This window comes from Lutjanus erythropterus, chromosome 8, assembly GCF_056507025.1.
Source record: "Lutjanus erythropterus isolate fLutEry1 chromosome 8, fLutEry1.hap2, whole genome shotgun sequence".
NCBI lineage: Eukaryota > Metazoa > Chordata > Actinopteri > Lutjaniformes > Lutjanidae > Lutjanus > Lutjanus erythropterus.
In genome coordinates, this window is record NC_139324.1 from 3,299,946 (window position 1) to 3,354,788 (window position 54,843).

Here is a 54,843-nt window from a genome sequence, read left to right on the forward strand (position 1 = left end):
TTTTTCTTTTTTCTCAGGATACGTCCTTGGATCCAGAGCACCTGCTTTCTGATACCTGCACTCATGAAATAGTGCTCCTCATTCAGTCTACTGGTATTTGTTCTCTCTGTAAACTGTTGATGGTACTTCAGATCTTTTTTTTTTTTTGCATGTTATTTCTCCTTCTGTTTACAAAAAGTTCCATGCTGCATCGATGATAAGTGAGGCGCACCGATGTTAGATTCACCAAGGTTCCTTTAAGCACATTGACTCAGCTGAATAAACCTGACTATGTCAGCGCTCTGGTTTGTTTTTATGGGATGCATAAAACCTGAATCAACTGTGAAAAGGCAAACTTTGTGTGATTAAACCATCTAATCCAATGAAAATGTTTTCTTCAGCTTTTTTTTTAATGTCAGCTACACTTCCCCTGAGATCATTTTGTGATCAAACAGTCCCCTCTACAGCGATTCTCTTCTGTAGAAGGCAGCAGAGTTGGGAAGTAACTGAGCACAAATACTTTGTTACTGCATTTCAGTAGTACTTTAGTTAAGTATTTATTTTTCTGGCAACATTGTACTTTTATTCCCTACATTTTAACACAAATATCTGTACTTTCTACTCCTTGCATTGTCAAAACAGGCCTGTTACTCTATAGTCATCTACTAATTTTAACGCATTTGAGGGGAATTAATTTGATTGTTTTTATTTTGCATCACTGTACACCCTCTTCCCAACATCAAGACTGATTTCAACATAAATTGATGGACTATAACACACACAAAAAGACACTTCCTTGGTGTGTCCCTCAGTGCATATGACACAACAGACGAAACAAGATGAAATCAACATGTAAGATGAAACAAGACGAAAATGAGGTAAAAGACGTTAATAGGACAAAAATTACAGAAAAGACATGACAAGACAACAATGTTAAAGACGTAAGAAGACAAACAAGATGTAAGAGATATAACATGCTGAAAATGACATAAAAACATCACATTACAAAAAATTCTAAAAGATGTAAAGGACAGAAAACAAAAACAACATAAGACAGATTACACAAAAGACCTATAAAAACAAAAAAGTCATACCGGGACAAAGAAGACGTAACAACACGAAAACATCATAAGACAAAACAACCAGAAAAACATGTAAACATGTAACAAGAGAAGAATGACATAAAAGACAGAGCAAGATGAAAATGATGTAAAAGACGTGGCAGGACAAAAAAGATGTAACAAGACAAGAATGACATAACAAGACTAAAAAGACATAAGAAGACAAAAAGACATTAAATTTAAACGGAACACCATGAAAGGGACATAAAAGACATAATTAACTTAACATTGCAAAAAAGAAATGACATGAAAGACATGAGACAAAAACAACATGGGATAAAAATGACACAAAAGAACTAACAAGACAAAAAAATGCAGCAAGATGTAACCAAGCAAAGTCATAACAAGACACAAAAGGCGTAACAAGAAAAAAATAATGTAAAAGATGTAACAACATGATAACATAATAAAAGACAGAACCAGATGAGAATGATGTAAAAGTTGTAACGTGACAAAAATGAGGCAACAAGACAAAAAAGATGCAACATGACAAAAAGTTGTAACAAGACACAAAAAAGCTAACAATGCAAAAAAAAAAGTCATAATGAGACAAAAACAACGTAAAAGTCATAACAAGACGAAAATAATGTACCATGAAAAAAAAATGTAACGAGACAAAAATGACATAAAAAGATAAAGACATAAAAGAGGTAACATGACGAAACTTTACAAAAAAAAGCTAAAAGACGAAAAAGAAAAAAAAAACACAAAAGACCTAACAAGACAAAAAAAATGTACCAAGACATGAAAACAGAAAAAAGTCGTAACAAGACACAACACAAAAAAGTCATTACAGGACACAAAAGACATAACAACACAAAAACAATGGAATCGACAACATCATAAAAGACAGTCAAGATGAAAACAATGTAACGACAAAAAAAAACAGGAAAAGGAGACTCAACTGTGGATAAAAGGGAGGTTCTGTTAGATTTGTAAAGAAACAGTCAGTAGAAATGTCCTGCAAAAGGCTATTTTTACTTTTATATTTTGAGTACATTTCATATTTGAGTATTTTTTTTTTCTTTTTGGAAAACCTTCTCTCTCTGACCACCAATGATTTGCTGTATTGTTGCTGCTGCGGTCTTAAGTTCTGTTATTTCAAACCACTGTGGCTCGAAACATAAAAAAACACCACTTGCTGGATGAGTTACAGGGAAGTCCTGTCTTTTATCAGTTGTTTATGCCAAATGCAATAACTTTCGTAACATATGAGGTTACTTGGCAGGGTATTAGTCAGAAACACAGAGCAGTGTACAAGTTTAAATAAACTTTAATTGTGATTGCAAATATACAGACACCGCCGTCTTTAGCTAAATATACATAAGATTCAAACAGACAGTCTTACTTACAATTTTTTGAATACATTTCTATAAAAACTCACATCAATGTATATATATATACATACATATATACATATACATATATATATATATATATATATATATATATATATATACAGGATAGTATATATATACAGGATAGTTTCGTGTTACTGCTGCGTGTGATGCAGTCCACCTTGAGTGGAGTGATATTAGTTTAGAAATTTGAATTATAGAAAAACATTGTGTTAGGTCACATTCACAATCAATACTTTATGAAGAGGGATGAATATTTCACTATCTAACACTGAATTGTTTCAACTCAAAAAGTCCAGTTCTGTCTTTTCCCAGAGCTTTCAGCAGCATTTCACTGTGTTCATCATTTTCTCTTGGTATTGTGGCATCATATTATTGTGGTGAAATATCATCACACTTGAAATTTGAAACTTTGCAAACATGTTTTATACAGTTTCCTGAGAACTTGACAGGAAAGAGAGGACACCTAAATAGGAAACCACAAAAGAAACTGACAGCTTAACTTTAAGCAACACGACCCTGGTGTGCACTGGACTGAGACTGAAACAAAGTTAAATAAGATGTAAAAAAAAAAAAAAAATACAACAAAGAATGAAAAATTATTTACAAATGTAGAAAAATACAAGGCAGATTTTGTTTTACAAAAAAATGTTGAGTTTTGAAAAGTCCATCAAATACACATTGCGATAAAAAGTATGAAGAGTCTATTTGCACCTGGGTGAGAATAGTCACATGGCAGCTTTTTGACTATTTACTAGATGGACAAATAGCTCTACAGGCTTATTGACTTTTGGGTGAATTGTCCCTTTAAGCTTGGTCCGGTGAGAAGCAGTTTTCCTCAGATTTTTTTAATTTTCATATTTTCAGTTTTCAGTTGCCGTTTAGTTGGGTTTGGGCACAGGGAAAGTCCATGGTTTGTCTCTGTCATGTAGGTGTAAATAGTTACATTGGCTATTCCATCCCAGGTGCAAATAGCACTGTTGACTGCTGACAGTAATACTAGCTAATGTGATCAATTTATGTGAATAGTTCAAAGCGTCTCTAGGCGTTCTTACATAAACGTGGAGGTGATTTCTGACGACAGTGAAGACCTGCTGCTTCTTGACACTGACACTCTCTCCACAACGCCCATTTTCCTCATTATCTGCAGCAGCCTCTTCCTGAACTTCTCTCCCACGAAGGCGTACAGCACCGGGTTGACGCAGCTGTGAAGCAGGCCCAGGCTCTGAGTGAAAAACATGGCCTGGTCCACCGCCATCCTGGCCGGGCACTGGTACGGCACTATCTTTGTCCTGAAAAATGTGTCCGTCATCACCGTGATGTGGTACGGCGTCCAGCACAGCAGGAAGGCGACGACCACGAACACAATCACTCTCATGGCTCGTTGCCGCTGAAACCCCCCGCGGATGTGCAGGAGGCGCTTGATGGTGACTCCATAACAGGGCAGCATGATGGCCAAGGGGATGACAAAACCCAAAGCGTGGCGAAGAATCCTGGTGGCCAGCCGCCACGTGTCGGCGCTGCTGTGATCGTATTTTTCAGCACACACTATCTGCCCAATGTTTTCAGAACGGAAAGCCGAACCGAAAAGCCCTGGCAGAGACAGAAGTGCTCCAACACCCCAGACAGCTGCACAAACTCCCCAGCTGACCTGCTGCCTGTTCGCCTTGCGTGCCTCCATGGCTCGCACAATCACCATGTAACGGTCCACGCTGATGCACGTCAGGAAGAGAATGCTGGAGTAGAAGCTCAGCTCCTGGAGGACGGTGACGATCTTGCACAGGGCGTCTCCGAACACCCAGCCCTTCGTGACTGACGTGGCCCAGAACGGGAGAGTGATGGCCAGCAGGAGGTCTGCGACCGCCAGGTGGAGCAGGTACAGATCAGAAGGAGACAGCGACTGCTTGTTCAGGCCGATCACAACCCCCACCACCAGGTTTCCAGGAATGGCCAACAGAAAGATGAGAATGTAAAACACGCTGACGACAACCATCATCACATCTGGAAGGGAGAAGGAGGGGCAGGGCTGCGTGTCGGGGTCGAGGACGAACTCCGTGTAATTGTAAGTGAAATTGAGTTCTTCATATATAGATCCAAAGTCTAAGACAAAAGCAGATGTGTTTGGATCTGAGGATAGCAATCATAATACAATTTTAGTGCATGCAATTAGTAAACCTGTGAATTAGCTTAATGAAAACTTTTTAACAGATCAGGCTGGTTACATGCAGCAGGCTGTAAATACAAAGCAGTGTCCAAAATTATTTCTTTTCCTCATCTGCCATTGAGGCACATCACATTTCTACTGGCCACTCAGTTTTTTTTGTCTGCCATCTCTGAAACTCTGAACACTTTAAAATTGTAAACACTATATGAGCCATTCTACAGAATTAGTTCAAAGTCAGCGTCATAAACATCTTAAAATAACAGTGTCTTTTTTCTCCAAACTTCATATCTATGTAAATTGTTTAAGTACACATTTGTAGTAATTGTACAGTTAATTTTCCTTTAGTATTTTCAGACAGTTTGGGAATATTTTTCCCAAAATTTGTCACCACTGAAACACAATGATAATATCATACCAAGAAATGCTTATATTGACCTATAAATATTTTCTTTATGTCTACACTGTACAAATATATATTTTTAAGTTTTCACAGGTTAAAGCAATAGTTCACCCAAAAATGAAATTTCACTAATGTGAGGATGAGTGAAGATCAAAACACTCCTGGAGCTTCAGCAGAAAACAGCGCTGCAGCCAAATCCAGTACAACTGAAGTGAATGGTGACCAGTTTTAAAAGACCACAAAAAAACACAAAATGTCTCCATACTGCTCGTGTGGTGTAATCCAACTGTCTGTAAACCACGACATTAAATTTGACCCAAAAAGACGCCATTTACACCATGTTTTTAGTCGATGTCAATGTCAACTGTAGCCTCTCAGACCTGATCCGCATGAATACACCATTTTGTGGGTTTTTTGCGTTCTTTTTTGACATTATAAAACTGGTCACCATTAACTTCAATTGTACTGGATTTGGCTGCAACACTGTTGAAGCTCCAGGAGTGTTTTGTGAACTGGAGATCTTCATCCATCCTCACATCAGCACAGGGGGGAGGAGCTATTGAGTGAAATATCATTTCTGTGTGAACTATCGCTTTAATTAATAAAACTATAACACTTTTTAAGCATAATTTTTGAGATTTAATATATTTTGAATCTTATTTTTCTTTGTTAACGGTATAAAATTGATTATACTGATTTAAAAGTTACAGATTCATTAGTTTTAACTGAACCAGACACTATACTAACATCTTAGTTGATAATTTAATATGTTTCATTTTAGACAAAACATGTTTTGGTCATGAGTGTTTCGGTAATGACAATTTTGTTGTATTTCAGCTGTTATTCAAACAATGTCACAATACAGAATTTTAAATGACATGGAATTTATATAAAATACTTTAGATAAACGTAACTGTGCCCAAATTTCGTCTATTTCGCTCAAATAAAAGATTAAGCATTCCTTTGTCACTATCGAAACAATCGTGTCACAACCGTGTATCAGTAGTAAATAGTAGTTTTAGAAGCGTTATATTTTGCTGGTATTTTCACATTAAAGAATTTTAAATGACATGGAGTTGACTAAAATACTTTAAATTTGCATGACAGAGCCAAAAGCTTTTGCACAAATAAAGGATTAAATGTTCCTTTTCCTTAAGGCCAAAGCTTCTATAGCGCACTGCAGGCGTCAGATTTAACATTCCATCACCATAAAACCAGCAGTATTTTAGGAAAAGGTCGTTATTTATATGCATCTGTTTATTTATTTAGTATAACTATTAATAATTTATGTCTTTAATAAAATATTTGAGGGAAAAAATCCTCATCTTTTTTCAGGTCCGTCTATATAATGACTAAACGGTGCGCGATATTAATGTTTTTGTATTAAGAAAGCAGGATATTTTTTTTAGACCACAGCAGACAGCAAACTGCACACTGACACACACCGAGGAGATGAAGAGGGAGACAGCATCTGGACACTTCATAATGATTTAAAATAATGTTGCGAAGTGACAAAGTTTTCATGGAGGAGACGAGCGTCTGTTTGTTACTGAGACAGATATTTTAGTCAGGGAATTGTACATTAACATCAGGATTCATCATCAAAAAAGTTTTATATCAGTCAGCACTTCACACACGCTCCCTCTCTGTCCTCCTGCGCAGTTATGATCAATCGGCAGGGAGTAATTAAGTATTTAAAAGTAAACAAATCGGACTTGGAGCAAAAAACTCACACGCCACAAAAGTGTTCAATATTATGTGTCATGATCATAAAAAGTTTTTATATCAAGTCGGCGCATCTGTCCCTATTCACGCGCTCTCCCTCCCTCCCTCTCTCCTGCGGGTCATTTTTTTTTCCTTTTTTCTTTTACCTGGTTTCAGGTGGAGCTAAAACTCCATCAGCACACTTATTCCATGTAACTCTCCCCAAACTCGAACTGCAGCTGCAGATAAAAAAAGCCCTGGTCCTCATTTGACGCTCCAAAAATCGAAACAAGTTCGCAGTGCGAGCGTCAAGTCACTTTGACGCGCGTCAAGATGCTTTCAGTGCGTGTTCTGCCATTCAGAACAATGGGGGCGTTTCACATCGCGAGCGTCAGACGCCTTTAGTGCGTTTTGTCCTTTACTATCGAAACACCCAGTCTCAAAGATCTCGTCAGCACATGGTTTAGCAAGTACAGTTCTGAACAGCTATACACATATAAAAACATATAAACATATATAAAAAAAAGTTTTCTGTAATAACAACCAAAAAAGTTTCTTCAGTTGCAGACAGTTGGTGTTGTTACACCCTGATTTTCAGACTTTTGCAAAATGATGGCATCTACAGCACCATGCTGATCGCAAACCGGACCAGAAGTCTTAGGGGTTGTGACTAAAATCAGTCTCAGCAAGGGGACTCAAACTTGCACTTTCTCGTTAGTAACGGGAAATGTGGGACATTTTTTACAAAAAGATTTAGGATTTGTAAAGAAAGTACAAAATCTTTTTTTTTAAACTTAGCTTTCAAAAAAGTCAGAAAGCTATTTTTAAAAACATCCGCGAAAATCATTTTAGTATCATTTTCATGAGTAAATTTAGGGGTTGGGGTTCGAGATTCAATTCAAAGTTACCCTACAGATGATGATTTTTTGTTATATATTGAGCCTGCTGCTATCTAACATCTTATTTGGGTTAGATAATAGAAGGATCTCAGTGAACATTTAAGTTTAAATGCTTTTTAATTTGTTTGTTTGTTTTTGGTTGCACCAATTTGGTAGAGTAGCCCATACATATAACCTTAATCCTTGCCTGTTCTTAAAAATAATATTTGTACAGTAAAATAGGGGGAAAACATCTGAGGTGCTAATTTAAGTCCCTGAGAGGTTGTCACAGCACATCTGTACATCTACAGCAAATCACACACTCATGTCCTGTATAATGTTGTCAACATGTAACAGAATAAACAGATTAAACCGTAAAACATCTTCTTTTAAACATTCTCAAAACATTAAAAGGATAATTACCTATTTTTTTTCTTTACATTTTATACAGAATTCTCATCAGGACAGTGAATTGTAAATCCTTACAACATTATTAAATATCATTACATTAAATGTAAATCAATATAAGCCATTTGTCATATGAGGATGAAAATACTCACCAGTCATTGTGGTGTCTTCTTTGTGGGAGGCACTGTGTATGTCACAAGGAGACAAGGAACAAATTATGTATCTGTCTTCTCCCCTCCCATCACCCTGTTTGCCTCACATACACAGATTTTGATGTGCTTAACCACTAAAAAGGGAAGATATGATTTCAAAATTTCAAATTTAACTAGTGTCATATTTCTGTATATGTAGTACATTTTTAAAACATGTGTACATTTCCAGTTCCATTTTGATTTATGTACTAACTTTCAACTTTTTTGTCAAGTTGTTTTTTAACTCCCTGGGTTATTTTGAATAGTCATTATTTGTTTATTCCTAAACCACAGTGCTTCCCCATGAACAAAGCCAAGCCATGGTATCTGATTCATCTGTGTCATGAGATGTGTCACACTGTCTGCAAAACTGAAAGAGAAACTATTGGCTCATGTTAGGTTTAGAAATTCAAAATAAACACTGGGGGAATAATCAAGATGTGCAAGAAATACAGTATCTTAAAAGAAATGTTTAAAGGAGCAGTGCGTATGATTTAACGGCATTTAGCAGGATTGGAAACACCTCACCAAGCTCATGAAAGACACCATCTTGTAGAGATGATCTGATACCATTTTTCCTTTTCTGATATGGAGTCTGACACCTGAACACAGCATTATCAGCTGTATACTACTAACCTTGTATGGCTGTGACATGATTGCTACCACAGTTGTATGGCCTGGCTCAGGTTAAACCCTTTGTAAAACAGACACTGTAGAACAAATACATACAGAGAAAGAATATTATACAACAGTCATTTTCTACAGACTGGGTCACAGGAGATTTTCACCAAATAAATAGGAGACTATGAAAGACATTCTGCAGATTTAAGATTCAAAATGCCTATATTGTTTAAATGATGAAGGAAAAAAAACAAAGCCTGTTAATTACACCTAAAATCACTTATTTTGTTTAATTTATGAAGGAGGCTAAAATATGCTATATTGTTTTCCTGATAAAAAGAAATAAAAACAATGGGATGGCATGTTAACTAAATATGAAGGCCTCATTCAGAGACAGTGGTTCCCAACTTTTTCTGGCATGCCCCCCTTCAAAGACAATTTCTTTTTTAAATCAATGATTACAGAGCTGCATCGATTAATCGAATTGAATTTTTTGTAAGAAAGAGTCAAAGTTCTCTGATTTAAGCTTCTTAAATGTGAATATTTTCTCATTCCTTTACTCTCTGACAGTAAACTGAATATTTTTGAGCCGTGGACAAAACAAGGCATTTGAGGACATCTTGGACTTTGATCAACATTTTCTGACATTTTATGGACCAAACAGCTAATCGATTAGTGGAAAAAATTATTGCCAAATTGATCACTAATTGAAAAACAGGTCCAAACATGTGAAAACTAGTGGAGCGCACAGATATATTTCATGGCACAAACATTAACGTCTTCCCAGGTGACTATATACTAATGAACTTATGAATACCATGTTTCATTAATGTCATGAACTGCCAGATCAGGGTGACAAGCTGGAACCTGTATCAGGGCCTCTTATCAGCATGCAGTGAAATTCAAAATATCATAACCACATGATGTGACTGCACTGCCGATTGACCATAGCTGAGGGAAGTTCCCAGCTCATGACATCCATCTGTGTTGACACATGAGCAACGAGCATCACATTTCCTGCCACACTTCTCATGTGTTTCAACTTCCAGTGTCACAAGTGCTGCAATTTTATCAGAGGTGGAAGTACATAAACATGTCTTGGACACATGGGTAAAAGCCCCATGGGACTGTGAAAAAACTGGGCTACTGAACATTGCTGGTTTTTTTTTAAGCTTCCTAGCCCTATCTCAGTCTTAAATTTTAAAGGGATAGTTTGGATTATTTGATGAATCACCTCCAGTAGATTCCTAGCTGGCACACCCACAGTTTGGAAAAGCAGACTGGGGCACCAGCATGAAAGCGAAGCAATGTACTGATGTGGACAGGATCAGAAACAAAGCGCGTTTTAACCACTTAAAAAAAGGCCCACTGAAAAAAAAACAAACAATCTGTTTAAGTGTACACTATATTCTGCATATTTTAATACATCACTCTTCCACCAAACAGCCTTTAACAACAGGAAACCACCATCAAACTCCATAGGGAAAATTAGTAATTTACTTTGCAGAATATGGAAGGTGCTGGTTTACCGCCACCTTGATTGGTTAGTTTGGTTTGTGTTGTGTGACTTCAGTGTTTTCGAAGGACAGTTCGGATTCACTTAAGTCATGCAATAACACACACAAAAAACCTAACTGATGGAGAGAGCAGTGCACCAGGAACTCATGTTCTGCAAGGTTTTATTACTGATTTTGCCTATGGAGTTTGGTTGAGCGTGGTATTTTTGTGGCTTATATAACCACTTTCCTGTTTGAAAAGGCTGTCAACAGGAAAGTAATGCAGTGAAAATATTCAAAATTCTTCCTGTGGACCTTTTGTAAGTAGCTATAATATATTTTGTTACTGACTCTGTCCACAGCAGTATGTTGCTGAGCTTCCATGCTGGTACTCCCCTCTGCTTCTCCAAACTGGGGGTTTGTTGACCATGTGATCCACTGTAGGTCAGACACTGGCTATTCATAAATACCTCATACAACCCCACTTCAAATAGTCCAAACTGTCCCTGTGGCTATAGTGGCATCTAAAAAACTACGACAGATGGCTTTGCTTCTATTCCATCTTAGTTGGCCACTTATCTCCTTAAAAAAATTTGCTGTTCTGCTCCAACAACAGAGAGCTGTTAAGACTACAGACTCCTTTTGTAATTTGTAACTTCACCAGTTTTGACACACTGACCAAGAAGAAAGTGCAAGTGCGTCACAAGTGAAATGGGCTGACATCAACATCCAGAGGCCATGTTGTTCAGGTGCTTGGTGCAACAAAGGATGTGAAGAAACGTGGGGTTTTGTTGTGTGCAATGCCTTGCATCAAAATGTATACTTAATGCAAAGGCTTTCAGTTTATAAAACCATGTCTGAGACAGTGGTGTCACAAGCAGAAGTGGGGGAACTCATTTTTTGTAAATCATTTAACTTCCTGTCTGCTTAAAAGAAGGGGAATGGCAAAAGGTAAACAACTCACTACACAAGTACAGAGCATATTCTGGAACATTTACTTGAGTAACAAATGTAGTTTATTTTTGTAGGCACTAGGTGGTGCTGTAGAACTGAAACACTACATGAAATTTGATGGGAGTGTGACTTTAAACTTGCTGGGAGCCAGCATGGAGCTCAGAAGATGGCAGGTATACTGTTCATGTGTGGCAAGCTGTGTACATCAACAAAAAGGGTTGGGACGGACCCCCTTTCCCTTTTAAATCTTTACTCCAACAATGAAGCCGTTTCCTATAACTATACAAGGAATTTTTCAACTTTTTTTCAGTGCAGTATAACCAAATGAACATACTCTGACATTAACAACAACTTCTGTTAAAGAGACGGTTCACCATAAAATCAAAAATGCATATTTCTCCCCTGACCTGTAGTGCTGTTTATCCATCTAGGTTCTTTTGGTGCAAGTTGCAAAGTTCTGGAGACTGGCCATAACGATGTCTTCCTCCTCTCCAACATAATGGAACGACATAGCACTCTGCTTGTGTTACTCAAAACACTTGAAAAAACTCAAAATCAGTGTCTCTATCCAAAAATTATGACCCAGTTTCCCAAGATAACCGACAGATCTCATTATGAGCACTTTCATGTAAGAACTACTTTCTTACTATTAGATAGACAAAAAGTAGTTCCTACATAAAACCTTTCACCGCAAGATCTGTGGATCATCTTCAGTGACTGGGACATGATTTCTAGAAAGGGACATTGCTGTTGAGTTTTTCAAACGTTTTTTGCCACCACCACAGGCCAGGTGCTTTTGGTCCCATTATATTGGAAAGAAGGAAGATATCTACAAAATTCTGCAACTCATGCCAAAACTATCTAGAATTTAAATAGCACTAGAGGCCAAAAAGAAAATATGTCTTGATTTTGGGGTGGATTGTCCCTTTAACCTGTCAAACAGACTACAAAAAACCAAATGTGGCAGCAGAATTACTGTAAAATTTATTCGGTGAACCGTTTTGCCAGTATTTAAGTGGTCCCACCTTGGTCAGGTACAATTGATGGCAAACAAGAAAAACATGTTGTATGAAAAAACAGTTTTAATATCAATCTACCTACCATTAAAAATTCAAAACTAACACCTTTCCTGTCACAGAGTCACTTCGGATACAGTTTGGTTAAGAGAGAGAAGACCCTTTGAAGAAATGTCGCTTGCATTCAGTCCAAGAACTCATTTTCACCAACTTAAGGCCTTTTCCACTAAAAAAGCAGAAACTGATTTCCTGATTTAAATGACAGGCAACCCTTTGCCCAGACATAAATTAAGAGAAGAAAGTGCATCAAGTGTTCAAGTAGGGTGTATAGTTTGAAAGAACATAATAGGGGAAGGGGGTTGGGACAGTGTATGGGGAAGGGGAGGTAACACTGGCACAGGACTGGCAACTTTGCAGTAAGATTTATAGGACTGAGAAGGCTGACCACGACTCAACCACCAAGGCTCGACTATAGAAGAAGTCCTGCAAGTGCATCGAGTGGTAGATCACAATCACACTGTGCTGCTTACTGAGAGCGCTACTACGCATGACAAACGACACATCTGACTATGTTAGCCTGTATAAAAATGATGCAAGTAGTCCCTAATTTAATTCATTATTTTGAGCCAATGCAGGCTGTGATGGGGAAGAGGAGAAATGTTTTAAAAAAGAAAATGGGAGCTGGGGGGAATGGGGATGTCCATAGTTTTCCCACATGAACCCCCATTACCCCAATTTCATCTTTTGGCACGCCGTGGGTCCCTGCCGTTGCTAATGGTAACTGAAGACTTTGCGGCTGTTGGGGGTCCTGCAACGGTAGCTGGAGGGGCTCCGTTGCCGGGTGTCCGACCGTTGGGTCGCCCCATGCCCCCAAACGCAGGGTCGCGGGCTGCCCCAGGTGGTGGGTTGTTGTTGTTAGCAAATGGCGGCATGGCTCCATTACCTATGGGTGGAGAAATACAAGTAAGTCATCACAGAAAAAATACATTTTTACATGTTACAGTATGACAAATCAGGCATAAATATTAAAATTAATGATGACTGAAACCCATTCAACTGATTTTGTTCCTGGTACTGTTTATACTTGCCCACTGTCATGACTTACTAGAACACCACAATTGTTAACGCTACTACTTTTCCTATTAAGGCAAGTCAAAACATCTGCTGTGAAAAAGGTCAATTGTCCAAATACATCAGGAATATCAGGTGATGTTTCATTTCAAATTCAATGTGTGCCATTCTACATGACGCAACCCTGCCGTTTCCTGTAAGTGAGTGACGGTGGAGCAGGTGTTATTTGCATAAAGGAAAAACATACTGACCTGGTGGGGCAGGTGTACCTGAATTCTGATTGGGTGGAGAGTTTCCCCTCTGATTCTGGTCTGGTTTGCCCTGTTGGTGGAAGAGAATGTCAGCTTTTGATCCTACTGCCATTGGTGTTAAGCTCAACTGAGGACTTGCTATTTACCACTCGAAGTTATCCAATTAAAACTGTAATATAAGCTTAGGTTGCACTGATTGAACACACTGTCCGATACCTGCTAAAAACCACTGGATTGCAGTTTGGCCCCATGTGTGAAACATGGAATGATGCAACCATCATAGTGTGAAATACAGTTTAAGTGTCACTGTTACCTTTTGTTGTTGTTTACTTTTTTCCCCCTGAAATCTCAATGTAGAATTGCAGTAAAAACTTACGACAGCTGCTAAGAAAAAAAGTGACTGAATTAAAAGCCATCGCTTTTGCCTCCATGATGTGAAATCTGTGTAATCATAATTTCAGGCATTTTCAGAGGTCTAACTGGGCATGCTGTCCCCATAGAAACATATCTTAAGATGTGACAATTATAATAACTTTGGCGATATCTGCTGCAGCTCACTCACTGGAACAGCTCTGTGTCTATGTACTACAACATGTAGTATGATAATAGTGTACAATCATCTATTATATGTCTTATAGTAAACTATAATAGAGTACTGGAAGTAAACTATAATAGTGTTATGTTGTATCATTAATATGGTGGTGACTAGAGAGGCTGGGACATCATAGCCAAGTGCGTTTTAAATTCATGAGCAGCAGCTAGAGTGTGAGTGAGATCTTGCAGCAGCTCAATCAATCTCTGCTCTGTGGAAGTATGTAAAAGTTCAAAATGGCAGAGTAAAATTTAAGCAATTTGTTTAAATTTCATTTTGAATGGGGCTGACCAATCAGATGCTGTTGAAAAACCCTGTGCGTGTTCCTTGTTCCCTCATGGGAGTGTATTTGTTTCTCCAGTTTGAGCATACTGTTTTTTAGATGGTTGGGTCAAGCAATGTGCATCCATACAAATGTATTTGTTTATATCAGTAGATACTCCATCTGTATCAGACATGAATAAGTGTATTGACCCATCCTTAATATTGGATGGCTCAAGATTACTTGTTTTGAGGATAGTCTGATCCAAGTGTTATGACTATATTTGCAAAATGACTACTCACAGACTTGTTTTGCTGGTTTGCTTGGGCAAGCAGCTCTGGGTTTGGTTCACTGAAGTTGGGCACCTCTGAATACACCATGCAGAACCTGTGAAGACAAAACAGGTTTGATATCGTTTGGCTGGGATGAGAATTTAACAAAGTCATCGACTGAGTAGTACATGACTAATGTCAAAACACTGAAACTATATTCTCTACAGTGAAAAATTAATTAATAAATACACAGCTGATAATTTGATCACTCTTGAATTATAAAACTAAGTGTTTTCGCAATAGAAGAAAGGCGTATTATGTTCTTCAACCATGTTTTAAAACTAACAAATTGACATACTTCTCTTAGGGCTGCAGCGACACTTATCCTGATAGTTGATTAATGAGTTGATTATTTTCTCAATAAATCAATTAATAGTCATTTGGTCTATAAAAAGTCAGAAAATAGTTATAAATATAAGATCCTGTTTTCCCCCAACCTGAGGATATTCAGCCTCTTGTTCTAGGAGTAAAGGACATTTTAAAGGATGAAATCAGAGAATTTAGACATTTCTTAAAAAGTTACTCAAAACAATTAATCAATTATCTAAGCAGTTTGTGATTAATTGAGTAACTGAATAATCATTGCAGCTCAATTTCACAAAATACCCTGGTCTTGAATGATGATGATGCTTGAGGAGAGAGATGACTGAACTCAAGTATAAATAGATTTGTGGCCTGCTACTCACTCTCCAATCTTCTGTAGATCCCCTCCTCTTCCAGTGTATAGGGTCAGGCAGCCTTTCCATATGGATGCATAGCTAACAGAGAAGGAAACAGAAATCACACCAGTTAAACTTATGAGAATGAAGATTTAAGATGACGTTACTGAACACAGTATATTTTGTGTTCATGGATCTGTTAGCAAACAGCACAACTGTAAAAATCATCTGAGCAAATGCCTTTTCCAAGCATGAGAGAGGGACTGCACAATATGGTAAAAAACGTATTGCAATTATTTTGTCTGAAATTGCAGTATGCAATATATTTCATGGGAATAATAATTTCTTCTGGGTCAGAACATGCCAGTAGCACTACTATACTGCATTATAATTCTGTTTTCTCACATATTTCCCTTCTCTAAAAAAACTTTATTACTCAATTTATAGTTGTCTATAAAATGTTGATCAGTGTTTTCCAAAGCCCAATATGACGTCCTCAAATGTCTTAATGTGCCCACAACCGAAAGATACAGTTTACTGTCATAGAGGAGTAAAGAAAACAAACAAACAAAAAAAAATCACATTTGAGAAGTTGAAATGAGAATTTTTGCTTTTTCCTCCTTTAAAAAAATAGTCAAACCTATTACTCAGTTATCAAAATAGCTGCCAATTAATTTTATAATCAATTAATAATTGGTTACTCGATTTATCATTGCAGCTCAACTGTGATTTGGTTCTTGTTCCGCAATTTGGATATTGCACTTGGTCATAGTGCAATGTCGATAATATTGCAATGAACAGTGCAGCCCTGCATGAGTGCAGTCTTACCCTCTGGTCAGCTTGATGATGTCCCCTGGCTGAATGAGGCTCCCCAGCTCGTCCCAAACAGAAATAGCGATGCTCCCGCTCTTGTCTGCCACCTTGCATGAACGAACCTCGTGACCATCTTTCGTTTTGGTAACTCGTCCTAATAGAAGGAAGCATGTATAAGTTAGATGTATGGGTTGAGCAACGCAAATTTTAAAACTCAAAGACAGTGAGTTTTACTGGAATATTTCACACCGCTGGCCCCTTTAAGAAAACAGACACGAGTTGATGTAAAGACAGACGCTGTAGAGTCTCGGGCCAACTACTTACCTATTTCCAATACGATGAAAACGATATTCAAATTTTTCGACCCAGGCTTCACGTCCTTTATCAGAAACAAGGCCTCGTTTGCGGGGGCTGCCATTGTTAATTTTGAAGACAAGCAGTCAGTTCCCCTCCTGTCACTTAAACTCAGTAGCAATAAGTGCTAGCTTACGTTAGCAGTCGTCACTGTGTAGGGGGCATCCACAACGCTAGCTTTAGCTCAGCTAAGCTAACTAATTAGCCTGTTAGCCGAAAGCTAACTAAACCATACTTCAGATACTGTGACGTTATCGTAATTCTTGGGAAACACAAGGGCCAGTCACACACCATAAACGCCGTAACAGTGGAAGAAAGAGCTGAAATATAACAGTTTAACTGACCTCAGAGTAACTGAATTCGCTAGCTACAAAGTTAGCTTGCTAAGGAACACTTCGCTGAACGTCAGCTATCTTAGCTCGAATTGTAAGCTAGTTAGCTACCTTCTTTTAATTTCAGGATGTGAGTCTCTGTGCATCTTTCTTTTCACGATTATCGCCATAATGGCAGCTTCCTTCTTCACATAACGGAAATTGACGCAAAAAACGTACTAATGTAGCCAAGGGGCACTGAACGATGTAGCAATGCTGGTCAAAAATCAGATGAAAATGTATTAATAGGCTGATAACTCCAGAATCGCGAGTCAAATCTGAGATGTTTTTGTTTTACTTCCACTGGTTGATAGTTACATCAAATCTTAGGATGTCTGTTTTGCGAACTATTTGGAGGTAACAATAATTCTCTCCCTCGAGCATTTAGACAACTCCAGATTAGGTTAATATATTGAAATCGACCGCATTTCCTTTGTGAGCCTCTTTTGAGTAAAATGAACTCCTAGCTTTGCTAACGCGCAGTCTGGCCAAATGCTTTAAGACTAACGTTGGTGTGTCTACATCTAACTGTGGCCCCTGAAACGTTGCAGTTGGTCGAAAAGCCTTGTATTGAGTGTCCTGGATATTTATGCCTACACAATACTAAAGCCCCAAAACGCTATTTAAAATCTGTACAAGCTGTTCACTACACGCTTGCCCCTGCTTTAACAATGCCCCCAAAAACTACGTCAGCGACTACTGCCGGTCATTTTTATCTAACTCGGCCAGTTCCATTATCCTACACAGGAAAGGGGGGGTATACACGTAGAAATTTCTTTTTTGTGTGCTCTTATACAGTCGAGTCGACAGATACTGACAATTGTCAGGCTTTTATTTGAACATGCAATGCAGTCACAGATATAAGCAGGCAATGTGCTGACCTGTTTACAGAAAAACAGAAAGTCGCTGGTTTGTACCAAATGAATTCCATTCACAAACAACGCGAGAGCAAGACAGCGTGAGAGTTAGGTGTCATCGATGAAACTAACAATGGTGATAATTTCTACAAGAAGCCATATTATCCATCAATTTTACGTTATCATGATTAATGTTATCTGTATTTTCATCAACATCGAATTTAAGCCAGTGTAACAGGCGTAGTCACAGTGTCTGTAACGCAAAATTCATCCAAACAGAGCATGAAGGGGCTTTTTGTACGTGTAAAACACGCAACAGCGTTACATTAGGTTGCATTTGCCGTATTTGTACAGCAAGTGCACGACTTGGACAAAAGAAAAGACGTCACGAACAGGATTCGAACCTGTGCGGGGAAACCCCATTGGATTTCGAGTCCAACGCCTTAACCTCTCGGCCACCGTGACTGTACAACCTACTGTTGTCCCTATTACTCAACTTAATAATAGCAATATCGAGCTCATGTTTCACATACATTTTCAGTTGGCGTTACTTGGCTGGAACGAGGATTTGTGTTTTTCCTCGTTAATTTGAGTCGTGCCGTCGATAATGACAATAGAAAATGAAGTGGAAAAGGCACAGGGTGCTGACGTGAGTTCGGACATAGGAGGGAGACAAACACCGTCAAAACGTATCGGCTCACCCACGGAAGTTTCCAAAAAACCCTACTTGGAGTTTACGTTGAAAGGCATCACAGAGTATATAAGATACATCAGTACTGTTTTATCCTGTTGCAAACAACACACACGACACATCGTTTCATAGTGTCTGGATGTGGAAAGAAATGTATTTCTTTGCTGTAACGTAGGTGTTTTGACATTATAGTCTTGGACGTGTGCCTGTTTTGACTCCTATATGTTCTGTATTTGAGGAGCATTTATTTTAGTAGCTAGTTATTTTCACAGTTATGCAACATATCGCAGACGTTACAACATTCAAGGATCAGTTCACACAAAGCACTTCCTCATCGTAAATGCAAATTGCCACTACCCCAACACAAAGAGGATGAATAAACTTGATTCATGGTGCTTATTTAAAAAAAAAAAAAAAAAAAAGCCAATTAATGAATTAATTAACGGGACGAAAGCGTCCCTTTACTCTGCCAGTACTTTCCACAGGGATTATTATTTATTCTGTAGTGGTTCAAATAAAGTTTACAGTATTACTGCGGGTAATAGTAGATTGTGTTTCTGGAAAGACAGGTTGCTGTTAGCTTTTTAAAATAGTATTTTTGTAGTTTTACACACTCAAAATGAAGTTCCATTCACTGTAACGGGGTGGAGGTGGAAATCTCAAAACTTGGGCGAACTAGGTAGTTTGGAATGATAGCTCTAGGTTTAAGCAAAGGTTTAATTTTTTTTTATTTGGATGAAGGAGCCCTTTATTGTGACTCCAGCACTGTTTTATCTTGATTTTATATTAAGCACTGTAAATCCACAAGCACCACCATGTAAATCAGGGTTGAGCAACCGAACCACTCCCTGCATCAAATTTAATCCTCCACCATCTTACTTTCATTTACCTTCACTAGATTACAACACTATTACCTAAAGTCATCACTAAACCTGCAGAAAGTTTAACTACATGTTTCCATGGTCACTGGGTGAGAATTGCTGGGCGGGGGGTTGGGATTGGCGTGTCCCCCTCAAGTGGTCATAAATATTTTGTCCTCAGTAGGGATACATGTTTTCCCTGTTTCTGGTCAGAATTAATCAATTAAATGCATTTTCTGTGCCTCACATTTTGAGTAACACAATAAATCCAGTTCCGTACCTATAACTGTCATTGTCAAGTAATTGTTACTATAAATACAATAACTTTTGTTATTGTATTGATGTTCGCTAGATTCACATGATTGAAAATGAATACTGGTATGAAACTACAACATATTTTTGGTGCCAAAAATGCACAGAAAAAGCCATGATATTCTTGTGCCTATATCACAATTAAAATCTTGTTCAGGCAAATGTCCCCCTCCTCATCTTCTTTGTGGTGCATTTACCGCCCCCCACGCCCAAATCACACACTGACTATATGTCAAACATGCAAGTCACTGGCATCATGACATAACATGGAACATCATCTACTACTATCTAATTCATAGGGCTTTCCTGGTCGATCAGTCAGTCGATTACCTTGTCAATTTATCGATTAATAGTTGTTTGCCAATAAAATGTCAGAAAATAGTGAAAAATATTGATCAGTGTTTTCCAGGATGATGTCCTGAAATGTTCTGTTTTGTTTGTCCTCAACCTCTAAAAAGAAAAAATTACTCTCATAAATGAAAAAAAGAAGCTAGAAAATATTCACATGTAAGATTTAGACTCTTTTCCTAAAAATACTCAAACCAATTAATCAATTATCAGATTAGTTGATGATTAATTTAATTATCTATTCATGGATTGTTTCTGTTCTACTAATTTATGTGAAAATGTATGACATTTACTCATTTCTTTTTACCTCAAGGACTGCAAATAAAGCCCACAAACAAAATTTGAATGTTATAAATTTTTTATTGAAGTACACAATACTAAATTTGAATAGGAAATTACTGCATGTTTACAAGATGCTTGAAAGAACTGTAGGGGGAGTAAATTTAAACACTCAGGTGGCAGGGAATCTTCTGCTGCAAGGGAAACGTCTTTGGTTTGAGTAAAAGTAAGAACTTTGTATGAACAAAGATGATGTTAAACACAATATCAATACCTGATAATGCTGTAGGCATCTGGTGTCTGAACTTTCTAACAAAAAGAAACAGTTCTCACACATATCCAGATTAAACAGTGATTTCAAGACAAATAAAAACTGATTTTTGCACACATATGCAAATCTAAATATTACACATTTAATATTAGCAGACAAAGATATCACCAAAACAACACATTTGCATGAATAAGCAGAAAAGACCTCAAAGCCAGTCACATTTTAACCTCTACAGTACACAGAAAGTACACATAAGCCTAGTGTTCAATCCCTTTTCAGTAAGATGATTTATACAAAGAATTAAAAAGAAAAAAAAATCCTCAGAAAGACTAAGTACATTTAAGATAACAAGTTATTTGTAATCATTTATGTTGAATTATTCATTCACTTAAATATCCCATTGAGCAAACTGGCAGGTTAATTTTTGTAAGGCATGAAACACTTAAAAGGCAACTTTAAAGTCAACTATAATTAAAAATATTTCTGCTATTTTATTTCTCTGGTGGTTACCAGATCTTAGTGAAGTATGGCAGTGATTTTCTTGCATAGTTAAGATATAAAAATATTTGGGGCACCATATTTTTACATGAGGAATCCACTGCTATATCATATCTAGAGGAAGTATAATGGATCTGGAGGGATATTGGCCAGATAATGATACCCCCTACAATGTATTTCATTTCCCATGCCAGCGCAGATGCCTCACCACAAGGCAACTTTTTCATCTTTTCCAACAACTGAAGTCCTTCCCCACACTTCCTTACACCCACCCTTGTCCCCCTTCCACTACTCGCTCATGCCCAGGAGCCTCGACAGGGGCAGAACACCTGTGGCTCTGGCGAGCCTCTCTCTCTCTCTTTGCACTGTCTCAACAAGCAGGCCAAGAGCATGAAAAATGGGCTGAGCAGGAGTCATCCGTCAAAGATAGGAATGCTATCCTCTGCCGTAATCCACTTCTGTGACCTCTCTAGTATCTGGATCCTTGGCACCTGGTATCACTTGCTAAATTATTTTTAGGGAGTCATGGCATTAGACAGCTGTAACCTGGGCTGGTGAAGCATTAACAATGTGCAACAAGAGGAAGGTCACTTTTATAGAAACTTTCAGGCGTGACTTCCAAATGTGAAGTTGATAGTGAATTTGCACCGCCCTCAAACTTTCTCAGATTTTATGTAGGAGGTTTCAGACTTTGCCTATGCCCCATAAAGTGATAGCTGTATTCCTCAGAGGAAAGAAAAACATAATCAGGAATGTTTTACTCTCACTCTTATCTACAAATACATAGGAATCCACCCCCTCAGGAGTGCAAGTGCTCATACCAGCTTGTGCAAGGTAAAGGCACTGTAGGAGTATATACTGTATGTATGCATGTATCTAGGAGGAGGAGATGTTTTTAATGGTGCCCTGGCAAATGTATGAGATAACATCTTTAACATATCAAACTGAGTAAACTTTTTACCATGCATGTTACGGATGCCTGGAAGAAAAAGACTTACAAACACCCAAATATCATATAGTAACTCAATAAAATGTTTAGTGTGTAGTTACTAACTTGTGGTATATAAGCTCTATAAGTAAATACCTAGGGAGTATGTGCCTCACATAGAAAAAGACAAAATAATGCCTGTACAGAAACATACAGTTGCCCTACAGAAAAGACAAAGGGCTGCAAAATGGACTTTTAGTATGTTATTGTTAAAACCTATCAGCTTCTTTCTAATGTATTTTTTCTCACCATCTAGAGCAGCTTTTATCCCGCATTGATGTCCTTCATTTGCATCAATGTGACTCATCACAAACGTTAACTGGTATTTGCAAATAATGTTATTTTTTAACATTCTCTGAGAATGGATTAGTGTGATTCTCAACAACATTTAGACTATTTCAAGTTATATCTACTCTAATTTTCAGCACTTGGACGTGTACTCTTATTTACTAAATTGGCAACCACAAATTGCTAAAATATTTTAATGCACCACATGCCACTCATCTGGTGTTTTCGTTAGGTCAATGTCGGAAATGACGAACTGGAAGTCCTGAAGGACAGGGGAGAAGACAGTGCCACTCAGGCTACTGAAGTATAGTCACCTGTTAGTTGAGATCTGTGCTTTTTCAGCACAGGCCCAAAGAATTTAGTAAACAACCTCAAGTTCACTACCAAACACCCCAGGACCTTTTTCACTGAAAACCCAGAAACTCCCCATTCCAACTCTTGCACAACCTGGCAACAGACCGCCTCAGACTGTGGGCAGTACCACTGTTGCCCCAAGATTTACTATTTTTCACAAAAAAAAAAAAAAAATCCCCACAGAGAACAAAGAGACTATCTGTCAGTGAGGAAAAGAGCTCCAGAGGCAGACAAACACAGCAGGAGGGAGATAGTCGGACCAGCGCCATGGAGATGTGCTGCTATTGAAGAGGTGGGCACCAGTTGATGGGAATGAGTTATGGTGCATTGCTACAATGTTGCTTTCTTTGGACAACCCTGCTACAGGGCGTAGGAAGCACTTGCACTGGATTCTGATTCTGGAAACTGTGACATCTAGCTGCTGAGGAAGTTTGTGTGAAGGTTTTCAGAATATGCTTGTGATAATCAAAGTTAGTTCTGCTGGAACAGTCCAAGGATGGACTACTTTAGGAAGCCGAGAATATGTTTCTCATATATATGGGTGTTTAGGGCAAGAACAAAAGACAATGGATGGATAATCTGTGCCTGCTGGGTGTTCATAAATGTAGAAACTTGAGGGAGAAAAGAAACAATGGGAAACTGGAGTTGATGTTCCCAAAAAAAAAAAAAAAAAAAAAAAAGAAATCATGTTAAGACACTTGCTCTACAGCAATCGTTGCTGTGGGAATCTTGATATCTGCTGCGGGAATCTGGGTATCTGCTGCAGGAATCTGGGTTTCTGCTGCGGGAATCTGGGTATCTGCTGCGGGAATCTGGGTATCTGCTGCTGTCTCAACAGGGCTAGTGTGCATTTGTTCCTCTTCCTCTTCCTCTTCCTCCTCACCAACATCTTCGACATTCTCTGGGACTGCCAGGCCAGCGCAACGATCACCGTTGATCTCGTACTCAATGCCTGCTGCCTCTCCATTGATTGCCAGCTCCGCCTTCAAGCTGTCTTGGGTGGAGGGACTCAGCTTGTCCTGAATCTCCTCCAAAATGCCTTCCTGGGTGTGCACCTCTGCCATGGGAATCTCCGTATCTAAGCTTCCCAGAGGAGGAATCTCCACGTGGGCTTCTTCACTGGGTGAGCCCATGTCTTGGTTGGGTACCTCCCCGTCTCTGACCTTCTTGATGTTGAAGGTCATGGGAGACACCTTGAAAGAGGAGGTCTTGGCAGTTGGGCTCTTGGGGTGGTTAGGGGTGAGGCTCCTCTTGATTTTCTCCCGCTTCTCCGGTGGCACAATCTTGGTAGTGATCTGGGTCATCTTCTTCTCGATGCTCTGGCGTGAGAATGCCTTCTTGATGCTATCGACCTTCTTCAGGCTGGAGCGCTTGAACTTATCAGCCCTTCTCTCATATGTGCGGGAAGTGCCCAAACCCATTGCATCATCGAACTCCAGCATCTCATCCTCCTCTGGAAGTGCTGCAGGATTATCATCTTCATCGGAGGACAGGTTAATGGACTGAAGACCTTCCTCTTGGGCACGGCTGCCATCAACAGAGCCTGTCACAGACGGAGTGGGCAGGGTGGATTCAGCATCATACTGGCTTGGTACGGGGGTCCTGAGGGATTCCTTGACTGATACGCTGGTGGGAATCTCATTGTCTTCCTATTGGGAAACAGAAAAACAGAAAAAAAAGTGGGTTAAAAGGATGATCACTTGGATCACATATGGATAGGCACAATTGCTTGAACCACACTTTAGTTTGATAAGTGATGACCTTCATGATATCTTCGTTTGAAGGTGGTCGGGGTCAGACTTTGTAATAGTTATGGTCAGGGCCACACTCCAATGGCTATTGAAGTCTTGAGCATTATGACGAAGTCAAGATACTTCAGATGTATTTCCAAATGCACAACCCCCATGGCCATGTTTCTCTGGCCATGAAAATGGACATGTGTGTTTAAAACACTACACAACATATGTTGGGTTGGCCTGCCTGCTGAGGACTGAGAAAACCAGTCTCTGCATGCCTCCTGAGTCTTCTCCTCAAGACATCTGAGGAATTCCACATGTTTCTCTGCTGGAGTCTCCTTGTTTTCTCTCTTTTATATCTGTCTATGCCTTTAACCCGTGATCCTTGAACACACTGATGACCATAAACACAGTGAGATGGAGAGCAGCAGGTTCAGTTTGTTTCTCCCCTGACTCTTCCTCCATCCTCTTACTTGCTGCCAATCCATCTGTGCACAATTCCGCAATCACACACATACACACACAGTATTCCACTCCGCTGAGGATTTATGAGCTGGAGGTCCCACCCCCCACATTGCCCATATCCTTTCACACCCAAGAGCAAGTGGAGAGTGAAGGTGCAGCTTCAGTGGTTGACATACTCCACTACACATTTGAAACGCTCATAAAGAAAGCCTCCCAGTGACATCAGCACAAAGTATCACCACTGGATATTTGGTTTTGAGTTGAGTTAAAGCATTTTTGTGTTTTAAAGTTCAGGCACAAATCATGCCTATGTATGGGCAGTTAATATGAATACCTTGATTTGGCCATGACAAATCAAAACCAGGAAAGTCGTGTTCAAACTGATGCAAGGCCTCCACAATGCTCGTAGTGTCGAATATCTTTCCTAAGGAATGTCTGATTAGGTTAGGATTACAGTAGTACAGTGCTTTGGGTGGTTTTAGCTGGTGTTAAATTCTGAATATGGGCTTTGTGGTTATGATGTGGAATTTGAAGTCACAGATAAATAGTTATGCCACTCACATTTGAGATGTTCAACCTCAACCAAGCTGTTTCCATAGATGATACTTGGAAGAGTGACTCTGCATTAGAGTATGACTGCATTTCAAAGAATGCACAGCAGCTCTCGAGACATTATAGGTGGGAGTAAAATGCCTGGATGCCTATAGGTTGCTGAAGGAGTGTGCAATGCATCTTTTTCTGGAGTGTCATTAACACATACTTAAGGACTGGGCCAACCAGATGGTTTGGAAGAATCCTGTCTCCTGTCCATTCTTCAGTCATCACTCTAATGGTGTGTTTTTGCTGAAAAGGACAGTGTCAGTTCACCCACAATCTGTCACTGCCAACTTAAGCCCATTCAAGTCATTTGACATGCAGTTGCTGATACTTTTATGAAGTCAGTGAAACGTGTGAGATAAGATGATCTGTGAAAATTATGTTATAGGATATAGTGTTGTAAACAGGGCGATGAGACTGATTCTGATGTGTAAACTGCACGAAGTCATGATGTTAAGTAAAGTAGTGATTTAAAGGTCCAATCAATTTTGTTATAATATTGTCAAGTACTATATTTAAACATGATTTATCTCATCACATGAACACATCAACACGTGTTTCATTCCCAAACCCACTTCTGCACTTTCCTGATTGCATAAACTCGACAGGAGACCAAAGGCAATTTGAAATGAGCATTCCTGATTATGTCCAATTGCAGTTTTACCCTAGTCTGATCCACAGCAGCTCACAGCACTGCATTTAAAGTGTATAAAAAGCTCTTGAGAAGTGGAACGCCATGCAGAATCCTTCCAGTTTTTTAACCACCTTGCAGACGCCTGATACCTTTCGCTTTGATCTCAGACATGCAGGCATGACTCACAGTTCAGGTGTGTGCCAAGCATGTTCAGTATCTCCAAGTTAATGCTAATAAATCTGTCAGTGTGTTCTTAGAGGCACAGCATCAACCCTGAGCACTTTTCAGTTTTTTTCTCAAGAAAAACAAAGTTTTAGAACTTTAGAGCAGTGGGACGCCAACAGGCCTCAGCAAAATGTAAAAAAAATATTAAAATCATTAAAATTTCTAATAATATATAACATATCAAAATCCTATTTGCTGTGCCCATCTTTCTAGCTGCCTGTCAGCCAAAACATCATTCATCACATTATAAGCTGTCAGTGTTGACCTGGACTGCCACCTGCCGCCTACTCTGAAGCTGCTCTGCTCCTGAGATTTCTTGCTAAATCACAAAACTGGACATTTTTGAAAAGGAAAAGACCTGACAAGCAGACCAACAACTCAGCTAACAAAAACATAACTGAAAAAAGGCTGAAGGACTTCTGACCAAGTAAAACTCCCATGCATTTTGCAGCATATATAAAGTATGGATTTTCAACGCACATAAAAATGGCTATGAGTGCCCCAAATTCATTCAGTTTCTCAACTCTGAAATAACTTCTAAACTTCAGCATCACTTGAAACAAAAGCAACCAGTAAAGGTGCAAAAACAGATTTTTAAAGACATCTTGGCACCGGGGCCATAAGCTAATGCTATTTGGGGGACCTTTGCCTTTGCTTTAGAATATACAATAATACAGTAGGAGCAGTTACTTAGGGTTGATAAATTAATATACTGGTTCTCTTTTGGTGTCAGTTCCACATCATTCTGAATAATTATTCACATGTTCCTCGCTATAAGTAACACCAGGACCTAGTCTTCTACACAACACATAGGAAATAAGTGCCCTTATTCCATGCATTCTTGCTAAAGGGCCTGATGACACTTGTTGCCTTGTTGTTGGATACCAACACATCATTTGGCTGAATGGAGATGCTTTATAGATATACCATGTGGATATAGATTGCTTTAATAGTTGGAAGAAGTCATGTCAAAATAAAGTTATATGTGGCTATATTTTTTTGATTCCATATTTTGTTATATTTAATTAATTAGTGAGGAGACACAGGCTATAGGGCAGAAATGACAAGCCCATTATTTCTTTTCTACTTTCAGATAATTCTCCTATTGGGCATGTCTCATATTGTAATAAATACATTTCATTTTATAGTTTTATTTTCCATCAATAAAAAAAACAGCAACCTCTATGTTTCAGATAACTTTATTCATGATGACGGTGCTGAAAATGATACCTTCGGGATTTCTAAATACCTTGATACTGCCCGAGCCTAATGTGAAACTTTGAGGAACTGCTTCTACTTGTATGTTGAAAGTTTGAGTTTTTATTTGCCACCAACAACCACCAGAGGTGTGTCATGATCGCTGAAGAGCTGGGAGTTGTGATGCACTGCAGGTTTGTAACTTGAAATCCAAAAAAAAGACAAAAGGGAGCACCTTGGGGAACAGCTCTGGTTACCTCTACCTTTGGTTTGGTTTAACTGTGATTCCTCTCTTTCAGTTTTGTTCACTGCTGTTGTCTCCCTCCTGTCATGTCTGAATGTGAATGAGCAGAATCTAGATGCCCCAGTTTGCTGTTGGTCTGCCACACCCACAGAGCCTGTGTGGATCTGACTGTGTTCACGCAGAATCAAAAATCTGCGAGTCAGGAACAACGTGGGCGACGGCTCTTGTACAGGGCATGTTAGAATTTAGAGAAATAGCAGAAAGCACCACTCCAGACTTTATCTCCCTTTTTCTGTGTGTACATTCTAAGTCCAATAGTGTCAAATAGTCTTAATCATGAAGTGGGAGATAACTTAAGGGTTAAGCACCCACCTAAATCTCAGCCGTCATGATTAGAAAACCAGTCAATATGGCCTCTGCTGACCCTCATTCCCTGATAACAAACATTAATCTTTCTCTGATTGTTTGGCAGCGTTAAGGTTTCCAAAGGTTCAGTCTTCACACCTCTGCTCCAGTCTGGGCTTGCCATAGACTTTCTGATTTGGTTCAAACATGTTTGATATAATCAGTGTGGGTGCTGGAGTGTGTGGGAGGCAGCAACTGAAACTCAAACACCCTCCAATGAAAACTGAGCTCTCCTACCGTATACTGTACAAGACGTGCTGCCACAGCACGGTTTAAAATTTAGTTTTACTGATGGGTTTATGTGTTTTTCATGGTGATAAACACCAACATTTAGGGTGGGGTATTGAACATTTAAGGGTACTGACCGAAGTCTGCTGGTTCGACCGAGTGCTATTTCACGTTTCGATACCTGGGAGTAAATCTGGGTGACAGAGTAATAGGGAGTATAGAAAAAAAAAGGAGGAAGAGAAAGTGAGCAAGTGAGTCAGAGTTAGAGCGAGCAGCAGCTTGTTCAAGTCAGAGAGAGTGAGTCAGTAAAAGTGAGCCCAAAGCGGTTACAAGTGTGCTTAAACTTTTCAAAACTCGACTGACAACACTCGCTGCATGTGACATGTAAACCTGGCGAGGTAACAATGTCCAACCAACCACAGACTACAGTGCAGCGAAAAGCTAAAGAGTGCACCGTTTTCATAGCCTGAAGGCTAAATCCCCCACAGGGGCCTCTGCTAATGTTAGCAGTAGGGATGAGTGCAATTAGCCAACTACACATTTAAACATTGCCACCCTTGCTAGCTGGCACCAGAAATACTAGTCAGTTAAACTATTTATCAATATTTTATTCATGCAAAATGCCAGCTTACTGGTGCCTCTAAGATGTTATGCAGCCACTTGCCACTAGTGAGGGACCCCGGATGTCTTTATCAGCAGGACACATGACAGCTCATAAAACCAGTGGTTTGGCCGTGTTTTAATCTAGAAAACGGAAATAATGTTGAATGTAGACTATGAAAGAATAACATAATCACTTGACTGGAGCAACATGTGATCACATTCAGCACAGACACAGACATTAACATGCAAGGAAAGAAGCTGTTGCTACCACTGCTAACATTAGCCACACTGTGTGTCAGGCTGGCAGCTAACGTTAGCTCCGGGTCGTTTATCCGCAGACACAAATTCTCTGATTTCAGCTTCTCAAATGTGAATATTTCCTGGTTTCTTTTGTGCTATTATGAGAGTAAACTGAATATCTTTATGTTTTGGACGTAAGACATTTGAAGACGTCAGCTGAGACTTCGGAAAACATTTACTGACATTTTATGGACCAAACCACTAACAGATTAATAATTGATTAATTGAGATAATAATCAACAGATTAATCGATGATGGACCTAATCATTAGTGGCAGCCCTATGTTAAAGTACTGAAAAAAGGTACTGTTAGGTGCACATTATCGAATTCCAGGTACCAGTTTGGGTACTGTATTGTTTCAAACGTGAAGGATACTCAAACCTATCAACAATGCTTCCCTTGTCAGTTTTAAAAGGTACAGTCCGTAGGATTTGTCCGAATCATTCCTAAACGCATCAGGATATCAAGGTCTGGGGTTTGTGAAACTTCAGGAGCCCAGCAAAACAATGAGAATAAAATAAGGAAAAACAGGCAGAATGCAGGGATTCTGCACCACCACACACTTCTAGTGGATCACAAGTGATGATAGAAGGGGATTATGTCAAATGAGTATACTAAAGCTGCACAATTAATTGCAAAATTATTGAAATCACAAGTGTAATATCCAAATTGCAGAAACAGAGCTAAATCATAATTTTTTGAAAAAGGAAAAATGTCCAAGAAAACAGCAGTGTAATGAAGTACTGTAGTGCTGCAGAGATGCCCTCACCTAAATATCTTGTTTTGCAGATGTAAGAAAACATTTTTGTTTGGTACAGACCCCCAAAAATGTCACATGATCCTGATTTTATTTATTTTTTTTCAGCCAAAATGAAAATTATGATTAAAAAAATGATCATTCCCACTAACTGTATCTCATATTGTAATCGCAATTTCAGACAAATAATCACAATATGACTTTTTTTTAATCATATTGTGCAGCCCTAGTCTATACATTTTTTTTTTTTTAAATGCTGCAGATTGTACCTTTAACTGAAGAGTTCTCATACCACTTCCAAAGCAAGAGTCTTAAGTGTTCATCACTTTTTCCCCTTGGAGCCCTGACTTCATCTGGCTCACTTTCTAAGTCTTTTATTTGGTTTAAATGCTGTTTATTTGATTTTCTGCCCAAACAGTAAAATACTGTAAAATGAGTTTGTCCCCGGTTTAACCCCCAACCATCTTGGCAAGCAAACTAGAACAAACTAAATTTTCCTAAATACCGTTTGACCCAGGTCTGTCCTGTGTGTGTGTGTGTGTGTGTGTGTGGACCTCACATCATGACACTTTTCTCTTGGGAACCCCGTTAATTAACGTCCCCTCTAAGCGAGTCCTCATTATCCACCAGAGAATTTGATACATGCGTGTTTGAGTATCTGTGTGCCACTGTGTATTTGTGTGCAGCCATGTAGGACATCGGTCATTGTTTATTGCTATTAAAGCTCTTTAAGAGAGCAACATGGAATAGAATTAAAATACATTTGGAACAAACTGAAAAACAAAGTTAATTTAGTCTGACAGCAAATTTACTGTACGTTAAAGGTTGCGCACTTCAAATGATGTTTTGTATGCTTACGTAATGCAGTTCAAGATCTCACTTATCGGCTGTGTGGTAGAACTGCCATCTAATTGCAAGTCTTGCTAGGTGTTGCTCAGCCGGAGCTTATGTAAGTCACTTCTCTGCTCTATTCAAACAGACAGGGATCAGGGCGGGGCGGGACGGAGTCGCCACTGATTCAAAGAGCTCCAGTGGGCTCACGTTACTCTGAGTGTGTGTCTCTGTTTATACCGTATGTGTAATGATACCCTGTACTGTTTCTTTTGCATCTGTTCTCTCTCTCCTCTGTTTAATGAGTGTGTTCAGGCATCTGCAGTGATATCCTGCATTTTACTGGCTGATATGAGTAAAATCAATATGAATGATTTAACATTGTCCAAAATCTAAGATGTTGTCTCATCTCATGCAATATGCAACATCTCATTGCAATACCGGCCCTACAACCTAAAAACATTTTTAGCCATGCTAACAAGGTTCTATGAATGGCAGTGTCAGCCTGTCAGTTAGTCCACCACTTTAGTCCAGACTAAAATATCTTTACAATTAGTGGATGGACTGCCACGACATTTCCAGTGGATGAATCCTAATGATTTCAGTAGTCTCCTGACATTTCCTTTTGCACCACAAAATCTCAACAACTATTGCATGGATTGCCATTTAATGTAGACAATCATGCCCCCTGCAGGATCATTTATAAGCAGGATTCAACATTAACCATGGGCCAATGGGCTTTGACCACTAATTATTCCACATAGGTGGCCAAATTCTGATTAATACAAGCCTCCACCAATGAAACGTTACAGTTCCTGTAAGATCCCTTTGCACCTTTTAGTTTAGCGTTCAATGAAAACAGTGAACAGTAGTCATTGCTGGCTAGCTGCAAATAGTCAGGGCTACAGCAGTATGGGTTCGCTAAGACGCCATCCTCGCAGAAGAACCAGAAACACAAAAAGTGGACAACGAAAATACAAAAAGGCAGTAAAAATTTAGGAGTGAATAAAGTGGCTGGAATAGGACACATCTCAGGGTGTGACATACAACAGTGTGTGCTGCCAGTTTCCTCAGCTAGCCAAGAAGTCTAGCTCACTTTTCATTGGGAAAAAATACCGCCAGGAAACACATCACAATTCATGTGGCAAGTGGACTTTAACACAAGTGTCACAGTTATAGAAGCCTGTGTTAAGTGGAGTTAAATTGCCTTTTCTGTACTTTTCTTTCTTATTTTTTCTCATTTAGGCTACCCAAAATGTACTTTGGCTACCAAATTCAGGGGCTCGGTGGCCCTAAAAATGTGCTTAAAAATATAAGTCTATTCTCTGACCTTTCACCTAGTCAGCATTTCCTTTTGTCCAGTATTTTGATTTATGACTAAATACCTTGTGATTTTGAATATCGTTATAGTGTTTTATGGTGACTAAATACTGTCAAAACTAATGTCTCATTAAATGACATGCTAAATATTATACCTACCTACCTACAGCTTTCTTTGTAATATCTTCACATTTGTGGGCCAGCTCGATTACATTACGCTTTCTGTTCCACTCCAGATCAGGCGTTTTTCAGGACATGGACCCCTAAGCTGATAAAGAAATTGAACAGGGACCCTACTACATATTTTGCACTGAATATTTTCAGGTCTTCTCTCATTTGCGCTTCCCCATAGCTCACAAGTCAGAATCATGGCAAATGTGAGCTGCTAGACCAAATAAACTAAAGACCTGTGCTCTACATAAGGTTTCTAAATATGCATGCAGAAAGAATAATAAAACACCTCGTAAATGTACTGATCACCTCTCACATGCAACACAAGACAGAGAGCTACTTATTTACCGTTATGTGAACCACAAAACTCCATCAGCAAATTTGCGCTTAGTCAGTTATGTGCGCTAATACGTCTGTGTGTCAGCAGTTTAAACAGGTGTTGTTTTCCAGGCCCTTTAGAAGATGAATGGGGTTTTTCGTAATCCTAACAGGCGAGGTTGGTACAGGTGTGTTGGCACAGTGAGTCAGGTGCCTCCAGGGGACTGCCCCACTGACAGGGTACACCATCACCACCACATATGAACACACAAATGCATGTGTGCACACATTTGCTATTGTCAATCTCCAGCAATTACTTTGTTACAGACTGAGAGTGACAGGAGGCTTTGTTTAAAGAGAGGAAATGACAGGCAAACTGAATGCTACTTCAAGAATGTTTTTTTTTTGTCATGCACATTTCAAACAAAGGACTAAAGATAAATCTCTGGTCCTGAATATTCCCCTTTTTTCTTCTCTTAATTTTCTCCCACCCTCCCTTTACTCTCTAAATTTGCCTATCCACTTCATCTGTAATACAACCCACCTTCATTCAAGATGCTCAAACAAAACACGTCCTTTAGTCCCTGCAGCCTCTCACACACTCGAACACACACAGCCTCATCCATTGTGCAAATGTGCCTTCATCTGCATATGTTTTGATTGCATCCTTCCCATTACAGTGCAGCAAGGTCTTTTACAGTTCAACTTTTCCTAGCTTGTTGCATAACATCATGCCCCTCCACCTCTATCCCAATGTGCGGGAAGAGCGATCTGTGGACAGAGGAAGTAGGGAGGAAAGGAAGGAAAGGAAATGGAATCGTGCTATTCGTCATGGGACAGGGTAACATGATAAACTCTCAGTCTGTGTACTGTACTCTGCCTCACACTGATGGATGTGCATACAAAGGTTCTACAACTAAAAGTCAGGCCAACACCATACCATGCATGCTCAAATTGTGACAAACATGTTTGCAAGTATCATAAATATCTCATCAGCGACCTCATGCCAATTTTCAATCATGCCTCCTGGTCTAATACCCATGAATCTTTGCATAACAAGTTAGGGCATTCTTTCCAGTCCACGCCCCTCCCATATCGGCCTCACCAAAAGAAAACACGGCATGTTTACTGGCCTCACAGACTTGCGTAATCACACCACACAATTACCAATTCAGGCGTGATGTCATGCTGATGGGCTGGTAGAATGAAGATTGTGGCGATCCGGAGAGGCGCCGATTATTTCTGCTGACATAAATGATGATGTTGGACTGTTCGTCTCTTTACTCAACCCATAATTCACAGGATGGCAGCCTGTGTGGCTGGGATGATGACAGGTTTCATATTCTGCTATACATGCTCATAATTAATTTCATATGCAGCGTGGTATTCATTATAATAATCCCATGGATGACTGGACCATTGCGCTCCTTGTCACTTGCCACACTTCCTTGACATCAGCCATTCCCAAACTTAAGAATGCCACGGCCAAATTTAAAAACTGAAAATCTGCAGCACACCCAAACCTGTAATCCAAACTCTGATCTACATGAGACTGATTGTACCAGTGACGAGATACAAAATACATCCTGGTGTTAACATGACCACACTGGAAAAATAGAGAATTGCTGGACCAACTTAAAAAAAATTACTTCAACTGATTACACACAAATGAATTCATTTTTTTCCAAATCAAGTTACCAAGTAAGATGAACACAACTGCATCAAGTCAGATGTACTTAATAATCCGATTTAATGCAACCTAAATTCAAGGCCAACTTAAGAGTTTCAAATTCTCGAACTAAATTTCTTGCTTTGCCCAAAAGTAAAATACTCCTCCTTAACACCCTAATAGAATGATTTCAGGAAAAGCATTTTTAATAGTCACCTTAGTGTCTTATTCAGTTTGTTAATTGCTAATGTTAGCCTGACTTAACAACAGCTGGTTTGGTTGAGTGAGTTTTTGAAAACTTAATCCATGAGAAAATAGCGGCCCAGCTGCAGGAGGAAAAATCTTGAAAAGACGTGGATGTCATGACATTAGACAAGCTATACTAGGAGAAATCAAACTGACACACCATTACTGAAATAAGAATAGCAGGTTAAGTGTACGGGATGCAATTTAAAGTTGTTATAATCCACAAAAATAGACGTAAGCAGAAACCCGAATGGGACCTTTCTTCAACTACTAAAATACACCTTTTACAGTGTGGTCAATAAATACGGTGTAACACCTGTAACACCAGGTCAGATAAATGAAGAATAATAATTGTACTCAAAAATGGTTTTGTTTTATTAGTTCTGACTATTTTCTTGTGGTAATTTCAAACTTGCGCTTTATTTTTTCATCATGACCTCTCAAGGCCGACCTCGAGGCCCATCAGTGGGCCACAGCCCACACTTTGGGAATCGCCAAACCCGCACTTTCCCTGTTGGTCTTGCACGGTCCCCTCTGCATGTATGATGAATGTCTTCAGCTGTGTCACCACAACACATTCCACTTCTTGTTGCTCCAGTTTTTTTCCCTCTCTATTAATCTCTGTTAGCCCTTTTGTTCAAATCTCCCAAGGTCCCCCTTTACACATTTCTGCAGCACAATCCCCAAACTGTGCCTATCACAACCATTGTTTGATAAGGGCTGTGCAGAGATACCATGAGCATTTTTGATAAGGCTACCACCAATTGTGACAGTGTTTACAGTGTATGCAGGTCAGAGGGCACGGGTGTCCGTAGAGAAAGCCATCATGTTATCTCTAGACGTGCTGTATTTTCTTATTTAAGAGCAGAGAAATAAGAACACTGAGAACCACAGTGGCTATTGTTTTTCTCCCCTTTTCCTGCCATGGACGTTGTGGCCTTGGCAAGTGGACTGGATGGACGCTGGGGTTTGAAAAGTCGAGAAGGAGCAGGAACGTAGATGGAGTCATGAAGTCCAGTGACACATGAAATTACGTGAGGTGAGAGGAGGAGTCAAAAGAAGATAGTTGGTTTTCTGTCTTGGTGTATAATAGCACCTTGAGCTTCCTTGGAAGAATACCAGCGCCAAAACTCTGGTTTTCTTAACCACTTAGATAACTGCATCCTTTTGATGAGTCACATGCTGCATCTAACATGTCGTGCTGCACGAGTGTGACATGGAAATGAAAGAGCTTAAAAGAAAAAAGAGAGTTTGAGTGGAAAAGAGCATTTGAGTGCAAGTATGCAAAATAGCTTACTGTCATTACCTCACGAATACCTGTGCTATAATGAAAAACATGCTAAATATGTGCTCTTGGCAGTTCCGGAGACCAAGAAGTGCAGTGCATCATGGGGTATGCAGGGAGGCTAGGCTGTGTTAAAAGCTACCAGCTGTACAGACAGCTCTGTGTGTTTTCGGTATCGGCAATACTGCTTTCTGAAACTTCAGTTCAGGTAATCATTTTGTATCAACTTTTAGTTCATGGCAAACACAGCCCCAATTCCAAAAGAGTTGGGACACTTGATGAATGATTCGCTAATGCTTTTCTGTTGGATGCAGCACAAAAACAAGACAGTTAATGTTCAAACCGATAAACTTTTTTTTTGTTTTTCGTAAGTAGTGACTAATTCTGAGTTTTGGTGCCGGCAACATGTTCCAAAAAAAGTTGGGTCAGGGGCATTTGATACTGAAGACGCTAACTGTTTTTAAAGGTAGATATGAGAGTTACCCATGATGCCATGGGCACTAACACACCCCCACTACCATAAAAGATACTGAGATTTGAAATTAGCGCTGGTTACAGTCTGGATGGTCCTTTTCCTCTTTAGCCTGGAGGACACAACGTCCATGATTTCTAGAACAATCTGAATTATGGCATTTTCAGACCACAGCACACTTTTCCACTTTTTGTCAGATGAGCTCAGGCCCAGAGACGTCTGCAGCGTTTTTAAATGTTGCTGATATATGGCTTTTGTTTTGCATTGTTGACGTTCAACTTTCATTTGTAGATGCAGCGATGAACCAAAGTTTTTAATACAGTGCCACCTGAGGAGTCAAAGGTTAAAGCCATTCACTGTTGCTTTTTGTCCTTGCCTCTTACATGCAGAGATTTCTGCTGGTTCTCTGAATCTTTCAACGATATTATGGATTGAAGATGGTGAAATCCCTAAATTCACTGCAATTGTGTGTCAACAAACTTTGTTCTTAAACTGCTGGACTGGTGAACCTCACCCCATCCATGCTTTTGAAAACAGCTCTTTCATACCCCATCATAATACTCTCATCTGTTATGAAATAACCGGTTTACCTGTGAAATGTTCCAAACAGGTGTTTTTTTTGAGCATTCCACAACCTTCCCAGTCTTTTGACGCTCCTGTCCCAACTTCTTTGGAACATGTTGCAGGCATCTAATTCAGAATGAGTGTATATTTACAAAAAAACATAAAGTTAATCAGTTTGAACATTAAATATCTTGTCTTTGTACTGTGTTCAGTTGAATACAAGTCCAAAAAATGATTGCATTCTGTTTTTAATTGCGCTTTGTTTGGAATCAGGGTCGTAAAAGTACAAAATTGAAACGACGACGTTTGTATTGAGCTAGCATGTCATGTCATGTGCTCAGATTTTGTAACATCATCATCACTTTTCTGTGTTGTTGTAGCTGTTAAAACTAGACGTTCACACCAGGAATCTGCAGTTGCAACACTGCCTTCGTGTCAGACACTGAAACAGGTGAGCAGACTTGTCAAACCTGAATGTGACATCAGGCAGAGGAGCAAGCAATTAAGGTAAAAGCCTCCTCATCCACATGCATGCATGTCTTTCGCCAATACAGTAAGCAAACTTCGGCATAATCTCTTATCCAAACTAACTCTTATGGAATTCTCATTAGTTGACAAATACAGAGCACATTTGTCAATTTGTCTTTTTCCTTCTGCCAGTTGTTCTTCTCTCTACATTTATCTCCCTGCATTCGCTGTCCTCTGCTCCTTATTTTCAGTTTTCTAAAAACCCAGAGGATTATCTGAGGAATGAACCCCAAAGGGAAAATAAGAATGATAACAAAGCGAGAAGCCATGCTGTAAACAACCTCATTGTTCATTTAGAGAGCGTGCCTTAAAGGCTGCGCAGACTATTATCACTGAGACCAGTTTTACTCTTCACAGTCTTATATCCATCAGCACTCCTTCTCATTCACAACCTGGAGGACGCTCAGGACAAAATGTAGAAAAGTCACTTCTTGTGTGGGGTAGACACTGGTGGGGCCAAATGATTCATGGAAGATATCTAACTGCCATATCTCTGACTAATTTTTAAACTGCAGTATTCTCTTTAAACTCTATGTTTTTATATGTGGTCTACGAAGCATTAAATAAAATCTGAACCAAGCATAAAGGGCCTTTTTACAGAAGATGTGTCATAGGTGGAAGTGTTGTAATAAGCCATTCCAGTGAGCCACCATTTACAATTTACCTCACGGGGCGGCTGAATACACATCTCCAGCCCCTGTGCAAAGCTAATACGTCAGAAAATGATGAAAAATGTCAATCATTGTTTCCCAAAGCCTAAGATGACGTCTTCAAATGTCTCGTTTTACTCACAGCACAAAAATATTCAGTTTACTGTCAGAGAGGAGCAAAGAAATTTTTCACATTTAAGAGGCTGAAATCAGAAATGTTTGACTTTTTTTTCTTTGAAAATTTACTCAAACGATTATCAGAATAGTTGGAAATTCTTTTAATGGTTGAATAATGATCGATTAATCGTTGCAGCTCCAGTCCCTCAATTTAAAACAGACACAGAAATGACATTAACTCCTGACAGCAAACGAGCCAAAGTAATGTGTACATTTGAAATTTTAATCCCATATAATGCTTGCTGCTGCTGTGAAAAAGTAATCACATAACACAGCCTAGCTGGTTATAAATGACAAATACTTTGTCACATAATGTTTTTAATGCAACTGTGGGTGTGGGACTTCAAGGTTTGTGGATCGTCTTCGTCTGTCAGTTTCACTTAACTACATTTTTTGCTTTAAATGGGTCAAAATGCAGTAATATGTGGACCCAGCAGGTTTGAATGCACTCAAACAGCTAGCGCTGCTTTGGGCTATAAACCGGTGCAATATATCACCCGGTCGAGGGACGCACACAACAAATCCCAGCTGTAGCCTACAGCCAGCGGCCTGCTCCAACCTGTGGAGATGGATATGATTTTACAATGGAAGACTCTGTGCTGCACTCACGCAATATGTGCTCTATAATTACACTCAAATATCTAATTACCCCTGAGCATATTGTTTGGGACGAGGCTACTTTAATAAGTGTTCTATATTCTAGTTTAACTCAACTACTGAGCTTGTTCTTTCTTTGATTTTGCCTCTTCAGGGTTTCTCTTGTAGTAAAGCTCCAGTTGTGTCTCATTTGATTTGTATGCACCAGATGAGACCCAAATGGATCTGACACAGCAGAACACTACTTATTTATTAGACCATTATTTAGCTTCGTTCAACTCCAGAGTATTGAGCTTTGTGTCATTAAACTAAAGGTAAGAGCCTGGGGCGAGGCCGGGAATTACCAGTTTGTCCTCCATCTTAGAGCGTGAACGGAGTGTGGAAAAACAACATTTAGTTCCTGCTGCTGAAAGCTGAGATTAAGTCGCAACCTTCGGTCAAGTGTTGCTGCACAAAAGCACAATGACGATTGGCAGCAAAGCAAACAAAATGACAGTGACTGAAGTTAAGCCAATCACTCAAAGCCTTGAAGCCTCTGTAAGCAACTTTTGGACTGAATGAGCCAGGATGTGTTGAGAGACTGAAAAGCTTCTCAATCTTGAAAGTCAGTGATTCATTTGAACTTAAATACATGTAGAACTTGATAATTAGAAACAACAAAATCAAGGATACAAGAACTTCTGCAGCCAGGATGGGTTTCCATGTTCCTTTTTATAAACCTCTACTTCTACTCTTTACCCAGATGAATTTTTGAGCCAGTAATCTGATTTCTACTCTGCAACATTTGGCATTTATACCTATACTGTTACAACTAGTCTGCTCTAAATTTGGGGAGTGAGTGTACGGGGAGAGCGCACAAGTAGGGTTGGAAATCATTTAGATTTTTTATGATACTGGTGCTACAACAATACTTCTATAACAGCACTGGTGCCTAAAGAGTGCTTGAACCAACGCTTTAAAAAAAGAAGCACAAAATGATGATCAATTACATTAAAGAACTGCTTTTTGGCTGCTAAGGCGAATTTGGACTTCATAATATAGTACTGTTAAAATGCCTACATTTACATAAATAAATAAATCAATAAATAAAACCATCCAACCACAGTAATTCAACACTAAGTTACTGTACTAATAACAGCAAAAAATGTTGAGTCAGTATTCTTGGTAGTCTACAAACTCATCATCAGTGGTCTGCTCATCACGTCAAGTCATCATGACTTGTCACATTTAGTGTTTCATATCTCTGCTCCCCACACACTGCAGGCTGATGTGTTTGGCGTGGGGTCACACCAGCACGGTGTACTCTCTGTTTCAGGTGTATCCTGTCCATCGCCAGATGCTTCCCCACTTTGCACGAAATTGTGTTTTAAACATTTCATGGACAATTCATCTGCTGTTGGAATCCTTTCGAGCGACATGCAGACACACTTTAAACTGTTTAGTTGTGCATTTTAACTGTGTTGACAGTAGCCATTAGCTAACAGAAGGCTACAAGCTGCCAGAGCCATTCAGAGTTAGTGTTGCTGTAAAGTTATCTCAGCTCATTTGATGATGCGTCTGTAATGTCTACACCGGGGGCAACTATTTCAATCAACAGTAAAATAACCTGCGTTGTGATTCAGTCTGGTACATACTGCTTAGGAAAAGGGCTGCACAATTAATCACAATTGCAATAAAATCAATATGGCAAACAAAAATATCCAGATCGCCAAACCAAATCCCAATTTTCTTTTTTTTTTTAGATGAACATGTATGAGAAAACAGTATTATAATGTGGTTCTGTAGTGCTCCATAGATGACCTGGCTTAAAAATCTTGTTCTCCAGATGAAAGAAAAGGTAAACATGAAAACTGTAACACAAAAGCGATCATTTCCACTAACTGTAGTGCATGCAGCCCTACTCAGAAATGAACCAGTGCTAATATGACACCGGATTTCAGTACTCAACCCTATGTACAAGACACACCTCGACAAACTGCCGCTACCTGACAGAAAAATAAGCACCACCTGTGTTTTTGACCTCTATGCAATGATGGTGAAGCAACACCCAGAACAAAAAGCAGCTTCTGGCAACAATCCCTGGCCACTTCTAGCCACAGTTTATACCAAAAATTTAAAAAGACAACAGTTCTATTATGAAGTGCTTGCTATGCCTCTTGAAAAACACTGAGATCTCCACTTTCAAAACACTGAAGTAAGTTGTACTAACTGTAGGTGAAAATGTAGTTAACTAGCTAACCTTAGCCATGCCAAATTTTAGTAACTTTAGAGCTTGGAGGAACTATAGGAACTATAATATTGTATTGATTTTAGAGGCCGCTCTGGACAAAAGCGGTAGTGTTTCCACCATAATAACAACAAAATACAACGTTAAAAATTTAATTATCCCAGTAAAAATCTCCTGCTTGCTTTTAACTGGCTACTCACTGTAACTTTGCCTTGAAAAATGTAAACACAGGCTCCTCTCATCTGATTTCAAGAAGAATCTGACCTAGTGGCAGCCACTTAGAATAACTACAGAAATAGCCAATCTTCTTGCTGATGGTCTAGTTTGCTTATGATGGTCATATGAAGGCATCAGTAGTAAATCGAGACTGATTCATAAGCAGCTAAAAACTCCTTGTACTAACTTTAATTTCTGATGTTATTGACATTAACTTTTCTTGTAGCGAGTGATCTGTTGGGCTTTAAATTGGTGTGCTTTCTAAAGCAGTTAAGCTAACTTCAAAGTCAAACTTCAATATCACATTCATAATTGCGATACACCCCAAAAAATATTAAAATGGAAAGTAACTTGTTCTTTGAGTAGTTTTTCAACCAGGTACTTTTTTACTTTTACTTGTGTAGGTTTCTCAAATGGTAATTTTCACTTTGCTTGAGTAATTTTTTATGGGTGTAATTGTACTTTTACTTGTGCAGAGATTTTTTGTACTGCACCCAGCACTGCCTGCAGCACAACACTTGTTGCAGTCATGGTGTTTAGTTTGGCTGGGGAGCATGTTTCTCTTTCCCTGCAATGTGATATGAGCATTCTTGATAGTGTGTGAGTGCTCTGACCATCGTCACTCCCTGCTACTGTGTGATTAGGGAACCCAAAAACACAGACAATCACCAAACATCCTCTTCCCATCCCATCCCGCCAGGAGAGCCACACACACACACACAGCTCCTTTCTCACCGCTAAGTATCTCGCACAACTCTGAGTCAGGGCCCTCATGTGCGCAAGGAGAGAACAAATTCTCATGGTGTTCAAATTCAATTTGCTATTGTGGTGGCTGACTTGTTTGTTGTGATGAAATTCCGCTGTGAAATAAACACAGACGGGGAGATTAAGATCTACTCTGAAATAAATGACGTCTGTCGCAGGAAACAGAATTCCAAATACACACCGTATTTCATGTAGCATGCCGCTGTGGTGCAAATAAGATAAGTTAGAAGATCTCCAGGGTGACTGTTGATATTTAAACACTCAGGTAATGAGCTTCCAAATTCACCTGTGACAAATAATAGAAACAGAAAATATCTGTTATTTGCAATCCAACACAATAAGTAATTACCAAAAGAGTTTCTATACCCTGGACTCTCAGATCTCTGGGAAGTGTGTGTGTCAGTGTGTGTGTGTACGAGAGAAAAGGCCCAGAGAGTGGAGGGCCATGTGGAGACAGGAAACGCACTGGTGCGCAAAAACAAACAAACAAGGGCCAAGCAGCAGTAATTAAGTCCTCATTAGTCCTTGTAATGCACAGGAACGCAGCGGAGCGGCACACAGTGCTGTCATTTCTGACCAACAGTGGCCAAAGCCTGGAGCTGGTATAGGCCACAGAGGGCGTTTACCCAGAAGCCCTCTGCGTTTCCACCTCAGCTGGCACGTACAGGGTGATGAGTGTTCTGGATCAGTTTTGTCAGGCGGGGCTGGGGGGGAGGAGGAGGAGGAGGAGGAGGAGGAGGAGGATGGCCCCTCAGCCAGTAGCTACAGGGCTGGTATAGAGGAGTTTGGCTCTGGGGCGTGCTGCGAAAGTGCTTTATCAAAGAGTGGCGTGAGGCGCGCAGCATGTGCTTTCATGTAGTGTCAGGGAATCAGGACAGGTGGTTTGGCTAGAGAGAAAATAAAGTGGTCAAGCTGAAATTTGTTTAAAAGATAAAGAAAAAGCGGGAGAGAGCAATGAGAGAAGTGGGGAATGGCTCGACATTTAAAGGGACAGTTTACCCTAAAATCAAAAATACTGTTTCCTCTTTCCTGTAGCGCCATCCATTTACCCATCTAGATTGTTTACCCATCTAACATAATGGAACTAGATGGCATTCGGTTTGTGGTGCTCAAGGCGCCAAAAAAATACATTATGTAAAATTCAACACCAGCGTTTCTTTCCAGAAATCATAACCTGGTTACTCAAGATTCTTCATATAGATTAGATAGTTCCTTTACCTTGTGAGGCAGCTGGATTTGCAAGATCAAGTGAGAATCCATCTAGCCAGGCTTCAAGTTATCTGTTTGTGTCCACACCAAAAGTGGTGCAGCCAATTAGCATCCTAGGAGGGACAACTACGACAGGGTCAATGGAAGTGACTCGGCCCGAGCAAACAATGGCAACGCCTTAAGAGGTTAGCGTAGATACTTTGATAGCATCAGTTACATCAGAACTGGAGAGTATTTCTTCATTTATAGAAGAACAAAAGACGACATTGAATTTGATAGAAAAGAAATTTTCGCTCTTCTCCCAACCTACTTTCTGCAAGAGTTTGATCTAATTGGTTGACGTTAGCCTGTGTTAGATGTGATAGACAGATGGTTCATCCAATCACCTGCCAAATGGGCTTTTGAAAGTGCTTGCCCTTTTCCAAACAGTTTTTAAGAATGACTCCCCAGATTGTAACAAATGATCTGTCGTGCTGGTGGTGTAGATTCTACTGAAGAAAGAAAGTAGTTCCTACATGAAACTGCTCACAACAAGGTTTGAGGATTATCTTGCGAAAGTGGGCCATCAAAATATTTTTGGGTGTTTTGAGCACCTCAAGCCAAATGCCAATCTTTTTCCATTATATTGGAGAAAAGGCAAACATCTCTACAGCTGATAGCTCCAAAACGCTGCCACTAACACCAAAATTATCTAGGCGGTTAAACAGCACTACAGGCAAAGGGAAAAATATGCATTTTTGATTTTAAGTAGAACTGTCCCTTTAATGATAAACCACAAGATATCAAAAAAGAGCACACAACCAGATGGTGAAAATAAAGAAAAAAGTCACAATCCTGGAGGCAAAAAAGAGATGAAGTGAAGCAGAAAGTGATGGATCCAGAAGAGTGAACACAGACTCAGGGAGGAAAGGGAACAAGGGCTACACTTAGTTCTTTTATTTCCCGCTCGCCTCAGGCACGCAAAGTCTCATTTACCAGCTCTGTAACTGCATACACCTGACCCAACACATCAGCATAACCTCCAATAGACAGGCTGCACGCACACACATGCTGTACACACACGCCCTCGAGGCCACACCCAGTCCTACTTCACTTCACACACCTACAAATGCTCTGCACTTAGTTTTACTGAGAGTTAGAGGAAAAAATCTAAACAGAACAGAAGACAGATCGGCGCTTTGGACTGGAGCCTATGAGCAACAATCATGAAGTTAACTTTAAAGTATGCACTCGCCTCTGGAAATCTGTCATGAAATAGTCAAAATTCATACATGATATCACAGTTGAGTGTCACATTAAGCATCCACAAAAAACTGTACAAATACATGTTCATGTCTAACATAAAACCTGCTTAAAAAAACAGGTCATTTCGCTGATTTGAACATTTCTTAAGACCGTGTGGGTGTGGCAGATCATGTTTTGATCTCCCTCAGGCAAATCTGCATGGAAGGTAAGCATTGTACTGCTGTGGACAGGGTCAGCAGGAAAACATATTATAGCCACCTAAAAAAATCAATATCAGTAAAAAGGCATAACGCACAAGAAAGAAATGTGCGGTGGTGGTTGTATCTGCAGAGACGCTGCCCTCTGCCTGTATTTCTCATTATTTTGCTGTGCATGGGACACGTTCCCAACATAAAAAAGTTAGTATTTGACATCCTGGTGTTCACGAACAGCTTGGACAAATCCTACCTTTAAGTGAAGAGGTTTTCACCTCTTTACCCTGCTGTCAGACAGCCTTTTCCAAAGGGAAACTGCTATATAAGCCAAATATGACTCTCTATCATGCTCAACCAGACTCCATTGGCAAAATCAGCAATTTTACCTCACAGAACACAGGACTTACTGGACTACCACTGCCTTGATCAGTTAATTTGTTTGTCATATTGGGTGACTTTGGTGTCTTAAAAGGTTATTTCAGATTCACTGAAGCCACACAATTACGCAAAAAACTAACAGATAAAAGCAGTGATAGACTAGCAGCTCCTGTGTTCTGTGAGGTAAAATGACTGATTTCATCAATGGAGTCTGGTTGAGCAAGAGAGCGATCTTTGGCTTATAGAACAGCGATTAACTGTCAGGAAGGGCTGTCTGACAGCAAAGTAATGCAATGGAAATATTCTAAATATAATCATACACTTAAAGGGACAATTCACCACAAAATCAGGAATGTTTTTTTTCCTCTGGCCTGTAGTGCTGTTTATCCATCCAGATTATTTTGGTGTGACTTTCAGAGTTTTGGAGATATCGACCGTAAAAATTGTTTGTTTTGAATATTTCACATGAATTTCTTTGATGTTTTGAGCACCACAAGCTAAGTGCCATTATGTTTGTCCCATTATATTGGAGAAAAGACGGCTGGTGTCTCCAAAACTCTGGAAGTCACACCAAACCCATCATTTTTGATTTTGGAGCCCCTTTAAACTGGTAAGTTATTTTTTTCAGATGTGTCTAAAATACGTTTTGCTGCTGATCCTGTCCACAGCAGTAAATCTTAGCTTCCGTGCTGGTGCCCCTCTCTGCTTCTACAAACTGGGGTTGTCAACCAGAATCTACTGTAGGTAATATACTGAATGGATAAGTACTTCAGACAATCCCTCTTCAAATAATCCGAACTATCCCTTTAAAGATGAAGTTCAAAACTTTCACATTCACATGATGTATAGAAGGGAGATATTTGCAGGAAAACATAACATGAAAAATCCAAAAGGAAGCAAACCACAGTGACCGCTCTCACTATCTCTGAAGCAGGAGGACACTCCCTTCTAGCAAACAAAAACTGACCGGGGGTTCAGTCAAATCGATCCGCAGTGCCTCGCCCACACGCACACAGAGCCACCTTTTACAGGGTAAGGTCTTGGCACCTGTTGCATTTGAACAACAGAGCCTCAGTACCTGGGAAACCAGATAACAACGACGGTTAAGAGCTCTCAGTGGCTCTGGCTGTGTCAACAATGGCCCCCCCCTTTCGCTGCCTGGGCACTCACTTGTACGCACACGCTCAGACTCACTCACACACACACACACACACTTTAAAAAAAGACCCATGCACTTATTCATGCACGCACCATATTCAGAAATCATGCCAAGAACATGCTCTTTGGCTGAGTGGAAATGCATCCGTCAAATATGGAGTGGCTTTTATCTTGCATGGCAACCGCATGAAAAATAAACTCAGCTTTTATCTGCCTATCAAGACTCCAGATTTTTAAAGGGTTAGTTCAGATTTTTTAAGTGGGGTTGTACAAGTAACTTATCCATTACATGTATTTCTTACAGTAGATGGCAGTCGACAGGCTCTCAGTTTAGATGTTTTGGATACTTTCATTGCTTTACCTTGCCATCAGACAGTCTTTTCCAACTGGAAAGAACAGTTATATAAGGAAAACATTGTTCTCGCGCTCCACCAGACTCCCTTTGCAAAAACAGCAATTTTAGGGTGACTGAACTATGCTGCTTTGCTGTATTAGGTTGTTTGTGTTATCATGTGACTTTGGTGAATGTGAACTAACATATCGAGGCAGAAGCAGACCAGCAACTCCCGTATTTTGCAAGGTAAAATCGCTGATTTCGCCAATGAAGTCTGGTTGCTTTAGAGCGAGCGATATTTAGTTTATACATCAAAAAAGGCTGTCTGACACTAAACTGATATTGCTTTTTTTAGGTGGCTGAAATGTTTTGCTGCTGATCCTGTCCACAGCAGTACTCCTGCTTCTTCAACAAACTGGAGGCATGCCAACCGCCACCTACTTTTGGTATTACACTGACTATCGATCGAAGTACCTCATACTTCAAATAATCCTCACCATCCCTTTAAGGTCTGTCTTTTACCTGCTGTGTAAATGGAATAAATTTAAACTATTTTTATGCCTTAAGATCACTGAGAGGTGGGTTATGTAAGGATATTTCTCATACTTTCCATTCGTAATTTCCTGAGGATATTGGGAAGTTTATCACTTTTTCAGAGCCAGTATAGAGTTTTAGCCTTACAGGTGTGGTGCGGCAGTTGAAACCCATCTGTCTGTCTGAATTATGACTGTGGGGTGTAAACAGATCTAGTCAAAGTCAGTGTCTGAGCCCTCCTCTATTATCCTCTGTAGCTCCATTCCCAGACACACCCTTCTTCTTCTCTCTCTCTCTCTCTCTCTCTCTCTCTCTCTCTCTCTCTCTCTCTCTCTCTCTCTCTCTCAAACACACACACACACACACACGAATGCACATAGGGCATAAGAGGAAAAAAAAGTCTTATTTGCATGTGTATCAAGATTGTTAAGATCTTAACTTACAGAGAAACTTGGTCATAGTCAGCACTTTGTACAGTGTCACTTCTATTAGCAGGAGTGCATTTGGAATATGTTTGCACTGTCAGAAAACAGCAAACAGCTCGACACATCTTTAGTGAATTGAGATCAACAAGTTGCCTAAGTCCTGTTCAACAAGTTTTAAGTGTTGAAAATTTAATGAAGTGCTGTGAACCCACAGCATACCACCCTTCTGTGCCAAGCAGGCGCACAAGAAATATGCTCACATCCAATCACACTCAGCACTGCAGTCAAATACAAATGCAAATGTGACTTACACACACGCGCACACACACACACACACACTCTAGCATATCCTCATGAGGAATTCATTATGCAAATCTACCCTATGAAAATAATATGCCTAAACCTTAAAGGGATAGTCTGGCCATTTAGTATGGCACATAATAATGTTGAGGGACTCGCATCAGAAACATAAAAAAATGGTCAAATTGAAACAGTCGAAGCAGAGATATCCTGACTTTTAAACTCCATGGGCCAAGCTTAGAAAAAAAACCCTCAATACTACATTTCCCATAACGCAATTTTACATCAAGTTGCCACCTGAATGCTATTTTTTTAAAGCCCACACCTCCAGATTGTACTCCAACTACGAATATGTCTCAAGCCCAACCTGAGATAACCCTGATGACATCACTATGACATTGCCAGGCTTTTTTTTCAAGCATCAGAGCAAGCCACATAATTATACAGTGACCCTTTCAAATGTATATTTTTTTAATATGAGCCAAGCTCTGAAAACATTGGGTCCTACACTTTCCATAATGCAACTTGATCTGAAGTTGCCTTCTAAATGCTAACTTTGTTCACACCCCACACCTCCAGTTTGTAGCACAGGTTTCTTTTAACTAGAAATATTGTGTCTCAAGCCCAACCTAGGATAACCCTGATGACATCACTATGACATCACCAGGGTTATTTTTCAGGCACTGTTTTCATAGGCTGAGTAATACATAATGAGCAAAGTGATCTTAAATCAGTGCAGTGCCCTTTAAAATTACTTTTTAACATATAGGACAGACTCTGGAAACTGAGTCCTACATTTTCCATAATGCAATTTTCTATCAAGTTGCTTTCTAACTTTTTTCGAATCCCCACAACCCCAAAGTGTGAGACAGGCTTGTAATGAGTAGCCTACGAATGTTAACTACACTTCAAGCCCAGCCCAAGATAACCCTGATGACATCACAGTGACATCATGTTATTTTTTCACACATAAAGACAAACCACATAACTGGTTCTTAAGAATTATACAGCTGTTTATGTAGGCTAAGTCGTCCTCCCTATAATGAGTGAACTGATCTTAAATAAGTGGACTTCCCCTTTAAAATAACCTTTTTGAAAATATAGGCCTAGCTCAGAAAACACTGGACCCTACATTTCCCATAATGCAACTTGAGATCAAGTCCCCTCTCTAATTCGAACGTTTTTCAAACCTCACACCTTCAGTTTGTACTATACTTCTACTAACTACAAATACTGCAACTCTAATATAACCCTGATGACATTACTAGGGTTATTTCTTCAGATTATACTGTTTTCATAGACTGAGTAGTGGTTACGGTGAGTTAAATTAGTGGAATGTCCCTTTAAAATTGATTTTGGCTGTAATACTAAAGAACGTTTGAAACATTGAGTACTATTGGTTCTTTACTTGTTCATTTATCGTGTTCCCTCACCTGGAAGATGAGCACTTTAAAGTGGTTCCTCTTCAACAGGTGAGCATGGTTGGCCTCCAGCTTCTTCACCTGCACCGCCTGTTTGTCCATGCGCTCCCGCACGTCCTTCAGGTGGTCGCCGACCTTGCGGGAGCGCTCCAGCAGCTTGCTCACGCTGTTGGACGTGCAGACGTGGGTCTTGGACAGGCGGGTCACGTCGCCCTGCACGACCCGCACGGCGCCCTCCAGGTCGGCCTGCCGCTGCTCCATCCGCTGCTGGTTCTCCTGCACCGCCTCCAGCATGTTGACCAGCTTGTCCAGCAGCGCCACCACGGTGATGGCGCTCACCTGGCCGCGGTCGACGGGGCTGCCCGGCGCGGCCGCGGTCGGGCTGGTGGGGCTCTTGAAGCCCAGCCGGGACAGGGTGCCGGTCGGGGTCGGGGAGGACGGGACTGAGGACGGGGTGAAGCTTGGGATGAGCAGCTCCGCGTTCTCGGCCTGCTGCTGCGGGATGGTGTGCGTGCTGCCGGAGACGCTGCTGCGCTGGGACGCGTCTTCTTCCATGGTTCACAGGTGGTCCCGCTTTAAAGGGCTAATTCACCTAAACACAAACAGTTAGCAGTACTTCTACCAACTCTTTGATGCCGCTGTCACTTGCTCCAGCAGGAGACTGAAAGCAGAGTGTTTTACTTCTTGAGAGTTGATTCGGCACCCACACCCCTGTCTGCCTTTCTCTGTCCACACACACGCACAAACACGCTGTGAACTTTCAAAACACCTCCCCTGCAAGCCAAAAGGGAGGGGCGTGGTTGCTATGGAAACCTTGCAGGCCTATCCCTTTTGACAGAATAGAGGTAGAGCCTGCGTGTGTGTGTGTGTGTGTGTGTGTGTGTGTGTGTGTGTGTGTGAGGTAGAGAGAGAGAGAGAGAGAGAGAGAGAGAGAGAGAGAGAGAGGGAGTGTGTGTCCTTCCTTGTGTGCTTGCTTACTGTGTGTTTTCATGTGACTGCCAACAATTCCACTTTGTGCATGCCTGGCTGCATTCACAAAATACAAAGTGTGTGTGGAGGCTACTTTTGTTTACTGCACTTGCTGGTGTGTGTTTTTGTATTGTACGAAATTGCACTGGATTGCACTGTAGGGCTGAACGAAAAAAATATCAATTATTATGACTGATATTGAAACTGTGATATGATTTGTGATATTAGAGGTGATTATAATTTTTACACCATTTGATTGAAAAACATGTTTAAATGATTAGGGTGTGATTTTTTTTATCTATTTTTTTTGCAGGAATCTGTACCAAATGACACATTTTGCCTTTAACAAATATTGCACCTCTTGTGATTTGAAAATTACAGAAAGCCATATCGTGATTTTGCTGAAATTTCGATTAACTGTGCAGCCGTACTGTATTGTAATCCAGGGGGGCATGGATGTGTGTGTCCCCGACAAAACAATAAAACTACAATCCAAACCAGTTCAGGAACTGAGCTGAATGTTTCCACTCTGGCCTCAGATAAATCATATTGTCCTTGTGCCAAAGTCTGGTGTATGTAGCCTGTGTTTCGCTGCGTGCCCCATGAGCGCCCCTTTCCTCTCCCCCTCTTGTTTTCGAGCTCTGTGTCATGGCATGGGGCACACTGACATGGAAATGTGGAAATCCCTGTTTCAACAATGAGCTCATCTGTGCCCCGGCCTCCCCTCTCAATCTTTCTCTTTGTCGCCATCACTGTAAATATTTCATTCACTGCAACACAACCACTCTTTCAATCTAGCATCCTTTAAAATCAAATAAACATGTAGTGTTGAACAGGAATGTGTCAGTGTGTTGCCACAAGTGAGCTGGGATGCATTTAAACAGAGTGAAGCATGTGTGATTGATTCCTTCGCAGGAAACCTGCTGCATCAGAACTATGACAAGAATCTGTTTTATCGCCACAAACTATGGAAAGCATTCAAGACAACACCTGAGTTTTACTGGATTTTGCCTGATAGGGCGCAGGCTTGGTCAGCCGCCATCTCATCTAAGATCAATACAAAGTATTCACACCCTTAAACTGAGATTAGTCTTTCTATCTTTCTTTCTTGCTACTCGTATGCACACACACAGGAAAGACACACCTTACAACAACATTAAAATGGATTGGAGTCCACAGTCTTCCTCAGATCCACACCACATCAATAAAAACATTTATTTTTAAATTGTGTTGTTATTTCAGTGTTCACTGAAATGATTTTCACAGGTTTTGCTGCCCTCAGATCTGCTGACATAAACCAATACTTTCACATCTTAGCTATTTAGATACACTGGGTGCATACGTGTGTATGTATTTGTATTGTTTTATTATTATTATTAATGTAACTAATCATCTGCATATAGGTTGTGTTTTGTGAGAAACTATAACCATAATTTTGTTATACAACCCTGCTTTGTATAATAACAAATATCAACGAATCCCTGAATATTTTCTTTCTTGCTTAGAATTAAATGGAGCAACAACCTCTACACAGTTAGCTTAGCTTAGCACAAAGACTGGAAACAAGGGGAAACAACTAGCCTGTTGTAAAAATGACAGCATTGGGGTTTTCTTTCTTTTTTTTTTAACACTTCATAAGGTAGGCTTTTTCCTTAAAATGTATATAAATAGTTCAATAAATGATAAAATAATCACTTTCAATCATCAATTATGTCCCATTAGGAGTGTGTGGTGGTCATTGAATCTGCAGAGACCCTGCCCTCTGCTTGTATTTCCTTATGTTGTCACAAATTTGCTTTGCTCGGAATGCTTTACCAAAGCAAAACATCTATATTTGTCCATCATTGATGTTCAGGAAACTATCTTTTAGGTGCATTTAATGAACAGCTTGGAAAATTTCTCCTGATTTTACCTTTAATTAGTGAGATTAAGAGACACTGGTGGATTTTATTTGCTTCCAACACAGCCAGGATAGCTATTTTTAGTCCTTGTGTAAAGCTATAACTGGCTGTGACCAACAGATATGAGAGTGATATCAATCTCTTCATCTAACTCTTGGTAAGAAAACAAATGCTTCCCAAAATGTTGAAGAATTCCTTTAAAGGTCCAGTGTGTAGGATGTAGTGGCATTTCGTGGTGAGCTTACAAGATTGTAATCACCCTCCCCCTCCAAATGTGTAGGAGAAACTAAGTTGGCTTGTTTTTGGTTTGTCCATTCTGGGGTGCTGTAAACATGGCAGCCACCATGGAAGCCGCCACATAAAGAGCCCATTCTAAGGTAATGAAAACACAAACAATTCTTATTTTCAGATGATTATACATTGATGAAACATACTTATGAACAAGGGATTCCATTTCTAACATATTCTGTCAATTAATCCATCACACTGGACCTTTAAAGGAATAGTTTCACATTTTATAAGACTTCCAGAAGAAGCTTCAGCCTGGACACCGTTAGCTTACCTTAGTTAATAGGTAGAAACAGCTAGCTCAGCTCTGTCAAGCAAGCTCTTTCTGTATAACAGCCACCCACCAGTACCTATAAAGATTGTTCATCAGTATGTTATCTCTCATTTATTTAAACAGAAGTGTAAAAATGACTCATTGAGGATTTTATAGGTGGTTCATGTACCAGAATAAATCTTGGCTGGGTGAAGTGACTTCCTTATTTTACAGTAGAGTTTTTGTAATGACTAAACAAATAATATATGTTAGGGAGGGAGTTTGAGAAAAGCTGCGAGGTGGATTTGGTTTACTTAATTTGTAGCCAGACTAGCTGTTTCCCCCTGTTTCCAGTTTTTGTGCTAAGCTATGCTAATCAGCTGCAGGCGGCAGCCTCATATTTGACCAACAGATATAAGACTAATATCAATCTCTTCATCTTTTGGAAAGAAGGGGTTTTATTGTGTCATGTGTGAGACTATTTGTTGACTGGGTGCAGTGACTTTCTTTTTATACACTTTAGTATTTGAAATGACCAAATAAACAAGATACATTAGTTAGGGAGTTTAAGAGACACTAATAGGTGGACTTGGGTTGCTTTGGACCCAGCTAGGCTCACTTTTCCCCCATGTTTTTGTACTAAGCTAAGCTAACCAGTTGTGGGCGATAGTTTCATATTTGACCAATAGATATTAGAACGATATCAGTCTTTTCAAGTCTTGGTAAGAAGGGGTTTTATGGGGATTTATGTTCCAAACTATTTTTTGACCAGTTGCAGTGACTTCCATTTTTTTACACTTTGGTTTTTGTAATTACTAAACATACAAGATATGTAAATTAGGAAGTTTAAGAGAGCCTGTTAAGTGCATGTGTTTTGGTTCAGATATAAGGCTATCTCTTTTGTAAAGCTAAGCTAAGCTAATTGGCTGCAGGCGGCAGCTTAATATTTGATCGTCAGTTATAAGACTGATATCAATCTGTTCATCTCTTGGAAAGAAGGGGTTTTATTGGGGTGTCATGTGCGAGACAAGATTTATTGGCTGAGTGCAGTGACCTTTTCTTACACATCAGTTTTTTAAATGACCAAAATGAACAAGATAAGGGAGTTTAAGAGACCCTGATAGGTGGATTTGGTTTGCTTACCATTCCCCCATGTTTTTGTACAAAGCTATAGCAAATATAAGAGTGATATCAGTCTCTTCAAGTCTTGGAAAGAAGGGGTTTTATGGGGAGTTATGTGCCAGACTATTTCTTGGCAGTGACTTCCTTTTTTTTTTTACATGTCGAATTTTGTAACTACTAAACAATCATGATATGTAAGCTAATCGCTGTAGGCGGCAGCTTAATATTTGAGTGATGTCAATCTCAAGCGCCTTCGCCAAATTGTCCATCTATTCCTTTAAAAAACTGGGAACTTTGTTGACATGATAGCTGTGTCTGTTTGCTGTTGTCTGTTTCAGCTCAACATTTTCAGCAGCTGTGTATGTAGTCAAAAGTGCTTTTGACAGATTCTCCCATGTCAACATCAGAAAGTAACACCTCTTCTTGAGGTCATTCGCTCAACAAGCTTCAAAGCTGTCAGAGTAGAGTGGAAGTGTTAGAGACACACTCGCCCAAAACAAATTTCCTTCCTCCCCTGGCTCAAAACCCCAGTGTTTCTAACCCCTCTCTCTCTGTCACTGCTTCTCCATGGAGACACACACTTTTGTCAACATGAAAGCGTGACCTCCCGTTCCTCGCTCTTGAACTCTGACTTTTCCCACTTTCACCCCCGGGATGGAGCGGAGGGAATGACGCTCCCATCCTGCCATTCTTGCAGCTGTCCCCCTCCTTTCCTATCCTATCCTCTCCTCTGCTCCCCCCCTCACCGTGTTCTCCATCCCTCCCTTTCCCCGTTTTAGTCCTCTCTCTGTAACTTATCTTCTGCTTTCCTGAATTCTTCCAGTGTTCCCGATGGTCTGGTACATGTTTCACACATTCCCAGTATTGTGTCAAGGAATGTTGTCTTTCCTTTCCATATTTTGTGGCAACGCTCACTATTTTCTTAAGGGTCCTTTTTGCTGTTA

General features: G+C 39.8%; 3 protein-coding genes and 1 non-coding gene across 6 annotated transcripts; all 4 read right to left on the reverse strand.

The window, feature by feature from the left end:
• Nucleotides 1-2,587: 2,587 nt before the first annotated feature.
• On the reverse strand, nt 2,588-9,266 carry cxcr1 (chemokine (C-X-C motif) receptor 1). 3 transcript variants are annotated; one of them, XM_084724258.1, is made up of 3 exons: nt 8,840-9,266; nt 8,165-8,196; nt 2,588-4,558 (listed from the first exon to the last, which is right to left on the reverse strand). In XM_084724258.1, exons 2-3 carry the CDS (start codon nt 8,169-8,171, stop codon nt 3,510-3,512), a joined length of 1,056 nt encoding a protein of 351 aa, XP_084580384.1. In that variant the 5' UTR covers nt 8,172-8,196; nt 8,840-9,266; the 3' UTR covers nt 2,588-3,509. The 3 variants fall into 3 exon arrangements, with proteins under 3 accessions (XP_084580384.1, XP_084580383.1, XP_084580385.1); XM_084724257.1 differs by having other exon boundaries at nt 2,588-4,585; XM_084724259.1 differs by lacking the exon at nt 8,165-8,196.
• A 2,969-nt stretch (nt 9,267-12,235) lies between these two features.
• On the reverse strand, nt 12,236-17,687 carry nabp1a (nucleic acid binding protein 1a). The gene is made up of 6 exons (XM_084724260.1): nt 16,595-17,687; nt 16,286-16,424; nt 15,485-15,556; nt 14,769-14,853; nt 13,613-13,682; nt 12,236-13,233 (listed from the first exon to the last, which is right to left on the reverse strand). The coding sequence occupies exons 1-6, from the start codon at nt 16,686-16,688 to the stop codon at nt 13,028-13,030; spliced, it is 666 nt and encodes a 221-aa protein (XP_084580386.1). The 5' UTR covers nt 16,689-17,687; the 3' UTR covers nt 12,236-13,027.
• A 548-nt stretch (nt 17,688-18,235) lies between these two features.
• Nucleotides 18,236-18,317, reverse strand: trnas-cga (transfer RNA serine (anticodon CGA)). Its single transcript has one exon. It is a non-coding gene; the product is annotated as a tRNA-Ser (tRNA).
• A 2,086-nt stretch (nt 18,318-20,403) lies between these two features.
• On the reverse strand, nt 20,404-50,261 carry cavin2a (caveolae associated protein 2a). The gene is made up of 2 exons (XM_084724261.1): nt 49,379-50,261; nt 20,404-24,390 (listed from the first exon to the last, which is right to left on the reverse strand). The coding sequence occupies exons 1-2, from the start codon at nt 49,919-49,921 to the stop codon at nt 23,431-23,433; spliced, it is 1,503 nt and encodes a 500-aa protein (XP_084580387.1). The 5' UTR covers nt 49,922-50,261; the 3' UTR covers nt 20,404-23,430.
• Between the last annotated feature and the right edge of the window lie 4,582 nt (nt 50,262-54,843).

Bases quoted from the DNA above. Each gene is read 5' to 3' on its own strand.
- cavin2a (XM_084724261.1), bottom strand. From the start codon at position 49,921: ATGGAAGAAGACGCGTCCCAGCGCAGCAGCGTCTCCGGCAGCACGCAC. The intron at 24,391-49,378 runs GTGAGGGAACAC...GTTTCCCAATAG, and splicing joins TTAAAGTGCTCATCTTCCAG to GAAGACAATGAGATTCCCAC.
- nabp1a (XM_084724260.1), bottom strand. From the start codon at position 16,688: ATGGCAGCCCCCGCAAACGAGGCCTTGTTTCTGATAAAGGACGTGAAG. The intron at 16,425-16,594 runs GTAAGTAGTTGG...TCCTTCTATTAG, and splicing joins TTTCATCGTATTGGAAATAG to GACGAGTTACCAAAACGAAA. The intron at 13,683-14,768 runs GTGAGTAGTCAT...TTCCACCAACAG, and splicing joins CAAACCAGCAAAACAAGTCT to GGCAAACCAGACCAGAATCA.